The sequence below is a fragment of the Echiichthys vipera genome (assembly GCF_963691815.1).
Source record: "Echiichthys vipera genome assembly, chromosome: 10".
NCBI classification, from domain to species: domain Eukaryota; kingdom Metazoa; phylum Chordata; class Actinopteri; order Perciformes; family Trachinidae; genus Echiichthys; species Echiichthys vipera.
In genome coordinates this window covers 10,473,037-10,541,778 of record NC_139835.1, presented here as the reverse complement: position 1 = coordinate 10,541,778, position 68,742 = coordinate 10,473,037, and the positions used below count along the sequence as shown (strand labels likewise).

The 68,742-nt window shown below is 40.0% G+C and overlaps 1 protein-coding gene across 1 annotated transcript; it reads right to left on the bottom strand.

The window, feature by feature from the left end:
* Positions 1-29,762: 29,762 nt before the first annotated feature.
* Positions 29,763-65,137, bottom strand: epb41l5 (erythrocyte membrane protein band 4.1 like 5). The gene is made up of 26 exons (XM_083921656.1): positions 64,987-65,137; positions 63,387-63,599; positions 57,715-57,819; positions 54,490-54,532; positions 54,200-54,278; positions 53,749-53,793; positions 52,609-52,661; positions 50,775-50,895; positions 50,418-50,505; positions 50,150-50,238; positions 49,977-50,046; positions 47,738-47,907; positions 46,483-46,589; positions 46,176-46,194; positions 45,513-45,558; positions 45,022-45,140; positions 37,217-37,368; positions 36,665-36,762; positions 36,303-36,437; positions 35,299-35,366; positions 33,908-34,030; positions 32,814-32,895; positions 32,434-32,514; positions 31,942-32,004; positions 31,514-31,653; positions 29,763-30,949 (listed from the first exon to the last, which is right to left on the bottom strand). The coding sequence occupies exons 2-26, from the start codon at positions 63,564-63,566 to the stop codon at positions 30,880-30,882; spliced, it is 2,346 nt and encodes a 781-aa protein (XP_083777782.1). The 5' UTR covers positions 63,567-63,599; positions 64,987-65,137; the 3' UTR covers positions 29,763-30,879.
* Between the last annotated feature and the right edge of the window lie 3,605 nt (positions 65,138-68,742).

The following is a 68,742-nucleotide window of genomic DNA, read 5'->3' as shown; positions in this document are numbered from 1 at the left end:
TAAAGTGTGTTGTAAAAAATTGGAAGGAAAATTGTGATTAAACAGAGAGTTTAACATAGAAGTTCAGACGTGGCAGTGGGTCAGGGAGGTGAGGGGAAACAACAAAGGGAAACCCTTTACTTACCTTCATTATGTGTTTGAGTCCAGTATGTTCCAACCTAAGCTCCTCTCTGTGACACCCAATATCCTCAGCTGCTTTACGATAAGAAGTACAAATTATTCTCTTTTACTATGAAACATCATGCTTGTCTGATATCTATTACAGCATTTTTCAGCTGCACTTTGTGATGTGTGATGCAGAGTTTATTGAGTCTTTCGTACGTCTTTATAAAGACATAATTATTGAGCTCTGTCCCTTATTCAGTGTAGTACTTTTGATCGAGCTAAGCATGTGTGATCATGTCTGTGACGAGTAATTATGCATTTTTTAAAGGAGGTTGCCAAGAGTCGACTTTAACAGTCGCGACAAATGGATTCAATGAGCCCGATTGTATTCATGTGTGATGAGTCCCCATAGTAGCCATTTCATTGTTGTGAGACCATTTAACATATACAGTATGCAGTTTCCATGTTTTTAAGTGTCTAATATAGTATATAAACTAATATACTGTAGGCTAATGAAAATAATGTTAACTTTGTACAAAAGTGAACATATTAAACAATGATGTGCTTATTAGACCTAGATTGTTTTTGCGCAGCAAGTTATGATCACAAGAGATCAAGAGAAAACTTAGAGTCATATTGTTGTTGTTGTGTTTGTGTGTCAGTGTGTGTGTGTGTGTGTGTGTGTGTATCCCTAATAGAGAACCACAGGTGGCTCTATTAATCAGTCTAAACACAACAGTGGCAACAGTGTGACACAGACAGGCAGCGTTTGTGCCTCCTCTCCCCTGTATGCAGAACAGTATATCCTCAACCAAACTGCTGTTCTTGTCCTTAAGGTAGATCAAACAGAAGACATTGTTCTGTCTAATTCCACTTAAGTGATGGATTCTGCCTCAGATCAGACCTTTGTCGATGTACTTAAGAGGCTGTGACTGTCTTTTTAGTTTGGTTCTTTCTTTCTTTCTTCACTCAGAAGAGGAATGAGACTCTTGAGGACCTTGTAGAATAGCATATGAATGGAAATCCTATTTATGGTATTATTTACATAGTCAGCTGGGATCGGCTCCAGCCCCCGCCCGCAGCCCCCCCGCGACCCAGACAGGGACAAGCGGTTGAAGATGAATATTGACATAGTTTTAGCCATCATATGTATTGGGTGTTTTAAGGAATCCTCATACAACGGCTTGTAGGACATCTTACACAAAGATATGCACATATTTTGTGTGTTATTATCATATGTAAGATGGATTTGAACTCAAAATGTGCATGTGAAATTTTAGCTTCACTTATGGATGGGTAAGGCCTTCACGTTTTAAAACTGAAAAATAAATGAAATGCTTAATTCAAGCTTTTTGGTCTTTGACATGTTTTTAATTCACTGGTTTCAAAATACTGTGACATTTCGTGAAAAATAATATCATTTGTTTTTATATTGCTTATCTCCTTCTCTGTTGAAGATGTAACATAACAACATCTGCCACAGACATTGCTGTATGTGTGTAATAATATTATTTTACATCGTAGTACAAACAAATTGACAGACATTTTTTCATTCGCCAAGACATCTTGATTATTAATGTGCCTTATTTTTTCCAGTCACCCTTGCTTTACCCCTTTCCGTATAAATTCTCCATTTCTTTTCGTCTTTGCCGTCTTTTTTTTCTTCATCTCACATACTTCTGTCCTCTCTCTCCCCTCCATCTTTCTTTCCCTACAGGCTAAAGAGGCCCTTTTCTTATGAGAACCCTAGATCTCAGTCGCAGCTTTACAATGGCTCAATATTGTATCATCTATCACTCTGCATAGAGCTGTGGGCCGCATCAGCCTCAACGGACAGGAAACGAGATTTATTACGGAGGACGACGCCCTCCATGTGTGGTGGGAGGAGGGACAGAGGGAGATGGAGATGCAACTGGACTAAAATGAAGACTGAAAAGTGGCAGAGAGAGAGAGAAGGACAGGGATGGAGCATTGAGAGACCAGTCAACAAAAAGAGTGAAAAAGGTAGAAAAGTGTTTTGTTTTTTTCATCATAGCAAAAGACAGTGTAAGCAAGAGATGGAAGCAAAGACAATTGAAGGTAAGAGCAAGAGAAATAAGCAGAGAGAAAGATAGATGAAGGGAAAGAGAAAGCTAATGAGCTTGAGTAATTGAGAGCATAACGTGTGTGTGTGTGTGTGTGTGTGTGTGTGTGTGTGTGTGTGTGTGTGTGTGTGTGTGTGTGTGTGTGTGTGTGTGTGTGTGTGTGTGTGTGTGTGTATGTGTGTGTGTGTGTGTGTGTGTGTGTGTGTGTGTGTGTGTGTGTGTGTGTGTGTGTGTGTGCCTGCCTTCAGTAATCATCTGTGTCAGTATGATCGATGACTGACCACAGTTGCTGTTTAAACATTTAAAATCTTCCAGGACAGAGGGGCACGGAGGAGAGGAGGAGAGTGATGGTGAAAAGAAGTGGAAAGAAAGATGGAGAGAGCAGAGGGCCTTAATGATTAAATGTAATCCTACACAAGCAGAAATGCACATCAACACCATTGCTGTCAAAGATTTCTTTTCAAGCTCTGTTCACACTCTTTAAGACGAAAGTCCCGCGTGGAACAGTCCATCCTGACTTTGCTTTAAAAGTGCTATATATTACTAATGACTCACCACAGAGCAAAGTAGGAAAGGCTCTGATCAAAGCCAGTTTAAGCTATTTAGAGTGTAAGAGAGTTAAACTGGCTCCTCCTGCCATAGATTTCTGAGCCATCCACTTTAAGAAGTTATTTAAGATGGGAGTTTATCCAGTCAACGGGAAAAGAAAGTTGCCATTGTACATTTCCGCATCCCACAAATACGTGGAATCCTGATGTTTCTGAACCTGTTTCTCATTCCCTACTCGTCACATGACCACACTTTTTGACGCTCCACGTCACAGTTTTAAACACATTAATAACGTTGTGAATTAAAAACAAAAATGATTAACATTACTTTGTTAGATGTCAAAATTGTTTGGGTTTTTTTTGTACTTTTTTCTTTCACATGGGAGGTTTTACAATGTCATCTGACTAACAGAGGGGTTGCTGTCAGTTGAAAGCCTGGTGCGCATCATACAGATGCTAGGGCTGGAAAAAAGAATTTCATATCAACAAGTCTGTGGTTTGCAGAAACGTACAATGCTGACATTTTTTCCTGGCGACCATGCTGAATAAAACTTAATTAAATGGTGCAGGGCCTTACAATTTGGAAGGGATTCTGGTCCATGAAGAAAGTCCTCGAACGGCAGATGGGTTTTCTAAGGACACACTTCATCATTTTAGAAAATACACATATTTCCTTTCTTGAGTGAGAGGAGAAGACTGATGTCAATCACATGAAGGCTGTGTTCATGTTTAAGATTATTTTATTACCACACAGCTACTTTAAAGAAAGAAGCTCCGGTTTAGAATACTTTACCATCAAAATGACCCTTTGTATATTAATTACTTGTCGGTTGTCATCTTGGTTTCATGAAGAAAACTTTGTTTTTGTCACACGCCTCCGCGGCGAACGTAGAATCCAAAAACAGAGAAAACGATTGATGCAATGAAGAAAAGACGTCCTTTTTAACAGCAAAACTACGTATATCAAACTTTCAAACAACCAACGCAGTAAAATCCAAGTCTTGTTTATCCAGTCATATATTCCCAGTACTTCCCAAACACATGCGTTGTCCCTGGTGCCTTACTATTTACAACACTTCTACTGCTCGACCGCTACTGTGTGAGAAGCTTGTATGGTTTGAGCGACAATACTTGAGAACTTGGAGTATACTTCATGAGTTTCTTTGCTTTATTTATACAGTAGTATTGTCTATGTTCGGATTCAACATCCAGCATAGAGGAATGAGACAAAAAAGTTTTCTTCATGAATTCAAGGCAACACTCGATAAGTAATTATTATACAAACTGTCATTTCGAGGGTGAAGAATTCCTTGAAGGTGTTCCGGCCTGCCTCCTAGGCATCTGTGCGTGCTGCCAGAGGGGAGACCCTGAAAAAGATGGCGAGGGTCATCCTTGATGAGTTGGTGTATTGTTTGAATATGGAGTTCAGTGCCGGTTGTTTGCAGCTTATGTGTGTTAAGCAAAGTCACCTGTATTTATTCTAAATTTAATCTATAAGGACTTAGTTTCCAGGCTTAGAAGCTACAACCGTCTCCGCCCTAAACGCTGGCTTATGATGTCAGAGCTCACACACCCACTAATCCACTCTTGGATAGTTTTTCACATGTTAACATGTAATGTGTAAATCATTTCAGGCAAAAATGTTAAATGAACTGAGTGACTGGATTTACTGTAAGTATTGAAAGCTCAGTCTTAACGTTATATGATATGACCCCCTCTTTCCTTAGACCCTCCATTTGGATAAGAAAAACACCCAAAAGCTCTTTAACAGTAGAATGAAAGAAAAGGTAGGTAAGAATATTGCTCCAGGTAGGGAGATCTCTACCAACACAATACAATGGAGGGGATGAATTTAAGAAAGTTTCACAGACTTCGCTTTCTACAGATTTTATTGGGACTACTTGTGTGGTAGAAAAGTAACAAGTATAATATAATATGATATGGTGAACTACAAAACCAAACTGCCGGCAACCCTGTAAGACCTTTGTAACAGTAAACATCATTTATTTTAAATAGTTGCATCGCTTGGTTGTCTCAAGACTCTAGACAGTTTTTAATCGCTGCAAGGGAGGTGAAACGGTTTCACCAGGAGAAATGCGATCATCCAGTGTTTAGCCCACACTGCTGTAAGATGTTGGACGTCACACAGAAAGCTAACAGGTGTGGGACACTGATGTGGAAACAGTGGGAGGACTGGAGGGAGAGAAGAGAAGTCAAAAAATAAAGAAAGAATAAAGGAAGTAAAACTTGCCGTGGATGACAGATGGGTTTGGGGGAAAAAAGTGTTTTAAAGAGAAAAGGCATGAAGGACAGAAGCGTGGAGAGGGGGAAATGGAAAGAGGAAAAGGAGACAGACAAGCAGATTGTACGTGTGTGTGTGTGTGTGTGTGTGTGTGTGCGTGTGTGTGTGTGTGTGTGTGAGTACCAGCCTCAGACAGACAGAGACAGTCACTCCACTGCAACAGTCTGGATGTTCGAATGTTCTCAGGCTTTCCAATATAATTCAGCCGTTCCGCCATGTCAAGTTCCCCAACGCGACCCTGTAGGGCCTGCCACGCCTCCCTTTCTCCTCGCTTCCATATATGGGCATCCTGTCCCCCCGCAGTGCTCAAAGGGATTATTATGTTTATGTCTGCACTGCTCCAGTGGTCCTGTGACAGAAAAGAAGAGAACTTGTTCATGCTATTTCTACCCTGCTTTCTGTGACGGCAAGCCGTCTACAGGACTTCAGTGTCTGACAGATGTGTGTGTGTGTGTGTGTGTGTGTGTGTGTGTGTGTGTGTGTGTGTGTGTGTGTGTGTGTGTGTGTGTGTGTGTGTGTGTGTGTGTGTGTGTGTGTGTGTGTGTGTGTGTTTGTGTTGGGGAGGGCATTGAGATAATGGAAAGATTAAAACATCAAATACACACAAGCACACATACTTAAAACAATTATTGGACATTTACACTTACGTCTTACGTCAAGTTAGATGAGGGATAATCTAGGGAATGGTCAAGGAATTTTGAGGAATTAAACAAGGGCGGCACAGTGGAGTGGTGGATAGCACTGTTGCCTCACAGTAAAAAAGTCCCTGGACCAGCCACCTAGTGGTCGCTACTTGCCACCCGATGGTCTGGACCAGCACTATACTACCAAAAAGCCTGGTCCGGACCACAGGGCGGCAGGTACCAACCAGTAGTCAGCTGGTCCGCACCACTAGACGGCTGGTCCACCGGACCACTCAATTGGCTACAACCCCTGTTGTGTGAATGTGAGTGTGAATGGTTGTCCGTCTCTGTTTGTCTCTGTGCCCTGCGATAGACTGGCGTCCTGTCCAGAGTGTACCCCGCCTCACAGCCGAATACTAGCTGGGCTCGGCTCCCCCACGCCCCTGTCGGACAAGACGATAGATGTATAATGGATGGAAAATAAACAACACTGTCAGTGTGTATAACATACAATGCTACATGTAGTACAAAAGTGTAATTTTGGGTGCTGATGTTAATTTTTCTCCAATTCCGGATTACATTCTGTCTGGAACATGTCAGGGTTGTGTAGTTTTTGCTTAAGAAGGCTTCATTTGTGTTTTTTAACGGTAGAAAATACTACTCAGGTGCTACAACAGAGCATTTCAGAAGGATGGTGAATACCAGACCCCCCAGGAAGTGCGCTGGGCTTTGAGACTATTTGACATAGTGGCATAGTGACTTACATGGGGAAAGAGACAGTTGTTATGCAGTGGATACATTTTTTCAAGCTTCACAAGCCCCACAAAATGATTGTTATTAATATCAGAATTTGATTAAACGTGATAACATTTTTAAAAATCTAGAAAGGCCGCACAATTAAATGATTTAATCCCCGGTCAATTTAGCTTGAGTGCTAAACTGTAGCTGGCTTGGCTGGTGGAAGTCTCTAGTGCACCCGCACTATGGGCCACACTTTGTGGAAGCATTGCCGATCGTCGTGGGTAAATTTAGATGTAGTTATTGAACTTTTTGGCTTCAAGAGCCACTGAGCAACTTTCATAGGAATAAACGGGGCTCCACCTAGAATGCTGCATCCAGTTGGTGCAGCAACCATGGGCAGTATAAGACAAATGTAAAGTTTTTTGAACATTAAAGTATTTAAACGGTAGAAACACAAAATATGAAACCTGAAAATGAGCATAAAAGTCCTACTTAAATAGTGTTAAAGTCACTGTTTCCCCCTGTTTATAGGGGCCTTATTGTTTCCAGACAGACGCCATAATGGAATCAATCTTCTCATCTAATTCTCAAAGAAAACCAACCCAACATTGTTGAACTATTGCTTTATATGCCTTTAGACTCCTAAGCAGATGTGAACAGAAAACCATGTGCTTAAGCCAAATAAGTACTAGTTATCATAGTTATTAATGACTAATACAGATATTGGTGACCATGAATTATTTTACCCATGTACCCATGCATTCAAACCCATGTATTTGCTGTGTTGATGTGCTTGAATTGTTGTTTAAAAGTAAAATTTTGGTCAAACAGTAGAGGGCCTTTTCGTTACGTACAGTCATGCCAGTGTAGTGGATTGAATCTGAATGAGAAAGAGCAAGACACTGAGACAAAGAGCAAAGAAGGAGGATGCTTGAAAAGAGAAAGAGGAGAAGACTGGGGGAAAGCAAAAAGCAAAACAAAACAGGGTCTTTAAACGAGTGTGTGGAAAAGCGTCCTGGCATTGGAGAAGACACGCCCCATCACACAACAGTCGAGACATTAACTTTTCTGCTCTCTCTGTCCCCCCTCACCCCCCCCCCCCCCCCCCCCCCCCGCCATCACTCTTTCACTCCCTCCCTCCATCTGCTCTGCCACTGCACCTGGCCTCTTCACTTTCTCTCACTCCATTTCCTCTCTTTTACTCCTTTTTCTTCTTCTCATCATTTCTCTTTCTTCTCTGTTCGCACCATCTTGCGCTCCTCCTCTTCCTCTCCCCTTTTTGAAACTGAATAGTTCTTTCTCTTCTGTTTGTCTTCCTCAATCTGTCTCTTTTCTCCATCTAACAGCGTTTCCATCTCTGCTAATGCTGCTTTTGACATTGCCGTCTCCTCCCGCTCATTCCGTCTGACTTTCTCTTTTACAACATCAAAGATAATCTCTAAATCCTTCATGTTGAACACATATTTCTCATCCTTCCAAATGTCTTTCTTTCCTTTATAGACCCTCTTTTTCTATTGCCACCCTCCCCCTCTCCTATCTAGAAGGCTCACTGTCTCTCCGTCTTGGCCCAGCATGATTGGGCCACGTCTGGGCACCGAGAGTTAGGACCACAGGGTGACTCTCCGAAAAACGCTGGAGGGGTCTGACACAGTGGCCATATGGCAGAGCATTAAGCGAACAGCTCCACACGCTCAGACGGGGAGACACAACATAGTCTCCAACAGACGCCCTGTGTGAAGGAATGGATTGTGTCCCCCTGTGGCCGGTGGGCATGTCCACCACTCATTAGTTTCCCATGGAGAATTGATATTATTCACAAAGCTGCTTGGCTCGACTCGGATCACAACCCTGATCGCATGAATAGGTGGATGACGTGTGTGGTATGGGAGAGGACAAGCTAAGAAGAATTAAGAGGGAGATTAAGTGAACCATTGCAAATGTGATGTCAGTCTCCTAAAACACATTTGTATACACCCACACATTGCTAAAACGGCAAAAATGAACTTGCAATGAACTATTGTTTGCAGGTTTGAATAAAGCAAAAATAAAGAAAGCAAGTCAGAGAGTAAATTAGAGTTCATTTTGTATAATGGAGAAACATTAAAAGCAGAGTGAGTGTACAGCCACATAAGCATACTCTATGAGGCTCCACTTAGACACCAAGAGCCAAATAATGACAAACAATTCTAACAAATGCTAATTCGCAATAAACACGAAGTACAGCTGAGGCCGGCATTTGGCCATAAATTATAGAATTGGACCAATTGAAGTTTAAACCTGATGATGGAGCTTGAGGATTCAGATTCATCGACTTGGGGCCATGGGGTTTACATCTAATAGCCTAGTTGTTGAGATATGTCATTAACATTCCTATCCATGTGGCCAAAATAAGCAGTAGCCTATGCTGTGCAGGGGGGGGCAAGAAAACCCACCAGGAAACTATTTTTGGCCTCAATCTAAATAGTAAAAGCAATATTCTGAGTTGTAATGTTCACTCTAACAGACATTTATTGTCTTGGGAGATTATGTTATGAGGCTTGAGTTTTGTTGCACATGTAGAGTCAACATGTAGAGTTATCGGCGGCCCGTAGCATTCAAGAGATTGGCGGTTCGATCCCCAGCTCCCCCTGGTCCGCATATTGAAGTGTCCTTGGGCAAGACACTGAACCCCGAATTGCTCCCTGTGTGGAGGGGTGTGCAAATGTGGTGTGAATGAAAAGGTCTATATGTGCATGCATATCATATGTACTTAATAGTACTGACATGAAATATGATGAATTGTGCTGCAGTATGTTGTGGTAAAGTTGTGACTGCCCTTAAAATTGAATGTTTTTCTTTGAGATTATTTTTTTGGCAGTGGGGGTGGCATGCAGGGCCGCATGTCATCACAGAGTCCATGTTAAAACATAATGTCTGCATCCAACAGAGAGCTTGTTTATCTTGTTATGTTTTCCATTTTTTGATTTCACATAAAACATACATCGGTGATGTGGTGGAGCGTCAATTGGCCAGAAAACGCTATTAATCCTTAAACCTTTCATATCATAATGTGTACAAAAACCAAATGAAATGAAAATCTTTTTAGTGAAATGCGTCATAATACTGTCATGTTGGCTGGTTGTGACACCGAAAAAATTTTTTTTTGTTTTTGTTTTAGGCATTATGTACTGTAACACATCGCCATAAACCATTAGGTTACTTTTTACTTTACTTTAGCCCCTGAACACCCATACAGGTGTTTTCAGTTATTCTGGCTGATTAGACCTCTGCTTGGGTTGAAGGTGGGCGGGGCTTTGATGAGAATTTGATGGCAATTTATGAGGTCAGAAATGTCCGTCTACCACTAAGAATGATATAGGTGTACTTTGTCTCACCTTAACAGGTGAAACTAAGCTAACAGGAGACTCTGGAAGATGTCAATCAATCACAGTAGACACACCCACACAGTCCTGAGAAAAGGTTGCATTAACCAGGTTAACTGAAAACACCTGAGCTGGTGTTCAGGGGCTTTACATTAATGTTTTTGCATTGCTTTCCACAGCAACTCAGTACGATGTTAAACTGCCATTTATTTTTCAGTGATGAAATTACAGTCACACTAAGGTAGACTTTTTTTTTTCATCAAAAAATCTCTCAGCATATTGTCATTCAAGTGGTCTGAGAGAAAGCTAGACTTCTGCACCTCTTCTTAGTTCTGTTTTCAGGCTTAGGAAATCTGACTCGCCTCTAGTCATTTCAATGAGGGTAAGTGGAAAGGGGAAGCAGTTGAAGCAGTTGCCACCCACCTGAACATGCACAGATATTGCTCTACCACCCAGTGTTCAGCCTGCTGATCTTCGGGCGTTAACCGTCCGGCAGCAGGAGCTGTATTTAAGCTTTTTTGGTAGACACTCTTGAATATAGGCTGCATGACAGGACGGTTGCTGCGCGGCTTGGTGAAAGCAGCTTAATAGTTAAGTCTTCTGTTAACATAACCAAAGGCTCACAGCTGCGGCTATTTCAAGTTTATGTTTATGTAGTTAGAGCCTCGAATCACAGTATGTCATCTCAAAGGATTTACAGGCCCAAAAGTGTGCAAAGAAACCTTGTGAGCCAAAATAAAGAATAACGTAATCATAATTACAATCGAGATGACTGAAATGAATGATTAGCACTTGTGCAGGTTACTGTATTAAGTGTGTGCACATGCCTCAGAGGAGAGAGCTGCAGGAGGACAGCTGTACTTTCAAATCCTCAGGGGTTTTTGTTGACTTTTACAGAAAACTGCTGACCTGAGCTTTAAAGCTTTTTTTTTGTGTGTGCAGTGTTTTCTGCATTTCTTATAGAGCTGACAGAAGAGACGGTAAAGAGGTAAAGATGGAGGGAGATGAGGAATACTCAAGCCCACACCACAGAGACTTCCTGGTTGATCCAATACAGAAGTGCCAAAAACTGCAGTTCTCCAAGTGTCCACTAGGCAGGTTTCATAATAGAGCAGTTTCTCTTTGACCCCCATGTTAAACAGGTTGTTTTCACAGCATAATTAAAACTATCTAAGACCTGGTACAAAAAAACATTCTACTCTGTATGTTTAGGTCATATCTCAATGACAACACTTAGACTTCACTTCTCCTCGGAGGGTAGTTGTCAGGATTAGCATGCTAACTCCATCCTCTCGACCTGGACAGCGCTCATTTGTGTGGTGGTGTTACCATGAGTGACAAGATGGTTTGTTTTTTAATCGACTGTACAAACAGATGGTTTATAGCTGCACTTGTGCAGTGACTTGCAATATTACTTACTATCTATGGCACATACACTAGATGCTAATATGGAGCACATGAGGATTCGGACTGTGAGTTTTGGTGTTTTACAGTCTATTGGCATGGTACTGTTGAATATCAGTTTAAATCATAGATCATAAATTCTGGCTGCCTACACTTCACTCCCAGAGCTGGTGTGTTTTCCACTAGATTGACACGGGAGTGCCTGCACTCGACTCGCGCATCCAGTCCATGTTGTCTCTGCTAGAGACACAGAGTGCTGTGTGTCCCCTACCCTCTAAAAATTCTTGGTCCCGTTACAAAATTTAAAAAAATGACTCCCGTTCCCTCCCGGTCTAGTAATGTGTTCTGTTAGCCTAGCTGCCGGTTGGTTGAGCTAATGTGGCTAATTCTATAAACATCAGCCAGACAGCTGTATGTCCCTTCCCCCAACGTCACATCAATGCCCTGTTTTGGTAAGAGGAAATGAGGAGGAGTCACAGTCTCCCAGGCGACTCCCAGAGGCGGGTACAATTGAGTCGAGTTGAGAGAACCGCCCTGACCGGAGAGGCTACGTCCATTTTTTATACAGTCTATGGGAATGACATGCAACAAAGGTTCCCAGTTGGATTCAACTGGAAATGTTGGGATTTACCACCATACTGTGGGTCACCAGAGCGGCCAAGACAACGTTGCACTTTATAGAAAAGTATTTTCTCTGGTATGTATGTGGGATTGGTAAGGGTTGGATGCTTTAGAGTGTTTTAAAGCAATGCAGAGAAAAAAATACTACTGTAAAATGTTTGCAGGTCAGGAAAAATTCACAAGCAATCTATCACCTGGACAGAAAACGTGTTTCATTACAATGGAGAACACTGCTAAAGAGCATAGACACATTATCAACGAGCATTGTGTAGCAGTGCACCGTGAGAAATAAAGACATGTCAGGTTGTGCAGTGGAGCAAATGCTGCTCAAGAATCACAGATAAGATGATGGTAGAAGTTAATGCAACAGTGACTGTCAGCTGTAAATTCTTCCACCATCTCTCCAAACTCTTCTACATGCATTGCCCTTGGTGGTTAAACCAACTCTGAAATCCCTGACTAACGTTGTGTATGCAACCACCACATTTGCATATCTAAAAATCTGTGTTGTTTTGAGACTTGTGTGAACTCTTATTAGTTTGAGGAACAAAGCGTTGAGTTTTAACTGGGGCATCTAAACACAAAAACAACCACATGACAAGGACAAGAACAGTGTCTTCAACATAACAAGCAATAACAAACTCTACACATCTACTTCCTCTTTGTGCTGAACCATCAAAGCACAACGCTTTTATTTCCTGAGTATAAAAGTGACACACACACACACACTGAAATGACAATAAACCAAAGTCCAGACTGACTAGACCTCCCTCAGTCTGTATTTCTCTTTATGGATCTAATGATTAATATCCTCTGTTATTATCAAATGAAACATAAATGTTTGGAGGCAATGTGAATGTGTTTATAGAAATGTGTGTATGATGATGCATGGACAGTTGCCCTTTGGAAGACCTTCCATTTCCTGTTATGACGTTGTGTTTGTCAGGCTCTCTCGAAGTCTCACCAAGTATATTTTCAGTTTTCTTTGCCACTGCATACAATGGGGTTTGTCTCATTACCTTATTTTGCATCTTGTTTTCCCTCACTTGCATCTCTTCCTCATGTCCCCCTCGTCAGATAAGAGATGCGAGGACAGAGGAATCCTCATTTGGGACATCCTCATTCACTTGAGTGTCTTTGAAACTACATCAAACTTATGGCATGTGTCCTTCTACTGGGCTTAACGTAAAAGAATAGACCCTCTACAATTTAGTTTTTATGTTTATTGAAATCAATTCATCTCTCTGTAGTCATTCATATTTTTTAAAACATAATGTACATGGATAGCTTTTGTCTGTCTTAAAGTGTTGGCGCTGGTTACAACTGCAATCATTCAACAGCTGTGAATATGCTATTATGGTATGCAATTGAGGATGTGTGCACAGCAGGGAGGTCAAAAACACAGAGCCATAATGTCATGATAGCTTAAAGCAGTTCTTACCTTTCTTGCATGTCTCACAGCGATTCCCTCCAATGTCCCACCCTCTTTCCCCTGCCTGACCTCTGACGCTCACGCACACGTATGGTGAAAAAGAAATGCTGCATTCAGGTGCCAAGGTAAGGCCAAAGTTTCAGACCTCCAATTAGGCAAAGTGCACTGGAATGCCTTTTAAAGTGAAACCTCCTACTAGCGAATTCGAGGGAGAACGACCTATGTTGAATTTGCTCATAGGCAGGCATCCGTCAACTCTGGCTATCTAACATGACACATATTCCAGTGAGAAATATCAGCTAGTAGCAGTGATAATGCTAACTCGCTCCGCCTAATTGGCTGGGATTTTTTTAATTGGTCAGTAATCCAAACACGGAAGTTACAGAGGGTTTATGGTTATGAATTAAAAAGCGGGCCATGTGCCTGATTACGTGCCATTACAGCTTCACTGACGTGGAAATGCTATGACACATGGAAACTTTGGAATAACATTCACTAACTGTAGTTAACAACAGGTTTCCCATGATTTTACCCAAATCCATTTCTTACCTTCTGTTATCCTTTTCCCACCAGTGGCACCCACCAATTACAGTCTTTCACACACACACACACACACACACACACACACACACACACACACACACACACACACACACTAACACACACACACACACACACACACACACACACACACTAACACACACACACACACGCAAACACACACACACACACACACACACAAACACACAAACACAAGTACACACACACACACACACACACACACTGTTTGTTGAGGTAAAATTCATCATTATCACGCAGGAAAAGGTGAGGTCTCCACCTCCCTTCCGGACTAGTCTCTCTTATAATGGACCTATATTAATCTTTATTCAATTCCTGGTAGATATGTGAAACACATATATTCATGTTAGCTTAAATATCATAGCAGGGAGGTCAGTGTACACTTTGACTGTCTTTTGTATTTCCACCATAGGGCCAAGCTGATGTTTAACCTCTATACTAGTAGATGGCAGTATGAGAGTATTTAACTGTATGCCTGTTTTGTGTGTCTCTTAGTTCATGGGCCTATAATTATCCAGCTTATTCGATACAGTATGCATTTTCTTATATTTATGTTTTTGTACCATTTCAGAACCGCCCATGCCTCCATGGAAGGAAGAGGATGTTTTGATGTGTGAAAATAACTAAGAGCTATTGAAAAATAAATATGCATTTGGTTTCTTCTTAACACTCTGCAGTAGACCTGGCTTCAGTTTCCACGCAGTCAACGCACCACTAGTGCTCGTTTTTAGACTTCATCACTGAATCATATCATCACAATTCAGCCACAGCTCAGACACAGCTGCTTTCATCTTCTAAGCAACTTAAACAGCTCACATAGGCTATTTGGACACAAAACAACTTGAATACTGTTTAAGCCTGAAACTTGGAGAGCACAGCTACTCACAGGGGATTTCTCACAACCATCTTCTCCCTTTACACTCCATTATAAAAAAATGATCTATACATTTTAACAAATGACTCAACATACATGTAGTTTCAATAGCATGAATAAACTTCATGTATATCAATGTGTGATATCTACGTTTCAGGTTTTTATGAGCATATTATATACGTATATTAGCATATGAAACGCAGTGAAGGGCTGACATGCATTCAAATGCCGGAGCTTTGGCTGCTTGATTCCTAGTTCACCTTCCCTTTCATATAAGCTACTACTGAAGTATGGAATAAGGCTATGCTTGTGTCCTTCTAGCCATTCTAGAGTTGTTTAGTGTATAAAGGGGATACATTTTGTGGCGGCTTGACTTTGAAGTCAGACAGAAAATGTACAGTATCCACCATCTAACTGTTGCCAGGAATAAGGAAACTTCTCCATATTCACCACCATTTTTTGGCACAATCTGAAGTACTCACAAAATAAAACACATCGTGGTAAGGCAGCATTTGTTCAGAGTGGGGATACATTTTGTGCCACGTTGAGACTGCTCTCTGACACATTGTGTATCCACCTTAGGCATAACCTGAAATACTGGAAAAAAATAATATACTTTCAGGGCATTGTAGAAAATATTTAACCTGACTCTCGCAAGATGAATTTCGTTCCACCTTGCTCCCGCCTAGCTCCACTCATCCATCTGGGATCGCTCCATAGAAGAGGAATTCCGGGACCACTAAAACAATGGTTAAGCTGGGGTGGCCGATGGCAAAGTGGTTAGAGCAGTCGCCCCATGTAAAGAGGCTGATTCATGGGTTCGACTCTGCATGTCTTTGCTGCATGGCTCCCCCTCTCCCTCTTTCTCTCACCCAATTTCCTATCCGTCCTATTTAATGAAGGCTTGAAAAACTGCCAAAAAAAGAATCTTTAAAAAAAAAAATGGTTAAGCCAATCAAGACCACAGGGCGGGATTTTTATGGATGTGATGTAGCTGAGAAACGACTGTTTTGATTCAGACATTCAACATTGATGCTGCTATTTCATCCGTAATCCAATCTAGCGAATATATTTCTTTAAAACAACATCAGAAAATGGCTCTGAAGGTTTTTTGTTGGTGGAAACCATGTGTTCGCCCTTCTCCCGACCAGGTTTGGCAAAAGCTTGAGCTACCAAATGGCTTCGTTGGTAGTGGTAGCGTCACAGTGCGTAGTTACTCTTTTAAAGTTTATATCAAAATCCAGTATTCACCCAAAGCTTGCAAGAAGAGACCAACTGACTCTCATCCACCTTATTCTGAAAGCTTTCCTTGCTGAGGAATCCAGACAGACTTTGGGCTAAAAGCTGAAGATTTTGGATTGACGACAAAGTAACCCCGATGCTAAACAGCCCTGGTCCCGGAAACGCCTGGTGCTCTCCACGACTGGCTGGGAGCAGATCCTCCTTTCCCTGGATGCCCTCTTCAAAGCTGAGTGTTTGGTGAGATGATGTGTCGTTGTTATACTTTAATGAGCAGATCTGGTGACCACAGGCCATTTGATAGAAAACTATACTTTGAATAAAGGTATGATTAGAGAGAGTATTTCCATATCATAGCTTGTTTAACAAGGAAAAAGGAATTAGCCTAATTAATGAATTAACTAATTATTTTTTCCTACAGCATCATGTATGGATTCTAGAGAGGAGATTATACAAAGTCCACTTCCCGTTCGGTGTGAACACACCATTATACCTCATCTTACATTTGTTTCCAAAAAGCTTTTTGATAAAACTTCTTATGAAGCTTACACACCTGCGACAGTCACAACCTGTTTTGTTTTTTTCTCATATTCACTCACGGTCATTTTCACACCTTATAACTATACTTTTATCTGAACCACTTGGATGTCTTTTAATGAGCTGTTGCTGCACGAGCCCCGTTTCCGTATCATTGTTATTTTTTAAGATCAAACTGAGTCAAAAAATATAAATATAATTTACCGTTCTCTCGGCAGATGGTGCATTCACCCTTCTGTATTCAGGCCTGCAGACTGACAGAATTAGACTTCGCTAATTAACTTGAATAAGGCAGCTTGACACTCTATCCCGACAATGATGCACTACTATCAGTCAGTGTGTATGAGGGATGGAGAGATGAAGAAAAAGAGAGATGGAAACGACATGGTAATGAGTAACTTATCATTACTTTTAATATGAATTGGTGGAATAATAACATCTTCAGTTAAGCAAATGTGACCCATTCTGTCATTGAGATACTTACGAGTGTGTGTTTGCAACATTTGCATGGACAGTATGTGTGTCCATAGGCTTGTGCATATTTCCCTTTTGCGTTAATTGACACTGCATCGACCGCAGTGGCCTGTCTCAATAATGGTTGTTATGGAAACTATGTTTGGTGTGACAGATGCGTTTGTGGCAGATCAGGATGCGGCAAACCACGAGGGACACACATGGATTTGGATGAAGCGCCTGCAAATAGATAGCTGAATAATACAAAGAGTAAGAACACAATACAAAACCATCACAATGGACACAGTGGATGAACACATTCATCAAATAAAAAGGGATTACTAAATGCCAACAAATTGGTATGAATATTTCAATCTGCATTATTATTCCACCTGATTAAAGACAGAGACTTAAATAAGGGAAACTATTATGAATAATATTCCCGAGTGCTATTGAAAAGGTTTCTTCTGTGTTATTCTAATTACTTTGAGAATTGCATTTGATATGTGTGAGATTCAACAAGAGTGTAGCTGAATTCAACTGCTCGAAACGATGCCTCTATTAGTAAATGTGGTATTAAAGCAGTCTAATGGCATTTTTACACATTTACATCAATCTTTCTGTGCAACCATTGAGTCAAACAGAAAGAATATACACTCAGGACTATTCAATAATTAATTCTAGCATACTAGCTAACGAATTAAATGTCAAGATGGGAGAGGTAAAGAAAGGCTCAAAGGCATAGTTTGGATTTTGGTGTGTGTGGTGGTGAGTGGGGTTGTATGGTATGTAACCATAGTCAGTGTATTACGGACAGCATGGAGGCCGGCACACCCCAGTTTGGAGAAGCACTCAGGATGACAGATACTTAAGCTAAACAATGCTGTGGACTGTCACACCGCTGTGAGAGGTGTCCTGTCTTGGGTTTTTGTCTTGAGTTTTATTTTGAAAGGGTAATCGTCCTCTCGTTTCAGGTCACTTGCCCTTCCTCCTGTGTCACCGCTCTGCTGTGTTCCCCGATTACCTGATGGTGTCCACCTGTGTCACCCTCCCTCATGTGTATATAGTCCTCGTCTTCCCCTGTCTTTGTATTTCGTATCGTCATGTGGTGTACCTCCAGCCATTTCCTCAGCCTTGTCCTTGTGCAAAGTATTGCCTCGTTTATGTTTTGATTACCTGAGTGTCAGAATTAAAGCCTGCATTTACTGTACCCTGACTGTATTTGAGTCCTCATTTGCCTAGGCCTAACATGGACAGGGGCAGCACCACCACTTTACTTTGTCATCAGATAGTTAAAGTTCACACAGTGGGAACTGATGCAGTTCTATGCTCCCATCAAAGCCAGCAGACTCCATTAAAAAAACAGACAAAATTGACATTTTAACTCACTAAACATGGGAGTTGCTGGTCCCCCGCTGTCTTTAACGGTTAGTTAGTTTGTTAGTTCCTAAAACACAGAAGTCACACACTCACGTGGCTTTGATGAGAGCATAGAGCGGTTCAGTTCCCCACGCATAAACTTAAACAGAGCTGTCTGATAGCAAGGTAAAGCTGTGGAAATAATCTGAACTCTAACAATCTGAACTATACCTTTAGAAGTGTAAGCAACACAACAGAACAAACACAACCAGTTAGAGCTGATTGACCGTACAGTAGATGATGTGTTGATGGTCAACAAACATTTTGGCCACAACTCCCTTTGGTAAATTGGCTGCTGCTGCATTTTTTCCGGAGTTGTTTTCTATTTCTGTGCTTCCTTGTATCCTTTGATTCTCAGCCCAAATTTGATTGGGCCAGATATGTTTGGGCCATGTTTGCCTGGCCTGATTTCTCCCCTAATTGCGTTGGTCTTGCTCTGGTCAGGTTTTATTTTATTCTGCAGTTTAGATTTTTTTTCTTCTCCCTTTTGTTAACAGTATGAATTTGACCCCCTGGACCCAGCCAGCACATCAGTGATATTCTAGGAGCTTGTTAGTGTGCTCTGGGTTACATAGTTGACTCAAAAAATGTCAAACTCAAAATGTTTTGGCTTAATAACCACTGCAGTGACTCAGGCTTCGATAATAATTTAAACAGAAGAGAATACTACAATCCATTTGATTCCCTTCCCTTGAAATAACTTCTATGTAGCAAACGTCAACTGGACAAGAACGTTAATTAAGGGTTCATACTTCTTTAAGACCCCCTCGTCAAATATACTCCAGTCTGCTCTGATTGGTCAGCATTTCCAGGTCTTCTGCGTCTGCACTCTCTGCATCTCTGCAGCATCATTGCAGCCGGGGAATGACTGTTACTTCCCTGTAGCAGCACATTCTACCTTCATAGTGCAGTTGTGACATCACAACTGTCCCGACAGCACGTTTAGACACAGTTTCTTAATACGGGCTGTGTGCATGAGCCTTTTTCGCAGTATTTATACAGCACCTCAATCTGCTTTATTAAAGACTTTACTGCACAATATGGGACCTTTTAATTTTTTATTTATAATTCATAATAAAATATACAATGCGTCATAACTGTGGAGTTCTCTGTGAAAACAATACAAATTTTAGAATACAAATCTTTTTTATTATTGATATTTTTACTGCCACCCTGTTAGTGAACACTTACGACTTGAAGATATCAATGTGGTTCTGAAATGATTCAAATTGTGTACACAACTGCAAGGAGATGGTCTAAGGAGGGGAAAATAGGGTAATCTGTCAGTCCTAATTGGATGCAGTGTAACGCTAATCCAATACTTTCACCAGGTGTGCCGCAGCTAACGAGAGCCGGGAGGGCGATGTCTCAGATAGAGCTAGTGAGTATTAGAAAATGGGGCAATGCAGTTATTCTGGTGTGTGTGCGCTTGTGTGTATAGAGAGTAAACAGTGAGAAGTACGTGTTAAAAAGCAGAGAGATCCTGTGTGTTAAACAAACAAGTCAGAGCAAAAGTCACTGTGAAATAAATTTAGTTGTACGGTAGGTGTGTGTGTGTGTGTGAGAGAGAAAGAGGGAGAGAGGCAGAGACAGAGAGAGAGAAAAGGAGTGTGTGTGGGTGTCTGATGGGCAGACAGTTTGACAGAGCTCATCTGTGGCAGTCGCCCTCCTGTGTGTAATCAACGACTCCCAAACTGGCGCTGCCAATCATCCCACATGCCGAGGGGACCGCACATCTATCCACCAGACCGGACACACACACACAAACATCTGGCACCACGTATACAGGGGTGTCTATGTGCACACATTGGAATACACACACATACGATAGGTAATGTTGCATGCTCATTCCTATCACTCTCTGTTGCTGTCATTTCTCTCACGCACACGCACGTGCTCGCGCACACACAGCCACACACACACGCACACACGCACACGCACACGCACACATTGAATTTGCAGTAACAACAGCCCTGTCCTCTGCAGGGAGAGATGGTCCCATTCATATGTATCTTTTGATGTGTCAGAGAATCTCTGTCACTTGTTTGTCACTGTGGACGGTTTGAAAAGACCAGGCTGACATTTGGAGGGGTATATTTCAATACAGCAATGGAGAATGGTAAAGGGAAGTGCTAATTCAATAAAATAAAATTCAAGTAGCCATGGTTCACATTGTCTGTGGTATGCAGCTGGGTTTTAGTTATTAGATTACATCTCATTCAGCTGACGCTTTTGTCCAGAGCGACTTCCAATAAGTGCATTTAACAATTAGCGTACACACCAGAAGAGCAGGTTATTAAGTAAGTGCGGTAGCTTCAAATAAGCCGATCTATAGAGTGCTACATATAAGTGCCTTTTTAATTTCACCTTCTTAGCCAAGGTGCAGTCGAAAGAGATGCATTTTTAGCCTGCAGCAGAAGATGTGTAGATTTTGTGTAGATTTTCTGCGGGGAGCTCATTCCACCATTTGAAGAATGACATCAGTGCCACTCTCTGCCCTGTCAGGGACATCTTTAGTCACCTCACTTTGGTGATGTGAGTTCTTGAGGCATCAATATATTATACAGTGGTATCTTTTATGTTGGAACCATAGATACAACACAAGATCATTAGTCCAATGATGTTAGCAATGTGAATAATGGGAGGCACAGGGGGAGGTAGCATTTGTTATAGTGTTGCTAAACTTATACAGGAGGTTGGGCGGGTGCTTGGTGGACTTGATTCTGTCATTCACACACTGTCTCCTAGCAATAATGGTACATTTGACCAAAGCCCTAGAAAGTAATCAGTTTCTGGGTTTGTTAGGTTCAGTGAATCTAGCAGTGGGGGTGCAGACTGAGACTTCTCCCATGTTCCTAGCATGTAGACGAACTATGGTGGCCAACACATAAGGTCCCATCTAGGGTCAGCGTTTGGTTTGTCTGTTCTGGGCTACTGTGGAAACATGGCGGACTCCGATATGTAGATATCAATGCCTTATTCTAAAGGTAAGGGAAACAACCATTTGTTATGTTCAGGTGATTATACACCTTATCTTAGTGGAAAAGCTCTAAAAGACCACTGTACACTATCCGCTTAGCAGCAGACAGACACAGTTAGCAACTAGCTCTCACTCACACACACACACACACACACACACACACACACACACACACACACACACACACACACACACACACACACACACACACACACACACACACACACACACACACACACACACACACACACACACACACACACACACACACACACACACACACACACACACACACACACACACACACACACACACACACACACACACACACACACACACACACACACACACACACACACACACACACACACACACACACACACACACACACACACACACACACACACGATCAATACCGCTCACTCGTGTCTTTATCATCTCAAAACTTTGATTACACCTCCTCGGACGGACGGACAGAAAACAAAATGCCCTGTCAGAGAAAGCTGTCTCATGCCAAACAGCAGAATAGCCTTTATTGTAATATTGAGCGAATCGTGTATATGTCTGTGTGTGTGTGTGTGACAGAGTTTTTCTACTCATACCAGAGTCAGGACCTCTTATAACACCTGAGACCCTCTCTCGTGAGGAACCATCAAACATCTCTCTCTCTCACACACGCACGCACGCACGCACTCGCACACGTGCATGCTCTCTCTTCAAGTCCAGATGCTTCCACCATTTTATTTTTTTAATTGTATTCTGCAGAAACAGGAAACTTCATCAGGATTTGACAGTCCGAACAGAGAAAGCAATGAAGACAGATGCGTAGCCAGGTGTAGAGTATGTTCCATCGGCATCTGGACTTCACCCAGACTGTGAAAATGTCTTTAATTAGGAACACAAAAACCTGCTTAAAACAGGTTCCTGGTTCAATCCCAGATCTGACATTTAATGAGAGACTCCGCTTAAACAATATACTGACTAAAATGTTCCTGCTTATGTGTTCAACCAGAAGGTGAATACAGGTATATTCAGACCGACAGTATGAGAAAAATAATGTTATTTTTAAACATTAAAGCATGTCAACATGCCCAAGTATGAACCTGAATATGAGCATAATATGAGACCTTTAAGATGGTGATGCACTAGTATTTTACCTTTTCTTTTGAGTTTAGCGTGTCATGAAGACAGTGAAAACACCCATTATGTTGATGTTCTGCTGTTATATCCTCTGCTGTTCTTGAAATCGTGCTTTAATCACCCCTCTCAAAATTAAAACAAGCTGCACTGGAGATCAAAATTCGAGAACAAATTATTAATACTTAATCATTCTGAAACACTGTTATTTGTTAGGATTCAGAATTTGATAGTATATGTATGGCTATACCACTGCTGTACTAGCATTTTTGTTTTTTTAAATAACCAAGGCACTTCAACAAAAAACTTTATTTTGTTAAGAAAGCAGTGATCAAAATTAGAGAACATTGTGTCAGAAAAGAAGATTTCAACAGTGTTTTCTTCTATAGGATTCAAAAATGAATAGGAAGTGTAGAGGCCACAGCTTTGAATGACTTCAGCACATCTGAGCCCACAGGACATCACTAGTTTCTCACACTGCTCTGGTTTGATCCTGGTCCATTCTTCTTTCAGTCTCCTCCACAGTTCAGTTACTGTAGTGGGTTTAATAGACATTACTTTGCTGCAGAGGATTTTCCAGAGATTGTCTATGGGGTTTGGATTGCCCATTTCATTGTTTCAATATTCTCAGCTTCAAGGAACTGCCTAACCTGTTTTGCAGTGTGACAGGGAGCATTGTCTTGCATAAAAATTGCAGCTGATTGGGAGACATTTGCAGTGAACGTATTGCATGTTGCCGAAGGAGGTTCACATAAAAATCTGCATTCACCCTGCCATGTAGCTGTACAAGAGGCCCAACTCCTGCTGCAGAAAACGTCCCCCAAACCATGACATGACATTGCTAAAGTTCAATATCAATCTGAAGGTAAACATTATGTCCAGCGTCGGACTGGGAACGACTGAACTCAAAGTGTCTAAAGAAGTCAGTTCAATTTGGAGGAAAAACTGTCAACCCCATAGAGAATCTCTGGAAAACCATTGGCAACAAAGTAATGTCTAAGAAACCCACTACAGTAACTGAACTGGAGGAGACTGAACTGGAGGAGGCTGAAAGAAGAATGGACCAAGATCAAACCAGAGCAGTGTAAGAAACTAGTGATGTCCTGAGGGCTCAGATGTGCTGAAGTCATTCAAAGCTGTGGCCTCTACACTTCTGTTCATTTTTGAATCCTATAGAACTAAGAAAACATTGTTGAAATCTTCTCTTCTGATACAATGTTCTCTCATTTTGATCACTGCTTTCTTAACAAAATAAAGTTTTTTGTTGAAGTGCCTTGGTTATTTAAAAAAACAAACATGCCAGTACAGCAGTGGTGTAGCCACAGTGGATATTCTATGAAATTCTGAACAATAACAAATAATGTTTCAGAATAAATCAAGCATTTATAACTTGTTCTCTAATTTTAATCTGCAGTGTATATCCAAGCGATCCATCCTCATCTAATATAAAAGATTAAGAGAGGACTTGTGATGTTTGCTTTAGTGGGATCTGAACTGGTGACATCGGGGCACGGGCCCCACGCCAAATCTCCATGAATCCACTCGGAGCTTTGAGCATGCTTAAGCAATCATGACCTGGCATAAGGTCCATGTACGTAATCAATTATTCATTTGGAAGGTGGGGGAAAGACGGCCCATCTGCTGAGGGGAGCAGTCCTGGCTGAGTTATTGAGCTGTATGCTGTCTGCTGTTTAATAATGGGCCAACTATGTATTGCTCTGTAGCACGGACCGGTCGCACTCAATCAATTTCAAATCACTGCATTTGGAAATGTAAACCAATAGGGCAACTGACAAACAACTGCAGAGTATTTGCTGGGACTAATTTAAGATTTTCTAACATGATGAAATCCTTTTTCTGTTTAAGGCAACAGCCACTGAACTGTGGTCCATAATGAGCTTCTGGAAGTTTATCTTGCTTCAGAGGCAGATGCTGTGGTTTTTTTTTTTTTTTTTGTAAATGAAGCCGCTGAAGAGACGTGAAGTTCATTTGCTAGAAGTGGCTTAAACTACCCAGCGGAAGAGAAGCGTGTGTAAGCATTCCTCGTTATTTGTTCACCCCTCTAATGACAATCCACTCTCACAAATAACTCCTGAGACCTGCTGCAGACATCGCTCACATCCAAACTGATTAACAGACTTCCCACAGCAAACGAGACACTAATGTTGAACCTGGAGATATTACACTGTGATTTAGAGACGTGAGATCTAAGTATATCCAGTGGGAAATATTTGCTGAAATCCTGTTTAAGTCTACGGTTGGGTTTTTCTTTATTAGTATTAATATATCAGATAAGAAAAGAATATACCATATGCTCATTTAAAAAAAAAAAAAGATCCACTTTGAAAAGTTAACATTTTGAGTTTCTGTTAACAATGTGTTGCAGTCTGATAAAATACGGGGTCATGCTGGGTCACCTTGTTTATTAATGTAAAATACAATCAACAGCCACCTTTAAAGGGTATTTGTTGAGCTTGTTGACACTCAAATGCATAAATAGCTATTTGGAACAGCCACATTTAAGAAAGTCCCAACATTTGAAATGTCTTACAGATTAGATATTAGCAGTACTGCATGGCGATCTGAATTGCAGATGATGCAGAAGGAAAGAAAATCAGATGCATAACGCTAGTCTACATAAATGTTAAAAATGGCACTGTGCTGCCACCCAGTGGGGACTTGTCTTACATACACTCAAGACTGTTAACAGCAGGAAAAGCTGTAGATCAGTGACACTTGCCAAAACAGTTCATCCACTCAAGAATAAAATTATCCTTGAGATCAACTCAGTCTGATTAACTTTCTTTCATTTAAGGAACATTCAATCGTTTTGTTTCAAGTTTACTATAAAAAAGACTTAAGGGCTGCCATTCATACCCACCATTCTGCAGACATATTTCAGAATCACAATCAGAATCAGGTTTATTGCTAAGTATGTTAGACATACAGAGAATTTGACTCCGGCTCATGCTTTACTCACAGTTTCCAAACATTTAACAGGACAAACCTAAACATAACAATAACAATAACAGAACAATAATTTAAGATAAAAAATAGAGGTAATATTAAAAATAGGTTAACAAGTAAATATGAGAAATTTAAAATAGAAAGATAAAATAATTGTGCAAAGTAAATATCTTTGTTATATTATTTACAATGATATACATAAGGTGCATTAGGTGCATGTGTCTTGTATGTCTGGCATGTGTGTGTGATGTGTCGGGTGGGGTCAATTGTTCAGCAGTGTGACGGCCTGGGGGTAGAAACTGTTTTTATGTCTGACTGTTTTTGTGTACAGAGTTCTGTAACGCCTGCCAGAGGGGAGAAGTTCAAAGAAGTGATGTGCAGGGTGTGAAGGGTCTGCAGAGATGTGAACTGCCCTTTTCCTGACTCTGGATGAGTGCAGGTCCTGGATAGTGGGCAGTTTGACACCAATGATTCTCTCTGCAGTCCTGATTGTCCGTGTCAGTCTGTTCTTGTCCTGTTTGGTGGCCGATCCAAACCAAACAATGATGGAGGTGCAGAGAACAGACTGAACTATTGCCGTGTAGTATTTCATCTCTTTCTTATTTCAACCTGTGTGTTACAAAGTTTCTATGGCCAGCTATGAGTGCTCCACATTCCACACAGTTCAATGATTACACTTTTTAATGAATGCACTTTGACTGAAGGAAAATCACAGGTTTAAAGTGTAATTCTGCCGCAAAATCAGCCCATGGTCCTTTTTCAGCACTTACATACATAAAATTAGCCATTGAGACAGTTTTTTGGGTGTATCAACTATTAACGGAGAAAGAGTCGCTAACAACCGGACGTGGCTAACACTAGTTAGCTCGGGGCAGTATGGTGAAGGCATGAAAACGTCTTTTTTAACCACTAATACTGCTCAAAATAACAGCAAACCTCTGCAGCAGCATGAGAAGAGTCTCTACACAGAAAACAAAGCACCAATGGGCTCCTTCCTTTGGGATTGACTTTGGTAATCCACTTGAATGGACTTTACTATGAGAGGAGCTGGTACCGGGGCCAATAGGTAAGTATTTAAAACACTCTTTTAATAAACTCTGGGTTCACTAACTACGTTGTTGGTTCTTCCTCTTATGTGTAAGGACTCTTCTCCTGCTGCTGCAGAGGTTTGGTGTTATTTTGAGCAGTATGAGTGGTTAAAAAAGACGTTTTAAAGCCTTCATCGTACTACCCCGAGCTAATCAGTGTTAGCCACGTCCGCCGACTCTTACTCCGTTAATAGTTAATACACGAAAAAAACTGTCTTGTTGTCTTATTTGAAAAGACCATGGGATGATATTGTGCCGGAATTACACTTTAAATACTGAAAGTAATGATGGCCGAATTCCATTTAGCTGCTTCAGTTTCAGGGTTCTGGTATCATGCATGCTGGATCAGTCACAGCTTACAGGGCAGTTGAAAAGAACAGAGCCATGTCCTGCTATGACACGTTCAAATGTCTGCTGTGAAAAAGGCCTATATACAAGTCTGTGTAAAAACACATACAGTACCAACTGTAGACTCTTTCCACTGTGTTCTTTTAGTTGAGGTTAAACAATATATACTGCTGTCTTTGTGATCTTTACCTTTTTTCATAGTTTAGAGAGAGTTGAGCTCCCACTTGTTTGTTTACTGAAATACTATTTTTCCACATTAATGGAAAGCAAGTGTACATACAGTCTGTAAAAGAAAGTATGTTAATGACATAAATTCTACAGTCCCAACTAGCTTAGGTTGGTCCAGTGAAAACAACATTTTTCATACTGGGGTCTGTGATGCCGTCAAATTTGCTTTTGGGGGTTGAACCAATAATCAATAACTGATGGGGAGCTGAATAAATATCTCAGTAAGGTGTCTTCTCGAAAATTAAATCGGAAAAATTAAAAACAGGGCTGGGGTGGGAAAAAATCTGTTTGTTGTTTTTACGCATTTCATTCTTCCCCATTTTGAATACACAGACTTATGATGAGTCAGCGGTTATAGCAACATTTCTGATACACAAGAGTGTACCTGCAAAATCACTTACCTAGCATTGATCCAGGTCATTGTTTCATAGATGGTTTTAAGAAGCACAGTGGTATATCAGATTGTGTAGTCCTCCATAAATCCATCTGTACTCAGTCAACCTTATTAGCAAGCACGCCATTTCACAAACCGTAAAAATGAATGAAAGAAATGGACTCCTACTGTAGCAAAGCTTTACTGAATCATTATCAGATATTCCAGAAAAAAATAAAGTTTATATAAAATTGCATTTGAGACGTCACATCACTTTTTCCGGTCAGTTGGATCAGTAATACGTTTCCTACTTCTTTTGTAGTTAGAAAACAGCTCATTGCAGAAATCTTCTCAGTGTAGTAACAATACTGCCAACATAAATTTCAAAAAATATATATAATTCTACTTCATATCTACAGCCAGCTGATGCCATTATACTGACAATACATTATAACTGTACGCTACAACACTTTTGGACAACATGTCCCATTTGAACAATTACACTGAGTAGTGGCATTAAATAACCGTTACTTCTAAGAAGACATTGTAAAACGGTCAGCTTCCCTTGTTCAAGACAGATAATGAAATCACCATCATAAGGATTTAACTACAGACATAACTTAAATGAGGGTTCAGACTTAGTGATCACGGCATATGTGGTCATGAGATTTAAAATGAAAAAAACAAAAACAAACAGTATATCTATCTTGTAAGAGTTAATGTGGAACAATTACATTAATAGCTCAGAAAATGTAGAATTAGGCCTCAATTTCACAAGTACAAAATCAGATTTTAAGATATTTCACATATCATCCCCCAGTTATAAACGATATCAGCAATTAAGGATATAAGTTGTAAAAGTTGTCATATTGCGGCATTACTTTTTGAATGAATTCAGTTCCGTAAGGCAGCGTAGTAACTACAACATGGCAATAAGAGGAGCCAGATTTATGGTCTAAAATAAATTTGGATATTAGGTTAGATAATTAAAGATGAAGTAGGTAACTTTTATAAAAAAATGTTTTACTGTTCAGTGTAAACAACATGGCGGCTTCCACGGATGAGATGAGCGCAGCTTTCAAGCAGCTTTATTCACTTGGATCCTTCTGTTGGAATATGGACGGGGCATCTGTAATTGTGCCTTTATCCATAAATTCGCATCACACCAACATGTTGTTTAGTCTCTGAGCTTTGCCCTGAGGCTGGTTGTACGTCATACGCTTCGTTGATCTGATTGGTTGATTTGGCCTGTATGTTGGTGATGGAGAGATGGTTTAGCCAATCAGCAACCAGTATTTAACCAGTATCGCCCATTCCCAAAAGATCCCAAAACGAGAGTTCCCAGATGGATATGCAGAGCCAATGAGAATCAATCCATCCATTCGGTCAGGTTACCTAATGGCATCTGCAAGATTCTACCAAGTAAACAATCACTCAGAGCCAAAGAGTCTCTGACCCAGTGTCAATGACTGCTTGTGAATTCTGATCAAACATGAATCAAGATTGTTACTGTATTGTCTATTTCTTGCATGACGTGTTTCCAGAAACATATTTTAGTGTACTGTTTGAGTGTAAAATGAGAAAGTTTGTGACAAAGTTGAGCCAAAACCAAGCATCGCTGCCATTAGGTGCAGCAGATTGAAGCAGAGGAACATGATATTTTCAGATTACTGGCACTGTATTACTGTTTGAATGCAGTGACAGTTCCAACATAAATTCATTTTCTTTATTTTATATTATATTTTTATACCTGCTTTAGCTTTAAGGTTGTCAAAAGTATTGATACTTTTTTTGATACCACGTGAAATGATACAATATCTGTGGGGGAAGAAAATCAACTGGCCCTCAACCGGTGTCAGTGACGGCATGCTCTCCAAAAACGTGAACAAGTGAACTAACATTACAGGGAAAAAAGCAATAATAATAACACCAAAGAAAGTAAAGGGCTTGTGGTGGATACTAAAAAAACATTTGTGGTGCTATCAAAAAAGGTATCAAGTATCTTTTTTTTAATACTAGTTTTGTATCAAAGTTTAAAATTCTGATGTTGTGACTTGTGACAACCTTATAGTTAATCCATTGACTGGAAACTGTGTTCTCCTTCAGGGATCATCGTTAACTTGAAGGTCAACAGCAACTGAGCCGCCTCATTGCCAATAAAGAAGTTAAAATGATTTTGAATGAAAAATAATTGCATGTAGGATTTCCACCTGAAAACGTAAAAAAAAAAAAAAAAAAAAAAAAAAAAGAGTATAGGATCACATTTTAGACGCAATATTAAAACTTTCACTCAAAGTCACAATAAGACAAGTGTACAGAACAAACGCTTTAAAACAGAGGCAGAACTAACTTCCATTAGAGTTGTTCACTCCCTCATGCTGCTGGTACCAGTGTGTGTATTTAAAAGTTCTGTGATGAGCAAATTAAAACATCAAAAAGGACAAAAATAGGGGGGGGGGGGGGGGGGGGGGATAATAAAAACATCAGTTGAAAAACCAAAGGGGTCATTTCCATTGTCCTCAATTGCAAAACATTATTTCAAAGTCCAGTGTTGCAAAAGTAATCCAGTGAAGTCTTCTAACCCAGTGGAGGTTCACATGTATTGTTGGCTGGGTTGAAAAAAAGGGTTTGTAGTGTGCTACAGTGACAGTGCAGTATCATATTCATGTTTCATCATGTTAAGAGTCCAAACGTTTCATCTCTTAAAATCAACATTTTAAGTCACAGTCTATGTTTTATAGAGTTTTCTTTCATCCAGTGTACTACAGCAGCTCTACGTGCTGCATGTGTTCAGAAAAGCTCAGAGTATTGGAGATCCAGTGGAGTGAATAACAAGGAATAAAACAGCATGATTCTACAAAAGGGGAGGAAAGCGGCACTAAAAGAGACAACCTACCCTTTAAGACGTAAGCCGTTTGCTTTTATGCAACGTACTGTACAGCATCATGAGATTCTAGTGTGTCAGCCTCAACTTGACCTATGGAGCAAAAAAGTCAAATAACAAGACGTTTCATCACTTGTCATCTACAGGGAGGCTGTGCTAGTTAGGAGAGACTGAGGTGTGGTTGACTGGATGGATTAAGCAAATTATAGGTTACTGACAGTGAACTCATACAAGAGATTCACAACTTAAAGTGGTTTTAACATGTTAATACTGGTGTTAAATGTTTTAAACGTTCCACAAGAACTAGGCTTAACTGTCATCATATTCCTATTATTTAGCACTTGGTTCAGTTTGTTCAATGTGTTGGTCAGTGTGTGGGTGCAATTGTATTGTGTGTGTAAGCTGCCTCTTCCCTGGTTCCACTTTCCTCTTATCCCTCAGTGTTCAGCACGTCAGTCCCAGCTTGTCTATGTGTGGATGGGTGAGGGGGTGAGATTTAGAAAGCAGTCAGGAATGAATGAATGTTGTGATGGCTGCTTCTCATTTCTTCATCAGAGCTCAGTGGTCAGGAGACCCCTGGGTTTGGCTCCATCCTCCGAGGCTTGCTGCTGACTCACAGTGCTGCGGGACACAGGAGTAGAAGGATGGCAGAATGACTGCATCAGAGATAGAGACTACTTGCTGGGTCAAAGCATTGAACATACACTTTCATGATGACAGACATTATGAGCATTTGGGTCCTGAAAAATGAAAAAGAAGGAACGCCATTAGGGATGCACCGAATTTGTGTTCGGCTGATATTTGCCGTGTTGACTGCAATCGGTAGATAAGATGACATTCACCGATGGTTGATGTTTATGTGCTGTGTTGCATCAATTTCACGCTGGCTAAATGTTATGTTAAAGGTTAAAAAGGCCTTTGAAGAAGTTGTGTAAGAAGGTTTTATTAAAAGGTTGTTTGTATGAATAAATGTGTGCATATTCAACAGTTGTTTTTTTGTAATTAAGATTTCTTCAATTCCGTCACGAAAGGGGAAACAAATAACACAAAAACCTTCAGTATCAGCATCAACTATCAACTAAATGTTATTATTTTAAGGCATTTTCCTGCTCGATCAGCAGGGGGCAGCGTTCTACCAAGCTTGCTTTCAAAACAAGCTTTGGGTTTAAATGTCGAGAATTTTACCTGGCAGAGATGGTGTTATGCGTGTGAGCGAGGTGGGGGAGGACTGGAGTTAGAGCTGCTCCCCCATCTGCAGGGAGAAGAGGGTTGACCTTAGCGGAGGGGTCAAGGTCGAGCAGGCCGTTAGTAAAGACGCCAGGAGGCTGCATTAGAAGGGGATGAGGGAGAAGGTAGGTGGTCATTCTCTATATAGCCTCTACATCAGCCAAAGTGCAGGGAGATGATGAAAGTGTATATGGAAGAATAAACACAGTCTTTTATCATCAGTTTCAGTACAATGAATACACATTAACATGTATACACATACACATGAATCCCTCCTAAATCATTTCATAAGAACCTATGGGAAAAAGGCAGACGGAGAAGCCAGGCATACAGCTGAGGCGGAGAAAAGTTTGACTGATGGCTAAATACAGGGATTGAGCACTTACAGCAGTTGTAGGAATGATCCAGCGAGGTGTGATGAGAGGTTTAGGCTGCTGCACTGGTGGTAGCTGGAAGACGATGAGAAAAACATTGTCACACATTACTGGCCATTTTAAGTCATAGGGGTTAATTAACAACATTTAACTCCAGATCACCAATACAGGTTTACTTCAAAACATCACTGCTAAACCACAAAACTATATTTCATAAATGCACTAAATAAGGTTCAACTTCTGTCAAATTTCTTTCTCCCATTATGTTTGCGTCAATTAGAGTTGTATATTTGGAACACTGAAGACATGAGTTTATCATTAGTGCAGTCCAGTTGGGTGGTTAGAGCTTATTTTGAGTCAAAGGTCAGTGTTAATCTTTCTTTCCTAGTGTTCTTGAGCAAATCAATTAATCCAGTCCATCTACAAAAGGTGCTTACACACATTTTCAGGAATTTATTAAATACCAAAATTTTGCAGAACTTCTCCTCATATGGAAGGACTTACCACAGGAGTTAGATCAGTGAAATCAATTAGGTTGTCAGACAGGGGGGCAGTGTTTTGCAGATCATCCTCCTCTGCTTTAACCTGCAGACGCACACAGACGCATACGCACACACACGTCAGGAGTGTAAACCATCTGGGTCCTTTCAGTCATCTTTAATAATAAAGTGTGTACCTTTTTATACGAGATTGGTTAATAGGATGGACCTGTAAAGTCTACCTTTACCCTTATAACTTCCCAGTAACTAAATTCAATGTTATTAATAACTTTACATGGTATCGAAAAATCCAATATTAACCGTAATCATGTGTGTCAATGGCTATTATTTCCATGGTAACCAATGAACCGCAATAAGTAACTTGATTGTTGATAATCATGTTACCTTTGGTGCCATTCCTTCGCTGGCAGACTCAGAGTGCATCTTGGGAACAGAGGGGTTTACATCTTCAGCTAGCCTCTCGACACTGATGAACGGAACAAGAGAAAGAATGAGCAAAGGACAGAGGATTTTTAGATTTCTGTTCCACATAGAAACATTAACAGAAATGTAATTCAAGTTCCTCATCCTTAAGTGGTATAAAAACATATTTCATTGGTATATGACAAAAATATAATTAATAACAATATCATCTAAAACCTGAAGGTATTCTTACACTGGTGTTATACAAGCTTGATTTTTGCTAAATAAATTAGTTCAATTATTAATTGATTATTAAACTCCTTCTTGATAAATGTTTTCTGATGTGTGTGTGTGGATTAATGAATGTATTGTTTCAGCACAGCATAAGTACACATTCTCCAGACTGTAGATAGAAAAGAAACAGCCTAGATAGTAGGAGCATTTACTGCATCAATGACCATACAGCCTTTGTGAATGGTCTGGTCAAGTGTCTGCCTGTGCTTGTATTTTTGTGTCATCGAACTATAAGCACCTATTGAGCAGAGACACCAGCAGTATCCAGGCAGAACTCAAGTCATGTGACTCAACACCCCCGACGACACAAACAAAAATACACACACATACTCACACTTCTTAAACATGCCAACAGATGTCAGCAAAGACCACAAAGAACAGGCAACACCTTTGTCCCAATGTTCCCATGATCATGGGGAATTGTGTATTACATTTGTTTTATGTCTTTTTAGGGGGACAAAGGCCTGTATAAAACTATAGCGAGGATACAGGGACTGTGCAATAAAGTTGATGCCACTGAAGGAAAAAAATTGAGAAAAAAACAGATATGTGTCTTTTTCCACCCAGAAGGAGAAGGAATCTGCAGCTCAGAAAAGATTCCCTCCTCGGTTAATCGATTCTCCTAGTTTCTCTTTCTCTTGTTTTTTTTCCCCAGCCACAGTGGGAATAATGAATACATACAGAATGTACCTGGAAGACTAGGTACTGTGTGGAGTTTTTACTTTGCACGTACAAAGTAAAAAAAAAAAAAAAAAGCATTTAGTGCATACAGAAACACAGACCTGGCCCCTGCTGATGAGACCAGTGAGGCTGGCTTGCGCATGTCCCAGGAGTCTTGGATGTCAGGGCGACTGCTAACAGACAGAGACGAGTTACTCCCCATTCGCCCGGTACGCACTTTCAACCTGGAAACCAACAGTACATGATCTTGTTTTGTGACGGAAATTTTGTGCCCACTTAATGCGCAATTTCTGCATTAAATATTAAAAGTAGAGAACCCACAATTATGACTCACAGTACGGGTTCAAACCAGTCCTTTAGTGAGTAACATGTCCTCAAAATAATAAACACATTCATCATGAATCAAGATTTAAAAATGGTACAGGGAAGGAGGACAGGGGAAGAAAATATAACATTTAAAATGGATATATATACACACACACACAAACACAAAGAGCATTTACCAAACCTAATCATTCTCATGGCTTGTTCTCTCTGGCTCATTCTCCCCCTATCATCCAGAGCCAATGACTGCCTCTGATGCAAGACAGCAACAGGGATTTGCTTGACTATCTGTGGAGCCTTGCTTGTGAGAATGAGCTGCAGGTGATGTAATGTTGTGAGCTACGCTAATAATCCTCATGAATATTCAAGTAGTTAATCAGCTCTAGCAGCAGGGAGTGCTGAGATTGGCTGAAGCAATGTGTTGACAGTTGGCATGACTCAGAAAGATGGAGGAGGGAAAAAGGCCCAATTTCAAGACAATAGAGCACAAATGACAATGGCTTTTCTCCTGTTCATGTGTGCTTGGTACTGACTTGACTGTACTGTACTGACTGTTTAAAAATATATTTTTAAAAGCTGAAATCACTAAACAGATCAAACAAAATACTGTTAGGCTAAATACATTTTGGGGGTCCTAGCAGAAACATATTCACTGTTCATTCCAGACAAGTTATTTAGTATATATGTATATTTAGAGTTAAGCATCTAAAAACAACTATTTTGTTTAACATATTTTTCCCACATAGAAAGAAAAATACACTCAGAAGGGGCTGGAAGCACATCTACTGTTTCTCCCTTACTGAGTTTTTCTGCATCTGGCTTCTCCCGCCCACGGCTGCTCATGCCAGCAATCGGTTGAGACTCTTTGGTGTTTACATTCTACTAGCTTCTACCCGAGGTTGACAAGCAGGCCTGAGGTAAAAGAGTAGTGTGCAAACCGTTCATAGTGATGATTAAAGACATAGGAGAGGATCAGCCATAGCTTCAGACAGGAGGCTGCGGGGCGGTGGAGCCTCTTGGGCGACAAACTAACTTGTTGGGTGCAACTCGAGGACTCGTGGAGGGGTACTTTTAAGATTTTTGTTTTTGGATTAATTAATTTGTTATAATTCTCTACAGAATGCAGACTGTACACGGGTAAATGAGTTATTCCAGAGTGTGGTCATACCTGGCAGAGGCCTCCTGCAAGTTACAGTTTTTATCTCCAACGATTATGACATGTTCCTCCAAAGATCCCTACACAGAGGAACAGGGAGAGAGTGAAAAATGAATCAAGGACAGAGGGGTAGGGGACTTAAAACAGCCATGCATCTCCATCTAACTTGATAACAGAATCAATATGGACTTGGCTAAATGCTATTTTTTTATTATGATCTTCACGGCTGTCTTATACAGACAACCACAAAGATCATGGGAGTATCAGCTCCTCCCCTGAGGCAGACGTTACAGGGTGCCCTTAAGCAGGCACTGTCACTTCAAACATTCCTTTGTCCCCCTGTCATTTAAAGCTCTTAACACCACCTACCTGTAGGCTAAAATATGTGCATTAGAGGGATCTGCTGTTCTTCTCAATTTTCTTACATTGATAGGCATGTGCAATTGATGGATGTATGTGTTGTCTTGTTTTTACTGTTGTTTTTGCTTTTATCTGATCTCCTCTTATTTCATATACATTAAAACATGGCATTACAGTTTCCTAAACCAATTAGAAGCATCAAAGGTGGGGGAGCACCCAGCACTAAGAATGCACTTGTTAAAAATATCTCCCTCCCCAAATGTACACCCTACCACTTGGTTAATGAGTCCAAAAAAAAAGAAAAAGATTAATTTGCTCACTTCTGTTTTGCTGTCACTCACAACATATTTTGAAAGCTTTCTGCTGATTGATTAGTTGATATAATCATTAAATTTGAGTCAAAAGCCGAAGAGTTAACAGTGCGGACCATGAATCCAATTCCCTGGTGGGGGCCTTTGTTGCATCAATCAAGGGAATTAATCATTCCCTATCACTCTGCCATCTCCATACTCACAACTCTATACTTTAGGCTAAAATGCCCTAAAACATATTTCTTAACAAACAGTAATTTGAAAAAAAAATATCTAGACATGTTTGGTCTTTGTGTGATGAGTAAACAATGCAATGCATCCAGTTTAGTGGGGTCTGTACTTCACCTTGAGGGCAGCAGCCTCGACTTGTGCTTTCAGGATGTTACTTTTTAGATCCTCTGAGGTGCACAGGGGAGTGACAACTGGACTACTGCCTGTACTGCTCAGACCACACTTCTCTGTGAGCTTCACCACATCCTCCTGTTGGAGCAGGCCCGGGTGGGACACACACATTTAGTAAGAAAAAAAAAAGAGAGAAAAATATGGTTATGATTCTGAACAAACCAGATAACATGTTATGCTATCCCCACTGTAATTTCTACATGCCGGGGCTTGGACTGAACTTAACATGTTACTAGTCTTCAGCCTTTTAGGTCCTGGGGTAAAAGCAGAACATTAACAGGAATTCTACATAAACAAATACCCACCTGATTGTTCATGACCATATTGACATTGAGGTTATTTCTTGGAGAACCAAGACACGGACTGCTCTCCAACTCCAGCTGCTTCAGACGAGCTGCTGCCTCTGGAGGGACACAACATAAAACTTTAATACACACCCATACGACAGCACTGTAATCTTTCAGTGCATTCATATACATTACAACCTTATGTCCCTCTTTTCAGTATCATTAACAACGTCAAAAAATCCTGTTCCTAGCGCTCCTAATGGCATCTGCAAGACTCCACAGTGTCAAGGAGCCTGTAACGCGGTGTTACGACTGCTTGTGAACTATCAAACTGTGAAACTCTGCAGTCGTGATCACATATGAAGAGACTATTACTGTATAGTGTATACATTTTACTGTACTGTTTACATGGAAAGAGAGAAAGTTTGTGACCTGGCCGCCATGTGAAAAACATGAGCCAATACCAAGCCCCACCCTTCTAATTTTACAACTAAATGAACATTTCCCATATCATTTTAATTGTCACTTTAAATTCACTTTTTGGTATGCAAGGTTTTTTAATAGCCTAACCAGTGAGGCCGAGAGAATCTTCCCCACTGACACTAGGAATAGCAAAGGCATTGCTTGGTCCAGCCTCGTCTGCAGTGGTAACTGCGGGAACAACAGGAGCCCTGAGGACATCATCAATGCACGTCTCCATCAGGTCAGCAACCACGGGCATACTAGAGAGAAAGAGAAAATAAAACAAGCGGCAGATCAAGATTAAAGTTAAAAATAATCATGTTTAAATATAAAGACAAACAGAAACAATAAACGAGATAACGAAAGTGTTCAGTCGAAACTACAACAAGTAATTCAGGATTATACAGCTGTAGAACGTACCTGTAGCATCCAATAGATATGAATGGACTCTGCAAAGATGTTAAAAGTACTCTGCAAAGAGGTTAAAAGTGACCCATGATGACACTGTAGAATAACTTCCCATAATCACACAACCAAGTTACAATCAAACAAATAAAAACCAAAAATAAAATATACTATAATGTCCATATAGGAATCATATAGACTTATATGCGGTCCAGTGGGTTTGGCAAGAACAGCCATGCAAACATACTTACTATGTGTACATATGTTTGTTATAAGGAATACAAGAAAGTGCAAAGACAGTTAGTTACTGTTCTTTCTAACAGAAAGATATGGGATCTGTGTGTCCAAAGAGGGAGGATCGTAAAAAAAATAAATAAACATTGTTAAAAAAAAGTCTTCTCAAGAAGCATGATTTAGTCCATGGACATAAGTCTTCAGCGCAGGCAATAACTTTTCTAGGAAGAACACGTGGTGTAATATTCCTAGCACTTGAAGCGACCTGAAGCGAAAACATTTGATACATGGATTTTGGCGAAAAGCTCTTCCAGCAGCCCAGTAATTACCTCATATTCATGTAGCCTGAAGACACGGTGAAACATGAACAAGTATATTACTATATACTTCCTGGAGAGGATAAGAGCTAAAGCACAACACACACATATACCTGAGGACTCACAAACCAGGTGTATAAAAACACCCTCACATGTTAAGCAATTCATAAAGGAAACTCATGTGGGCAATAAAGACAATGCATTGTGTTGTATTTATACTGAAATGCAACACATGCACAGCTGAGAGATTTCATTGGGCGATGATACGTCTTTACCAACTATCCAAAAGTAGCTGTAGCTGCTGAAATGTTCAAACCTAAAAGTAGCCTGGTATATAGATTTCCTTTGTTACCGTGCTTCATATTCTGTAACAATTTAGCAGCCCACTAGCTTGTGGCTTACATAATTGAAATGTATTTATCATGTGTTCTACAGCTGAGGTACAACATGAGTGGCGGCAAAATAAGATATTAAATATAGTGCATTTTCCATACTGACCAAGAGCCCAACTGCCTTGTTATCCTTCTCCAACAGTATGTATACTGACAAAAGTGAACAAACACACATAAAGCTACATACTCTTCTGTATCAAGGGTAATCCTGTCTTTATTCTCTGAAATGATTTTAAACATACAGTTCAGAAACATAAACATCCTTTGGTCTAAGTTATGTTGTAAACATTTAATTAAGCAGTAGTGTTTTGAAATTATCTTCATTGGTTGAACTGTGCAAGAAACCATTTTAGAGTGGTGTGATTTAGGTGTAGGTAAGCATTCAGTGAATACTAACTTCCACACACTGCTCTTCATTTATCAGCCAAACACATACATTACCTTGGTTTTTGGGTCATTTCATATCAACACTACCAACTCAACTGTGCCTGCACCACTGCAGTTGTGTTCACAAAACAAAAACAAACATATAAACAATTTCTGTTTGATTTCGATTCAATTTTTAACATTTTGATTATGCTTGTTGGATTTCTTGCCAGAAGTTGCAAGAGAAGGTCAGTATCAATTTCTGACTATAGTGTCCAGGGTAGACTAGCTTACTTTCGCTTGACAGAGCGAAAGTAACTCTTTTTCTCTGTTTTTCCACAAAACAAGGCTAACGACTTCTCAGACAAATCTCTACAGACGAGAAAGATATTGATCTTCTTATTCAGCTTCCTTTTCAAACGGAGCAGCAGATCCATGAAATGTGCATAGATTAAATATAAAAGAAAATAAAGAAAATCACATTTTCTTATATAAAAATAATTTGATGGAACTAATTAAGACAGCAACAGTGTTTGACATATATATATATATATATATATATATATATGTCAAACACTGTTGCTGTCTTAATTATATATATATATATATATATATATATATATATATATATATATATATATATACCGTATTTATAGAGATTATTATAACTAAAAAGCAAAAGCTAAAACTTTGAAAAATCTTGAGATAATAAAAAGGGTAGAGGATGACTTAGTCAAACCCTCCAGGAACTATGTGACTTATTGTTTCCTCGTAGAGTCGAGAGTGGAGTTGAATTCCTAAGCCTCACATTGATACCATCTCACTCAAGCCGGCCAGTTTCACCATGAGGTTAAGAGTGAAGGACAGAGGAAGGAAAGGGGAGAGAGGAAAGACAGAATGAGAGAGACAAAGAAAGTGTAGAAGGAGGATAATGAGGAAAACTTTTCAGAACTGTCACTGGATCAAAGGTCAAGGATAAGTAGAGGGAAATGCAGGGATGGACTAAAACGTTGAGAAGAAAAGGAAAGTTTTAAGTGATGGCAAGCTTGGAGAGGTGTCAGTCTGTGAGGGGTGTTAGCCGACAGAATATGTGACACATACTGTGTTGTGGAATGTTTCAGTTAATAAGTCATTACTGCATTCACACCAAATGTGTCCTTCCATGTGGTACAGTCACTACCACAAATACCAGAGGCTTTTCGTGGTGAGTCAGTGCCGAGCCATTCCCATTTATTAGTGTGCTGACGGTGAGATCGTTGTCAGTTCTTCGGATCTGTCCAACTCCTTGTGGGGAGCTTTGATGAGACATGAGCAGTAAGAGTGGAGGGAAGAGGAGACCTAGGGAGAACAGCGTGGAGGATAAAGACAAGGGGAAGGGGACAAACAGGAGGGGGTTGTAAAGAGATGGGGAGTAAGTGAGGGGAGGAGAGTGTAGGTAAACCAAAAGTGAGAAAGTTGGGGGATAGGAAGGGAAGCATTGAATAAAAACAGCAAAGACAATAGGGAGATTGTATGCAAATGAAATAGGGAGAGAGAAAACAGAGAAACATCTTAACACAGAAGAAGGGAGGGGCAGAAGAGAATTTGAGGCAGCTTATAACATGAGTATGAGAGAGAAAAAGCTAAATTCATTTAGGTATAATTCATTGCATATGGCCTAGCATGCAGGCTAACTGTCCTATTATAAGAAATCATTTTATTTTAAACTACAGCTTGGCAAGAAAAATCCTGCTGATAACAAAAATGTTATTTTAGTGGACATAAAACAACATGAATAAATAAATGAGGCATTCATGGTTGTGATAAGCCCGTCAGTGTCAGGATACTGAATAAGCCACGTAACTTATGGTACATTGCTTCTGCTACACTGTACACTAGCGTGCATTTAAGTGTGCTGTGACAAGTGTTGTGATATGCATACTTGAGTTAAGTGAAGTGGACTGGATGTCTCTGGAGCATCAGTGACCTGGCTTTGCACCTCTAACGGCTGAGGTCTGATAGCTTATGTCAAATATGTGTTTATATATTCAGTGCTGGAGGAACTGAGCCGGAAGCCGTTGTTCATGATGACAGCTCCACTGGGAGCATAAGAGGCAAAGGAGCATTCCGTTTCCCATTGCCACTGCAAAACAGTGAGCAACTTAATGATCTTTGACTAGATTTACAGCGGATGAACTTCTACTGACCTTTTAATGTTTTCCATATACTCTCTTGTTAGCGATGGAGAATAAAATGTGATACATGTATTCCAGTGGCATTAAGACTAATCTAGTCTCTCTTAGGATAAAGAAGTAGAGAAGGGAATAGAGAAGTGGACTATCTTATGGGAGGAGCAGTCAGAGAGAATGCCATAGATAGAGACACAGCACTACATGACATTTTAAAACAAGGAGACGATGTAGAGCAATACAGCTGTTTGTTGATCTCTCAATGTGAACATTTTAAAAATGAATTAACATTTGCAGTTACAATTGTTTAATCGTTTTTGGTTATCATATTCCTCTCACTGATTTGGATTATTGCTCTTAATGATCTGTCATTATTAGGGATGCACCGATCCGATACTGAATCAAATAGCTGGATCAGGTATCAGTGACAATGAGGTCAATCTTTTCAATTATAGATTTATATTTGGGGGATTTTAAGGTCACCGTTTGTTGTTTGTTTACATAACTCGCCTGGAAGGAGAAATGTACACACCGGTGACATCAGGGAAGCAGGAGGATTTAACACCTCTATTGTCTCTCCTTCATCTTGTCATCCTCAACTCCAGCAGTAGTCATGGTGTCTTGAAAACAGCAGCTGCTGGCTACTGATAAGCTAATGTTACCCTGTGTCTTTAGCTGCATGACACTGGCTGGTAAGCTATGCGGTGTCACTTGTGTGTTGTATTTTTTTCTTCAGACATGTGCAAGTAGGCAGAGGTGAAGATTTATTTTCATGTTTCTGGTGCAACAGTCCAGTAAAATTATATATGTAAAAAAAAAAAATCATTTTGTTTAAGGAAGTAAGTAAAACCATGTTTAAGTCAAGCCTATGTTGCCTTACAAATAGTTAAATTCCAGATTCAATTCAATTTTATTTTTAGTGTCAAATCTTAAAAAGGACACTTTTCAAGTAACTATGATTTACAGAGACCCAATAATCCCCCGTGCAATTGCACTTATTATTATCTGTGTTAGGACAGAAAAAGTTGGATCAGTGCATCCCTAGTCATCAATGATGTATAATTTATATATATATATATATAGAATTTGGATTATATTATCAGCATTATGGCATCATATTACAATGTTGCATGTGGGAGCAATAGGCTTAAGCATACTAGTATCTATTCTCTTTTGAGCACAGTAAAACTGGAGAGTGACAGAAGGAGAGATAGAGGAGATTGATTGCTCATGGTATCAGTAGAACCGCTGAACGTTATAGTGCTCCATGCAAAATCAACAGTGACATTGCACTAAAGGCAAGAGAGAAAGGAGTTGCAGGAGAAAGGGAAGCGCGCCAGAGATTAGTCTGAAGTATTAGTGTTTTGTTTTTTTTCAAAGCATCCTCCTCCTGTCCTCTGAGTGAGATATAAACTGGTGCCATGGGTTGACAGCATAGACAAGAACTGAGGTCATGGCAGTGTAATAACTTGTGCTGATAAAATAGACCTAGAAGGGCTTGTAATAAGGTTGAAGCTAACATTTTTAATAATTTGGATGCACTTCTGAAGGCTTGAGAATGCTGGACTACAACAGAGCAACATGGACCTGGTAGGTCTTCTCAAAACTAAACTAGTTCTGTTAGTGAACTTAATCTTGTGTAGACACACTTAAAACTAGCACGAACTGGAGAGTAAAACATCAGAAGATAGAGTGTGTTTTAATGGACACTGAGGGAAATTGAACAATGAGTATTTACAGCTTTTAGGATTGCCGTTTACTCTGTGAGCAACAAGTCTCAAAGAGGATACAGGATACAACATAATTAGTGTGACAGATAATCACTACCAAGGTCTTGTATGTGCATCCTGTATTTCTGGGCAATAATTGAAGACAAAGGGGCCCCTGCTCTAATGACAGGCAATCCTCTTAGTACAACTGACCAGAAATTTACTTTACCAGAAACCGGATCAGCCTGAGATGAAAATCTGAATGAGCTTTGTTTCTGTAGAATAGTCCCAGAGTAGTCTGATCAGTAAGTAAGAGTACTACTTTACACAGCTTTTTTTTTTTTTTTTTACTTTCTTGTTTTTTTGGTGGGGTTTGCCCTTGGCATCACTAATAGTGATTGGCAAACAAACTTTCACACCATTATTGTAAAAGTATCTCATGAACCGGTTTAGAGAAACTACATAGGGGTTTAAAGAGAAGTAAAGTAGGTGGTTCACAGGATGCAAAGCATGACATTAGATGACTGAAAGTAAAGACATCTACACACTGGAACGCACCAAAGTCTTGAATAGGACAGATCCCAAGCTGAAATCATGTCACATCACTGATTCCAGATGCCAAAAAACTAGATCCCAGCATAGCAGCACCCCAAATCATCCCATCATTACCTGCACCGATTAGGTTGGCATTTCATGCTGATCAAAAGTGGACAGACAGCAAAAATCACAGGATACAATTCTATCAGAAGAAAACCCTTCTCCAAAGCCAAAATCAGAAAGCCGTCACTGCACAGCGATTGATTGGTTAAAGCCAGAGTAATGGCAAGGTTCATTGTTGGAGTGTACCTACCTGGCCTGCCTCCAGACCCATTTGTCCTCAGTACATGTTAATACTGGAAACACAGGGGAACATTGGAGGTTTATAACAGAGGAGGGTACATAGCCATTTATACTTACATTTGCTTGTTCATTACCACAATGCATGAGCAATGCCTCCACAAATACCAGGTTTATACTCAACCAAAAAGAAAACAGAGAAAACAATGAGCCATAAAATAGAAAACTACAAAAAAAAATCATTATAAAGTTATTACAGATGGTACTGAGAGCCCACTACTAGCACAGTTTATGCATATATCAAATGATAGGCAGGAGAAATGCTTACATAGTATGTCTACCTTTGCCCCTATTGCCTGTCTCTATTGGTTATTCACTCTCAGGGTGCACTGACACTGTCCATTCGTACCGTGCCCCGTGCTTTAGAGTTTGTCCAACCCCTCCTGCTTTCCCTGCAGTCCAGGCCCGTTTGTTCTCACATTACTTGAATTAATCTGAGCTTCGGCGCAAATGCTTATTGCTTATATGTCATCACCCCTCGGGGATTTAGTTTTGTCTGACTGTTTTTGAACATTTCATCTGACCAAATCTGCAGTAAACACTCCTCCTCCGCATCAAACCACCGCAAACCGTTCGGCTGCATCTTTTTATTGTCTGTCGCGGGGAACCGATGCATATAAGTAAACATCAAGACCGCCGTCAATACTTGCGCTCGTACACATGTGCATGCTCGTGCCCGTACATGTGCATCTGTGCTTTTCAAAAGCCCACCTCTCTCAACGGGGCTGCGGCCGGCAAGCGTGCCGTGCCTGGGCGCAGTACAGTTGGTCAAACGAACTAGACTTTAAGCGTGCTTGGGCACGGTACGAATGGACAGTGTAAGTGCGCCCTGAGTGCACCCTCAGTCTAATACTTGTTTAACGGCAGTCCATCTTTCTTGAGCTTGAGCCTGCCCCCTGTCTGAACATTGTACTGCTGCATTCAGCAGCACTACTACTGCTGCTACAGTCTTCACTCGCAAAACAGAGCAATAGAACAGTCAGACATGGAAGGGACATACAGGCACACATAAATGTGCATGTAAAAATAGTTTGTCTTCCTCCCTCATTTCCTGTCTTCCCAGGATACAACAAGACAGGGTCAGTGGATAAGCCATGTTAAGCCACTCTCATGGCATTAGACCATGAAAAACACACCTAGCTATCCACCCACTTCTTTCTGCACCCAACTGGGATCAGTTGGCCCGCCCCAACCCAAGCACTGTTGTATGCTGCCGCTGGGATATGACAAATGAATGGGCATTTAACCTAAAAATACCCATCCATTCAAAAATTTTGAAACCATCTTAAATGCTTATCCTCTTCAGAATTGCAGGGGGCTGGAGCATATTATGACAGATATTGGTTGAAATGTGAACTTTAAAAAATAGTAATAATTAGGCAAACGCTTAAAAAAAAAAACATGACTCTGAACTTGGGTACCAACCTCCTCTTTTCTCCTCCAGGACTTCTGGGTAGAGCCTCAATTTCCATTGGTGCACAGGCAGAAGCAGCAACTGGGTTGACCACAGGCACAGGTGCCCAGGCACTTCTACTGAGAGAAGCCTAAAGGCAGAAAGAAAGAGGGAAATATATCAAGACAGTGGGGATGGTAGAGATACAGAGAAGGGCACAAAGAAGGGTGAGAAAGTTGAGAAAGGGAAGGAAAAACAAATACACAGTTGCCCAATCTATCAATAATAAGTTAGGTTTGTCAATGCACTGCAATGTTCTAGGTGGGTTTATGTTAGCCAACTGTGTCCAGGCATACAAATGTGTTTTCTATGTGAAAACATCTACAATTACTGGTCTTGTATATTTCCCTGTAGTTAGATTCTGACTTGAGGCTTGAGGGTCTCATTTCAAACCCTATCTTTGTCTGTTGCTTGGCCTCATTTTATTCTTGGAAAATGGTCACACATGAGTTTTTCTCCTCACCTTGTTGCCTTTGCTGGAGCTGACTCCATTGCCTGAGGAAAGAAGCCTGAGCAAAAATGAAATTGAGATTTTATTAAAACAACAAAAAGCAAACACCTTTAAAGAATTCTTAATATTCAACATAGCTTTGCAAATGCTTTGTTGCCTCAAAAGGACCTAAACTGTCACAGTGTAGGTCTGTCCAATCAGGTGTGATGAAAAGTCATGGGAGCGTTTATCATCCCAATGCTTTGAGTCAACTGGTCTCATGACCGCTTAAAACTACCACTGACATCATGTCTCTACCCCACACATGTCCCTATAACAAAAGGCTACTTCTGCAACAAGATAACAAGTCAAGGCTTATGGTGGAATGGAATGAATTAAGAGAGAGTGCATGAGTCACAGTACTTAACCAACAATACTTGATAACTGCTTATTTATGTCATAGAAATATATCTACAGTTTCCACTTTCCATTGTCTTTAATCGCAAATTAAACAATGCAAACTGGATTACAGAGCAACGGTGCTACAACAATTATGGCTAATTAAAATCAGTTCAAATTTCTACACAATTCGACTGATGTGGATGTTATCACGCTAATATTAAAGCTGTACAACAAGGAGAGGCTAGATAATCAGGCAATCGCACAATCACATTGTTGAAATATCCGTGTACTCACTCCTGTGGATGGAATGTTCCTGTAAAAACACAAAGAACAGACACCAAGTATTGAGTTCAGATAGATTCTGACATAGAAATATATACACATGCTTCAAAGAATGCAAGGATGTGTACATGTTTGTCATGTCAGATATTTCGATTTCTACATGCAAAGGTAATGTATCACCATAGTATGTGTATATATTTATACATGTGCTTGTATTTGTATATTAATTTTTGTTATATAATGCATTGAAGTTTTGATATTGTTATGTATAGGCAATATATTCACATGTGCTGTGAAGGTGTGAGATTGTTGTCCTCACCTCTGTTCTGCATGGTTCTTCTGGAGTAACGTCGACTCGGCCTTCTCTCAAAGGAGGCTGACCGCCTTGCTTTGTTGCCCTTGGTTGTCTGATACTCTGTCTTTCCACTGGTCACACAAACACAAAATAAAATTTTACACATTTTTTATCAGTAAGGCTGTCAAGCTACCAGAATTTTAAAATGTATTACAATGCTAGCATAACGAAACAATACTTGGAAAAAAAAATGTCCTTGGCACACAAAAGAGGATATTTTCTCAATTATTTTTAATAACATCCAGCATTCAATCGCTGAACACATACCAACACACAGTTGGTCTTCTGCTGTTATTTCATATGTGCAGCCTTTAAAAAATCTGTTTGTAGATGGATTTTTTAAAGATTTGATACTTTCAATACTATCAAATTTAGATTTGTATTGTTTTGAAACATGTGGAACTGAAAAATTGTGAAGTATTGATACTTTTGTCAACCTTAGTTCCCAGACTATACAATTATGGTAAACCTTATCAATTCAGACCAAATCATTTAAAACAAGAGACCTGTTCCTGACAACTCTTGTATCAAACAAAATCACATTGGTGACCCCTGCTGAACTCTGGACCCATCCAAGCGATAACCTTCTATTAACAACAAACCCTGCAACCTCTGTGTAAAAACAACATTACTGCCAATGCTTATCCAACTGGGTAATGTTTAAACACACACAGAAGGGAACTAGCTAGCTGCTGAGGCATGTTGACATTGAATGTCTGTCTTGTTGCACTGTAAGTATTTGTGTGTACACGCGTGGGTTATTTTGTATGTACAGAGAGTGATACTGATCGTCAAACTAGGATTATCTCTGTTGGTATGTTAAAACACATAGCTCTCTAAGTTTGTGGCACTTAACTCATCAGCATTTCCCAACTGCTTTTCTCTTGAAGCTAGAAGTCACTAGTGCTCATGCAAACCACCACGGAACTTTTTAGGCAGTTCAACAAAAAAATAAAACACTCTTAACACTTGAAATGCTGTTCTGCAAGACAAAACATTAAACATGGGGAAAACTCTTTCCCAACAAAAATCTATATTGTAGGTGCATGCAGAGTTTATTTAGTGAATTTAATATTGTCAGAAAACCTTGAGGCTGATGTATTTCATACAAAAGGATATTGCAACCCTTATGTACCAACCCACTCAGCCAAGACAAAAAAAAGTTCCTCATTCAAAGGCATCTTCAACCCTTTGATCTCCCAAAACATCTGTCTGGTACCTGTATCTGAAGCGTGATCCCATGCGTATAAATCCAGGACGTGCAGAGTTTTTCTGTACTGGCCCTCTCAGCCTAAAGAAAGCATGGTGTTCCACAGCACACTTCCAGAGGTGCTTACAGGCCTTGGGGTGGTCCATCCTGAAGACAAAGGTGTGCTCTTGTTCTTTGCCCTAATTAGGATTGGTGTCAGGTCCGATTTGGGTGATACAGAGAAGAGGATAAGTTCTCAGTATGGTGACAAACTAAATGTACCATCATTTACATAGTGGACATCTCAATCAGAGACGAATCTACAACCTGGGCAGTGTTTAAGTATTGAAATTGATCTTGTTTAACTAGTGGATGACAGCAAATTGAAAGTCCTTCAGCTTTCGCTAACACATTTTCAGTACAACAAAGCGTTTGTGCTACTGAAGCTCTTGCATGTGTCAGAAGACTAATATGTCAAGAATCAATGGCTGCAATACATTGTACATGTGCTGCTTCAGTAAACCTAATTTCTATTTTCCATTAAATCTACATTCCTGTCCAAAAGGACCCAACTTTCTTATACAAAGGCAGCAAACACACACAAAAACATGACACAAGAAGAATCAACAGGCCAAGATCCGTACATAGTACCATGTCAAGAGAGCTCTAACAATTTACAGAGGCACAGCCTGCAATGTATTCAAAGTCTATGTAAAATGCTTGTATGTGATCTAATGCAGCTAGGAAAACCAAAAACAACAACAAAGAAAACAGCACATTTAAAACACCCAATGCCGGGTTAACGTTAGCAGGAGTCGAATGATTTTCAGTTGTGACAAGTAATTTCTTTCTGTGTCAGTGATGCAAGTAAAAGAGAGCAATTATGTGAGCCCTTCAAAATCTCAACAACATGCATGGCTGTCTCCAGGTCAGATTCCTGTTCAACTAACAGAGCCACAGTTAAGTCTGCCTTGTTTGGCATTTTTACTGCTCAACTGACAGTGTACCGTGTGTTACTATCATACTATCAAACTGATCTCAGGTCGTCCAATGCCCTTTTATGTCTAATCAAAAATTTTGCACAGACCTGAGACTAGCAATTTATTGCAAGTAAGACCTGACCACCACAGTTAACTAGAATGCATTTTTAGGAGGTGTTAAGGCTTCCAAAAGACCTCTAATAGTAATGACAACAGAAATATTTAATGCCCAAAAAAAGAGAGACAGAATCAGTCACAAGCTCACAGACAGACAATCTTGGAGTGACATTCCAACTGGCCACCTGTTCTACGGAATTTAGAAACAATGGATGTGACCGTTTCGTTTCCTCAATCCACCGTTACAGAAGACACGATGCACGATTTACTCTCAAAATATGTGCAACAATTTTCAATGCAATCACCCTAGACAACATTCACAGTCAGCCTTTTCCTTTTTGGTTTCATCTCTGATGCCCCCTTCTGTATGTGTGTGTGTGTGTGTGTGTGTGTATGTGTGTCAAACAAAAACATCTTGGTAGAGAATTAAGAATTTAAGTATATACAGTAAATTCCTTTGGTGAAAAGACTAACATAGCATTTAATGGAGGACAGAGCTAGGAGGCAAGGACCGTGTGTGTGTGTGTGTGTGTGTGTGTGTGTGTGTGTGTGTGTGTGTGTGTGTGTGTGTGTGTGTGTGTGTGTGTGTGTGTGTGCAGGAGAATGGTGCATACCAGGAATACCAGAGGGGGCAGGCTTCTTTATTAACCTCACTCACAGACCTCCAGGATGGACATAAACAGTCTCCTGCCCTCTCATATACACTAGCCTCTGGGTAGTACAATACTAAGCCTTGTTTCATTTTGATTTGGAACCAGCCTCTTTCAGGGCTCAGGCACTGCTTCAAACACAAGTTTTAAGTGGAATATTCTTTGTTTGTTTACTTCTTTAAGTGGTAAAAAAACAGTCTTTCATAGTAAATCATTTTTCCTTTGTGTTCCCAAGCCAAGTACGATATTTTAGGACAAAAAAGGTCACTGGACTAGACTTAAGACTGAGACCGAGTACTGTGGTTAGATGTTTATATTTGTGGAATGTTAGGTCCTCTATTAGACTCATTCACAAGCCCACACCTGCTGTGCTTATACCATTTACTGTAATCATTAGGTACTGTATGTAAGGAGTATAGAAATTAGCTCATTGATGTACTGTTATCAAGAGAGATCAGTATGGGAGACTGAATGCATTTTCAACATTCCACTGAATGGCGAGAGTAAGTGTGCTCATCTCACCTGGTCATCATCCTCCACTACAACAAGCGTCAGTTTGCTCTTCTTGAAATCCAGACACGTGATCTTGGGCCTACAACAGTTCAGAGAGAGAGAGAGAGAGAGAAAACTCAAAGGGTGGTTCTATAAAGAAGTTATGTAAATATTTCAACAAATTAGGATATAGCCAAACATACCAGAAAAAGAGCCCTATCTTAGTTTCTCCTTCAAACACCAGAACTCCTGTGGGTGTCAAACCCAGGCTGTACTCATTACCGTCCCTTGCCTGCAGGGCAGATATGAAAAGACAAACACGAAAACACACCAAAAGAGACAACATTATGACTCTTTCACATATTTATGTTCTTATACACATACCTTCCACCTCTACTCTTCCATGAACGGCACTTCCGATTCAGATTATACAGTATATGCTAGTAGTGAGAAAGAGTGGGTGTCAGTTACCTTGACCATATGCATGTCCACCCCATACATTTCTAGCCACTTGGCTTTATTCAGGTAGTTTATTTCAGCTTGGGCTGGCATCTGACCTCTGAAGGAGAGGGGGGAAAGTAGGGAGGAGAAACAAAGCAGAAAGAAATGTTTGCATAATCAAAAACATAACCGCAGCTCAACAGAAGTATTTATGCAGTGTTGCCAGTAACTCCCTCAGCCAAAGCCCACACAGCACACTACAGAATAAAGCACATTCATTTATTGTCAAAATATATCTGCTATTTGTGGCTGTTTTGTAAATGCACTCATCCTCATTGATATTTGGTTGATCTGTGTGCAATAGTTTAGTTATAGTAAAATGCTCACCTGCACTCCTTCCATGCGTTGTATATCGCCAACTCCACGTCTTCTGTCTGGTTGGGGATGAAGCGAAATTCTGACACCAGGTCCAGATTATGTTCTAATGGGTCACAATCACCTAGCTCCGCTGAAAACACACATACATGCATGTATCAGTTCACACTGTGAGCAACACAGGATCACAAGATACTGTAGAATTGTTGTACAGGTGTATTTTATATTCATTTGTAATCCAGTGTACAGTACAACTGGAGACTAACAACATTCTTATAACAATACTTTGTGATCATTAAGTCCTGATCAGACAAAGTGGGAAAAAAGAAAAATCTTATCTGTGGTAATGCTGTGTAGTGAAATAGGGTGGAGACTGAAAGGCCTTGGTTCTGATTACATTTTGCAGTGTTTGGGTAAATAAAAGAACCTAGGCCTTCACTGTTTAGCTAGTCCAGCTGTGAGCAAAGCATCAGGATATAGAGGAGTGAAAAGAACATTTTATCCTATCCCTATCCCAGCAATTGTCAGTGGACCAAAACATAATTCTGAATAAAGGAAAATGAAGGGGGGAAGCTCAATCGAAGGAAAGAGAGAAGACAGAAAGGGTGCTGGATTAGGGGGCCTCCAAAGAGGATGGAACACTAATGAGCTGGCATTTACCCCACAGTGACTGTGTGTGTGTGTGTGTGTTCAAGAGTTTGTGCACGCAATCCCATTCCATAAAAGTCTCTAATGATTCAAACTCTGTTCCTCTGAAGCAGCACTCTTTATATTACTCTTGCAGTTAACTGAGCATTTCTAACTATTAAAAACATTAAACACGTGTCGTTTAAAGGGTATGGGCTCTTTACCATTCAACACTTCAAGCCCAATGCATTTCCACTCTGAAATGGGACACATGGCTGTCCTACTCTAAAGTATCAAATGGAGAGTTTGATAAGCAAATATTGCCATGAAACAGCAGATAATATTCCTGCTGTTACATAGACAATAGAGTTGAACTAGTGGAAAGAAAAGTAAGGAAATAATTTAACTTTCCTACAAATAGCTTTATCTATTTAGGTTTTTTGTTTTTTTTGCAGAAGAGGCAAGATAAAAGAAAAAAGTAATTGCCCTTGGATTCGAGATAATTAAAATATATTCACAGATCACTTACCAGTGACCAAATCTGTGTCCTGTGTAGAGTGTTGAGTGTTAAATTTAGTCATCTGTGTCATAGCTTTCAAATCCCTGATTTTTTGTGATTCTGTTCATTATTCTGTTATCACAGAGACTATATGGCCCTATCTTAATGCTGCCATGAGTCTGTGGCTGACCAAAGCCGGGCCCCCATCAAAAAACACATTTACCACCAACTTCTGGTGGAAACCTTGTCTTGTCTTGTCTTTTTTTATGTAATCTGAGAAAATCATTTCCCAGCCACATGTTGCTTATTTTAATCACTGAATCACTGCACAGCTGTCGTATACGGGCCAGCCCTAGTAGTGGTTGGGAGCAATATCAGTTGGGCATGTGGAAGGTAGTATCAGACTTAAGATATGTGGACAAACAGAAAGTATCTCTGAGGATAGAGACTTAGTCCCTGCAGATTGAAAATCACCAGTGTACCATGCTCCAACCTAAAACTGAGAAATGTTTGTCTGACTCACACCACAATAACTGGTATAAACACATGCTACACTTTTCGCTGCACAGGCCTTTTTGAGCTCTGTGCAGTGAACACAGTACATATTTCAACTCTGCAAAGATGTGTGCACCGTAACACACAAAACAGCATCTATTAAAGATTGGATCCCAATTACCAAACACAGAGCTGCAGAGAATCCTGGGTACCTGCTGTGCTTACCCTGTATTGAGAAGGCAGCCAACTCCACCGCTGTGTCAAATGGGCATTCTAACCTGAAAATACAGACACGGTTAAGTCAGCCACAGCAACATCACTGAAGCTAAACTGTGCCCAAGGCCATTGAAATTCCCTTATGATCTTCACTGACGCCTACTGGTCTCTACCATTATTTTTATTCAGCCAACAATGCAAAAAATATTCCTTTGTAGTGAAATCTTGCACTTATATCCCCAGTCCATATACTGACTACTGTAATCCTGTAAGCCTCTCTCACCATGTGATAAGCACTGAACGTTCAGACTACATAACCACTCCACATGTGTTGAACAAACATGGAAGCATGTACCCTGAACTACAGAGTCAAACATTTAAGGTTGTTTTCATGGATTTTTTAGTTGTGTCAATTAAGCTTGTTTGTTTTTGAAAGACTTCTACAATGTTAACTGTCAAAATAAGTAACTGGCATGCTATGGCCAGGTCTGTTTAATTATATGGCAGGTTAATTCTCTGTCTGTCTTTCTTACTTCTTTGGAGTACCATGACACTCAGTGGGCTCACGTGCAGTGTAATAACCCGACTATAATGGGGTTAAGGGCATAGCCCAGTTTGTTAAACACTATCGAGGTTCTCATAGCATGGTTGACAGATCTAGAGAACTCCTTCAGTTCCCTAATTATTCGCACATGTAAACATCTTACCCGGATTATCAGGTTTTTCGTCTGCGAATGCTCCCCACTCCGCGACGGTAGCTTTTGAACCGGAAATAGAATAAACCAGGAAGCAACGGCGCCGAAAACAACGTAAAAAAAAACCAAGAAGACCCGTTTCGGTCATAATACTGTCCAAAAGTCGACCGTTTGTGATTCTAAAAAGGTGAACTGGGAAAAAAAGCTATATTCCGACCAGCTGTATGTTGGAAAAGCACCACCTACTGTACCGGAGGTCGAGTTACTCCGTCATTTTCCCATTCAACCCCCGCTCATGTATACTGGGGGATCTTCAATTATCCTATCACTCCCTTGACTGAGGTAAGGCCATTTTCGGGTTACTGATGTGGATGTAAACGCACTAACTGTATGTGCATTGTACTTCAGTAAGGTGGATGGCAGTTAAAAGTTAAAAATTCATGAGATGACTTACTTGCCACTGAGTATGTCTTGCTTTAACTGTAACACAAATAGGTATCTGAAAGAAAAATAATACATATAGTTAAATATGGTGATGAAATGCGACTAAATTTGACATTTTTATTGAATATGATACAGAACAGCCATTATTTCAAACTGGTAGCATAGAACAGTGAAGCCAGTTCCATTTTGTTTTCGAATCAATGGATAAGTATCCCAAAAAGTACTTAGCAGTACTTAGCTACAATATTTTAAGTAGAGGCTGATTTATTATTAGAGATCTAACCTACTTATATTGCAAGTATCCTCCAGCAGAAGACGTAACACTGATTTTCTTCAGGTAAATGAGATTTACAGATTAACAAAACAAACAAACTTGAAAAGAACCATTTCACCAGGCTTTTAAAAAAGTGAGCTTGAGAGAAAGCAAGATAAAAAGTTGAAATGTTTGTGTCAGAACTCACCTGGTGAGCTCCTCGTGCAGGTTGTTTGGTTCTGAAGAGTAAAACTTAACTCTCAGGTGAAGGCAGTATGGTGGGCCAACTAAAAGACAGATCAAAATGACAGCTGGGTAAATATTATCATGCTTAATAATAATTTATTATGTGATGAGAAAAATACCAGTGTGATTTTTTTTCCTCTAAAATTTGTCTTAAGACCAGGTGCACTACATTCACTAAAACCCACAAGAACACATAGAAAAAAATAAAAATAAATTATAGAAAGAAGTACAGTAAGGAATAGGTATACTTACTTTTGACTTGCTTTTTAATACTTTTAGTAACATCAAGCCAGTGCTGAAACAAAGTGACAAAAACAACAAAACTATTTTTAAAAACACAGCAACTTCAACAAGGTAGCAATGAGGTTAAATGTTTTTCTCAACAACTATTATATCTGCCTTTATTTAGTTTAGAAACAATAAATATATACAGTCTATGTGCATGAATGAACCAAAACTACATACAAAAGTCAGTGCTCTGTTCTGTGCCGTAATTCTTCTTGGAAGTTTAGGCTCTAGGAGGCATGAAAAATGTCAAGGAGAGGCGGTAGTGGTGGTGTTAGTGTGTGTGCATAAGTTGGAGAGAGAGAGACAGAGAGAGATAACAGAGGAACTCACAGCCCTCTCTAGGCTCCTCTCCCACACATTCCTTATCACAGCCCTCCCTCCCTGCCTCTCTCTCAAACTCCAGCCCTCTCCTCGGTGTCCCTCCATTCAGTTAAATCTTCACTACAGCTTTCCCTCCGTCCATGGCCATCACAGAGTATCAGGGTGAAAGAACAGGGTCACTGGAAGACCAATGACTTTGAGCACGCACAGCCTGAATCTCAGAGCTGACAGGAGTCCCATAACCAATGCCTTCAGCCCATTCACTGGCAGGCAAAGTCCCTGCCTAAAGCTTTCCATCAAATGGGTGAATAGTGATTTGGACTGAACCTATAAAGACTGGCTGTGAACTGCAGCTGAGAAGACAGCCTGAAATGGTGAAATGCAAAATAAAAATACTGACCACATGGCTAAAACTCTGTAAATAATGACAATATCTACTGTACTGAATTAATCAGTCACTGGTATCAACAGTTGCAGGAACAACATTACCTTCTTCCATGATATTTAAGTGTCCAAATGTTTAAACATTGTTGAAGTCCATTTTAGTTGTTGATTAATTGTAGAAAGAAAAAAAGTGGTGCTTAAAAACTTACCTGGAAATATACAAAAATGATTCTATGAGTGAGTGGAGGGTTATAATTTAAGAAGAATATTTGATTTGAAGGTACAAAGAGTCTGCAAGACCAGAAAAACTTTTTGTATTTGGGTCTGTGGAGTAGGATTGAGGAACAGTTTGAATGTGGATTTAAAGCAATGTCCAAACATAAACCAGTTTAAAATGACATAAAAAAAACTTTTTTTTCACAAGGTACAGGGATGGTTGACAAACAGGGGTTAATGTTTATTCATTAGTTATTTATTTTTTGGGTTACTTCATACATATGACTTGTATGTGTATATCAGTTGTATGTATTCATATGTCTGTATGCATGTCTAAAAATGTCTAAGATACATCTATGGTTAAATGTGTGTCTATAGTCCCCACGATTCGATACAATATTGATTCGATATTGATCTAAATTAGGGGTGTACGATATTGACAAAAATCAATATCGCAATATTTGGTGGGAATTTCGCCGATAACGATAATTGACAATATTTTGCATCCCTCAAAAATGTGTTTTGAAAAGCAACAAAGGCCTATTGTACTAGCTCACTCTCGCTAATAGTATAATTAAATGTTAATGCTAATATTGACAAAAAAACTTGCACAAGAAAAAACAGGTCTTATTTATTAACTTAAAACTAAGTCATTCATTCAACATGTACAATACAAAAACACTGAATTCACCAGCATCAATGTTTTGCGAGGCCAAACCACCTCCATGCAAGTGGGGATGATCCACGTTTAGCTATTAAATCTAACAACGTTGATTCCGAGGCTTTTTCTCCTGGCGCTGTTTGTTCACTCATATTTAACTTCAGCCATTTAACTGCAGCTACGTTAGCTTGGTTTGTTGTTGTTGTGAGTTGTAGTGTGTTGTAAAGCGTGAACAGGGCATGTGCAATGCAATGCGCACGCACAGTCATAGTTGCCAAATTGAGATTACATTTCCAAGCCAGACACACACAAATTTTGTGTGAAAACAGTCCAATCTGGCAACACAGGCACTCATCTGTTCTACTAGTCTTGATCATGCAGTGAACGTGTGGCCTCTCAAAAAGGCGTGTTTTCATTGTTTTTTGCAAAATGAGGAAAAATTTAGATACTAACCAAGATAACATATATCGCGCGCCCCTAATCTTAATGATTCAATATCGATTCAGTTATTGATTATTGATTGAGTGTGTAGATGACAGAAGTACATAAATAATTCTTCAGAGTACCTTCTGATAATTTTAAATTATAATGTGTGCAATATTTGTACTGGTTTAGAACAAACTGACCCCTACAGAAATTAAGAGAAGATAGTAGGCAGTATTATTATTACCATTAAAAATTACTTAATGAACAGGTTCTGAACAAAAAAGTTATGCACAGAAAACGGGACAGGAAGTCGACCGATAAAAGCTTGTCGGACATGAAGTGGTCTGTAGCGACAATGCACCAAAAACACCCGTTACTTGTTCAATTTTGTCACTTAGTCACAATGCAGGTCCAGTTCCGCTACACATTAGTGATAGACCGAAATGGATTGTTTAAGCACCGATGTCGAAGTCTTAGCTGATGACCGATACAGACTGCTGATTTTCTTGAGCTGATATTTGGAGCCGATACTACTTTTGCTCCCTCAATTTACATCATAAAAATGACACAAAGACGATAACAAATGTTACGAGTCTCAATTTAAAAAAAAAAAGGAATGTTTATTTGAACTTGAATTTAAAAAAGGCGTCTCCAGCAACACAAAGCTGCCTGTGGACGCCTGTCTGTAGATGATGGTGAGAAAAAACTATCCCTGAACACAGCAGTCCGCATCGGCCGATATGCTACACGTAAAAACACAAATATTGGCCGATAATATCGGCCTACCACTACTGCACATGCGTCATACCCCAAAGTGCAGACATCTTTTTTGGTGTCCTAGCCGCCTTCCATAGGCTTGCCACCACCTGGGAAATTAACCCTGTTGCCCAGGTTAAAGTCCTACTGCTGCCACTTGCGTCGGCCACCATTGTGTTTGAATAAATGTTGTTTGGTCGAGTGGGGCCTCTGTACAACGCAAATCATACTACGGCATCGCCCACAGCACCCCCACTCGACTAGGGCTTCATTACAACGGACTGAATTTGGAAATATTACATTGCAATGCACTGATGAATCAATATTTTTACCCACCCCTAATGGCAATGAAACAAAACACTTTTAAAAAGCAAATCGTTCAAAATTACAGGAGAATATTGTGTAAAGTGTATCTCCATTCTTACCGGCACTTGTGCTGAGTCCATGAAGCGCAGTCCGAAGTAGTCTTTCTCTACAATGTCCAGATGGTACATGATCTGGTCAAACAGCTCCTCACCTTTGGCTTTTTTCTGGTCAGGGAAACACAAACAAAACAGACGACTTTGATATTGAAATTGCCTCACCTAGGATCATTAATGAGACACAATTTGTAAACTAGTGATATTTGAAGTCAAGAATACATCTGATTTGTCTGAAGAAGTTAAAAAAAAAAGCCCCATGTCCTAAAACAAAGGTTGAGACTCTTATTATTGCACTCTCAAAATCTTGTTTTGGGCAGAGCTTGGCTTAAGTACAGATGGTATGATTTATGTTTCATGGATTTAAGGAAATATCAACATGAAGTACTACTGTAGGTGTAATAGGTGTAGCCCTTTCTGACAAGGCCGTACCAGTTACTGACTGTGTTCTGCCTGAGGCTGGAAGATCTCTCCCTCACATGTGCATATTTGTACACACACACACGCACACACGCACACACACACACATCCAACTTCCAAACCCCCCCATGAGGCACAGCGACAGGATTGCCATGGTAACGGGGGCTGAAGTGCCCCAGAGACCAAGGAGCTGAGGGAAGTGGGATAGCTAGATACATCATGTGATCATCTGGCTCTGTGGGCCCTTCAGTAGGAAAATACGACATCCAAGATCAGTCTGCAGCTGCACTTCTTTTGCTCCTTTCTCCACCTGGAATTTTTCCTCTTTTCACTTTCATCAATAATTCATTAATCCATATTGTTCTTGTACTGAAATAATCTGTCATATTAACCAAGAGTATGACTGACTTTAAACTTTTGTACCGGTCTTAATTTTCTCTCATGTTTTCTCAAACATCAAAAGCATATAAGAGCCACTAGAACCACAGCATCCATAATTGATTGCCTCTTTGAGGCATCATGTAAACATCAACATCAAGTCCCAACACAGAATGCAGAGTAAAGGGAATTCTAATCAGCTACTAAGCAAGAAAAATAACACCCTTGCTGAGGTCAACCCACTGAGATTCAAGACAGAATCTAAGGATCCCATCCACTGGACCAAAGATAAAGCAGACCTTTTTAGAAAATTTTGGCTCGATCACTTGAACAAGCAGAGGGGGAACAACGCCCTACTGGAACTCTCCACACATCCAACACCACAAATCTTTGTTCTGGCTTCATCTTGACTCATTTAGAATGAGATATATTGGAATGAGGACTAACTTTTGTCCCGCAGCCAAGACCTCCCGATGTCCTGGAACTCTGTTGCAATATCCAGAATTAGCACAGAAAACTTCCAAATGTGAACCTAGTTGTAATTCACGGTCGGGGAAATTACAAGAATTGATAAGGAAAAGTGAGACTATACATCCTTTAACAACCTCTAGACAGGCAAATTGAATTTCACTAGGGCACAGAAGGTATAAATTACTGAGGTATACGGCTGGGTGGTGGTGGTGGTGGTGGTGGGGGGGTTAAACAAAACTACTGTAACTTATGCAATGGACATGATGCCAAGTCGACAATAACATTTCCATTTCTTCTTATACCAAACTTAAAATATAGTTCTTTTTCTGTCACTAACATTATTAAGCTCAGCTCACTGACCTTTAATGCACTCTAACGGTGGTGTTCTTGACATCAACACTTTAGCATGTTTGTTTAATTTGCAGCACTAGTTCCATCAACATGTTTTACGCTAAATTTAACAAGCTATGTGCAAAACGTTACACACAGAAATCAGGGACAAATCACAGTATAAAAAAGAAACATGGCAAATTGCTTGAGGAAAGGAGAGGTACATGGGTGCTTTAAAGTTTTCCCTGTGCGTCTTACACACACACACACACTGTACTCTCTCCCTCATTCTCTTTCACACACAAACATACACCCAAAGAGAGCTCCTGGGCAGCTCGGGGGGGCTGGCCCCATGCTAGCTGGCATACCGCACCCCTACAGTACCCAGAGAGAGAGAGAGAGAGTACAAAGGACTCATTGTGTATGTGTGCTGCACCCAAGGCCTTGTTATACTGCCTGCAGTATTGTTCAGCTGTTTGCAGTCTTTCTGCCTGCCTGTGAGCATACAGCTATGTCTCTTAGACACTGTGTGTAAGAATGTTTGAGTATTTAGCTGATGTGCTCATCTATGGCAATTTACAAGTCCATTAAACTAAACTCCAGTGTAGTAATGCTTCCTTTTTTCGCCAAAACATATGTCTATGATAGGTGGTGGACTGGGAGATTTTAAGTGAGAAATAAAGTCACTATGTGACTCCACAAACCAGTACAAGACAAACCGTGACCACGCGTCCAGGCAATTCATTGAATCCATAGCTTGTTTTGAATTATTGTAAACTGGCCATGAATGGTAAATGTTTGGTTCTTGAGTATTCTTCAGTGAGTCCTGACACCATCCTGGCTGCACTGTACACAATTTGACATGCTCTTTGTATTTTGTGAACCTTTGCCGACTACACTGAATTAAACAGGCAAGGTTAAACAACACACACACACAGACAGGCACACATACTCACACCATGTGATAAATACTGTATATTGCGTAGTGGCAGTTTTTGTAGATAATGTAAGCATAAGTATGCATAAGTATAATAAAATATTTCACTTAGGAATGATTAAAATTCAATCAGTAAACTTAAATGCAGAGCCATTCGGACGGAGTTTGCATTTGTTTAACTTCTTCACTAGGCTACAAATCTGCATTGAGAGAAAATGAGGCTGTGGGAGGCTGTAGGGTGGAGAATGGGGGAAGAAAGATAACACTAAAAGACAACGAAGACATTTAAAAGACAGAATGTGAATCAGAAGTCTGTGTGGTATAATGTTTGGACATGGATTCTGCCAAACAAAGGTAACCCCAGGAGTCAACTTTGGGTGGCCTGAAAGTAAAGCATGTGAATGAGCTCAATTCAGTTTTAGATCATGGTCATTTATTTACAACAACCTTCACATCTAAAAAAAAGAAAACCTTCACATTTTAGCAGGGGGTCCCCAAAATTTATGGCAGCTTGTTCAGCTGACACTTCAACTTCCATGACACTGGCCATTCTGTGAACTCTTTCATGGAGCGAAATGCTTAACTGTGTTACATAAGTCCTGTTAACCCAAAAACAAATGATAAAATTGAAAATTTCTTTATGCATTTTGCAGAACAATACGACAAGGGAAACTATAGTCTATATAATTGAGAACCAAACTATTTTAAAGCTGTTTTATATATGCCATGGCTCCTACCGCATTACCTCAGGAGGCTCTGACACCATATACTATACTTGAAACAAAGAACGAGTGCCAGCAAAAGACAGTAATGTACTAAGTTTAACTTTTTCTCAGAGTCTGGTTAACTAAATGATAAGCATGGCTGAAACATAGATAGTGTGAAGCTACAATGCTTCCCTGCAAGCCTGTTCAGCTGCCCTCCCATCAGAGCATGTTTTGTGCGTCTATGTTCACACTGTTCCTCCTATAAAAGTTCAGTTCCTCATGTTACCCAGAGCATTTATGGACAGTTCAGACAGAGTAGCACAACAACAAAAGCACAACCACCCAAAACTGCCAAGGCTCCCAAGGGTGGATTTTCACAAGTTACCTTGAATCAGTTCTCTTAACCAATCAGACACAACAACATTTATCTAGCTGGCATTTCCCATTTGTTCTGTTGCAAGGAGAAACTTTTTTTTTCATCTGAATAAGAACTAAAAACCTATAAAATAGAAACTCCACACACCCAACAAGAAACAAGGTATTGCTGACAAAATACTAGCAGCTATGGCCGACTCTCCCCTACAACCTCAGGAAAGCCAAAACACTGAGCATTGCAATGTTCAATGGTGAGGCAAATGTCCTGCCTTTACAAAGTGGTGCCTCCAGTCTCAGAAGGCACTACAGTATCTGTCAACATACTAAGGCTCTAGTGTAATGAAGGGCAAAAACGCTGATGCAACAGAGAGAAGAAACTTTTGGTTATATCTGATTGACTTTGAGGGCGAAACTCAATTTAACAAGACTTAAAACACCCAAGTGGGACTGACTACTTTTAAGATGTTAAGGAAATCGAGACTACACCACAATAACTTAATGAGGAATGTTGTCCAAAACATAGGTAGATTAAATCTCCATTGTCAGTATTTATTTTCTTTTTAAATGTCTTCTGTTCTACACGTCTTCCCAGCTTATGCTGAAATGCTGTCACAGACAGAGCAATGCCCCTAACTGGGTCTTTGTTAATGTCATATCACTTGGATACATGGATGATAAGAGACTGAGGGGTCTACAGAGGCTGCATCTATAACTGGGGGAGGGGAGTCACACAAAAAAAGCACATTTTGCAACCTAAAACAAGGCCAAGGTTCTTCTGGAAAGCATTCAGAGGTCCAATTGAATTTTTAAACAGGCACGCACAGCAAACACCTGAGAGTTTTTTAGGCATGAAAGCACACTGTAAACTCAATTAACTCCATCTAATAAAAACAAAAATCACAACTAACAACTAACACTGGTGAAACAGTAAAAAGTAAATTCCAGTAATTCTTTCTTTAAAAAACAAACAAAAAAAAAAACAGGAGATGGAGAACAAAGGAGATAAAGAGAAAACATTCAACATGAAGAAAGACGTAATAAGTCTCACCTATCTATGCACACAATACTGAGCTGATAGGAAGGATTACAGTAGTACAGTGGTATTAATGATTTGGCAGCTCTAACACACAAACTCAAAAATGTGTGACATCGCTTGCGAGAAGTGCTGAATAAAATACTTTCATGCATTCTTGCTCAATAAGCTGGTAAGGAATTCTCAAATGCCGTTAGATTGGTTTCACATACCACGTCAGGCAAAAGTAACAACCTATACAGTATGTAAAGATGATGGTCTCCTTTGAATAAAAACAGACTAAATGAATAGCAAAAAGGTAGAAAGTGTTTTGTAAAAAAACAACATCTGGAGTTTAAAGTAATAAGACAGTAAGACATAGTAATAATGAGAAAATATATTTTCTTCCACACATCTTCCTTTTAACTTATGCAAGACGGCTAGATATGAAGATAAGACTGAGTCATACGCAACAGTTTGATAACAGAATAACCTCACTGGAATGCTGCACATTTGACACATGGGACCTTAGTGGAAACACAAAGTAGAAAAATCTTTTAAAGATCATATGAGGGAAAAACCATCCAGATGTTCATGCCCTCAATTCTAAAATTATATATGCCTTTTTCCCCCCAGCAAGAGCGTGGTGTTTGTCTGTGAAAAGTCTATACAGAAAAACAAAAGAAGAAAAGGAGGGGGAAACAGAAGAAGGGAGATAGAAGGGAAGAAGTGGGGACGGTGACGTTCGGCTCAGTGTCCACTTGGTGACAGTCATGTGATGCTGTCATGTGATTACGTGTGTTCTCCAGAGAGGATCATGGAATTACAGGTGCTCAGCAACACTACCACATCCAAACCCACTACATAGGCTCAACAGTATGCAGACTTGACTACCTTTACATGCCTGTTCAAAAATCATGTAGAATGTAATGTATGTATGCAAGTCTGAGTTCATATCCAGTTTAAAACAAAAGAGAAAAAAAGAGCTTAACTGTGACATAATGAACACGCACAAGCTAAAAATTCAAACTCTAGCACTCCTCCTTACCGGCAGGTCAACGCTGACGTCTGTCCCGTCCAGCAAGGACACACGGCAGGTGATGATAGACTTTGCATCCCCAGCAGCAGGGATGTGTGTCGTGGCCCGCTGGGCCTCCCGTAACCGAGTTTTCTCTGCATGTTTCCGGATGGAGCGTCTCCCCAGCGTCCTGCGCAGGAAACTCAGCATGATGGGGGGAGAGGGAGGGTTACACTAACACACCTGTAGGGAGAAGAGAGTTGATATTAACATATACAGTATGTATATATATATATATATATATATATATACATATATACATACACCCACACACATATATAGTTATATATACACACATATATATATAAACATATACAACTTAAATTTGCATGTGTGAACAGTACAGGCCCTTCAGGATTGTTAGATATTTAAATATAGTGTCTACCTATGACACAAATGGACACTAGGACCACAGAAACATGAGACGAGTTGTATTACATTATTTTCGTGAAGAATGTTAGCTCCACTGTGAATACCCGAAAAACTGCAGACTAACTGACTAAGGTGCTCTGTTTTGTTTGTATTAAGGTTAACATCATCTAATAGTCTGAGTCCAGAAGAGAAAACTTGCTTTTATTATTATTATTATTATTAGGTCTTATCCATACGGTGTATGGTTTTAACGTGGTTATATTGACTAAAATGTGTCTGTAAAACCTAGTCTGACTGTTGACGTCCAAGGTGACAAACGGGTCACCAGTGATAAATGTTTGCTACACGAAGAAAGCTTACAATGGCTAACCAGTCAAAATGGGGTGTTACCTAAACTAGGTTACATCAACGGGTATCACTATAACGTTAGAGTAACTCAGGTGGAGGGAGGGAGAATTGATAGCGCCAATGCTACCCTGTTAACGTTATCTAAACATAAGCCCCGTAACTAACGTTATGTCAGTTAGTGTTATCAATAATAAAAGGTAAGTGTCATGAGTTTAGCTAACGTTATAACGCCGCTAACGTTAACCTCATGTCAAATTAAGGTTTTTTTTTTTATTTAAAGAAACTAAAACTGTATTATACTTTTTACTGTGTAAGTTTATTCGACGAATATCGTTACAAAGAGCAAAGTAGAATAAAGACGATATTCGAGCTTGAGTTTTGTTGCCATGGTTATTAGCCAACCGTTAGTCGACTTCCAAGATGTGTAACCTTGCTCGGTATTTGTGGTTTCAGGTCAGCCAGAAGAATACGCCGCTGAGATGGACCGTGCTTTCTGAGCTAACAACACACACAACCTTTTAAAAATGTGAAATGTACCGACAGCCCAGAAAAGTTCCAATACATACTTCTGCTGAAACAAACCAAAAAAACAATGTAACGGGTAGCTTCACAATTGTATCCAGTTGAGGCCTGAGGTGAATAAGAAAAAGCAACAGGTGTGCGCTTGTTTTATAACACGAGCTAACCGCTAACATCTAACCCGCGCGGAACACACACAAGACTCCGACCGTACAAACGTGCCCCGTGCAGTAAAACCAACGCCGCCTTTTGCTCAGAGAGCTGCATCCGACGTACACTTGCTCCGCAGCCACTTGTGGCTCCGCGAAGGTCTGGATAGAGACATACTTACAAAAGCCTCCTCGTGTATGAGTTCACGGGGAAAGGACGTCCGCTTGCATTGCAGTTGACTAAACAGCAACCGTGCTTATTTCCATGTTTGTTTAGATTGTGTCGCTTTCTTCTTTGCCCCCTCACCGCGTTACCTCTGCGGGATGATTTTCTCTCTCAGGTCCCAACAAAAAGTAGGAGGCAAAGCTTTCCTCCGGATGTGACGTCACGATAAATCCCTAACAAAAACGCAATTAGCATTTTTAAAGCGACAAACCTTAATAATAGAGCTGACATGGCTCAAACCTTTTTTTGTAGTTTTCTTACCGATGAAACCTTCACTTACCTATTGTTGTCTTGACAGTTTATATTGTATTCATGCATTTCTAATCAAGGTGTCATTTGTTAATGCAAAGTAAGAAAACACAGCTAATCAAGTTTACAAACTGTCATGTTATGTACAGTCAAATCTTTAAATAACTATACATTCATGAAACGGTTGTCACGCCGTTAAAAACTTCCAGTGTTAAGAAGATTGGTCATTAAATTTTTGAATTTGAGCCAACCAGTGTTGTCAACATAAGGCAGCAGCACCCCCTTCTGGTTAGTTTGGGAATAGTGGTTTAGAATGTGGCCAGAGACTGAGCTGACCTGTTTGACCTGTGGTTCATTTAGGGCTAAGAGCTCATTAAGCATTCACAGATGAAGGGCAACACAGTTTTTATAGGGGCGGTGTATCCGAGAAATTAGTTTCCTGTCCCTGTCAATAGGTATGTGAATGCTCTTTAGTGTATTTTTGATTGAATCCCTGGAGCAGAGTCACTACTTTGAATTTTTTCCCACTTTATGATTTTATTTTTTTACATGTTACATTTTGAAACACATGGCTGTTCCCAAATGTGCAGGCGTAAAGCTTTGCCAACATGAATCCACAAATCTGATTGTTTACAGGTGCTACTGTTTATAATATAAACAAGCGTGTGTAAATTATTATAAGATATGCCTGCAACAATAGGGCAAATCACAAACATGTGCCTATGCTCTGACAGACAATACTAGCAATCTCATACTAATGCAGTGATATAAAGGGTATATAGCCCATCTGTGGTCTATTGATTTAGTAAGACCTCCTTAAATTGTTGTAGGCCTACATCACCTTTAAGATAAGCACAGATTTACCTCAGATAGTATGGTGACAGTCCTTTTGTGTGCTGCGTTTACACCAATGTTAAAACTGTGTTTGGTCCTTTTTAACAAGTACAGTAAATGCATCTTTTTGTTCTGCATTAGGGCTTTGAGGCGCTGTATTAGCTCCCATTGTGCTCTCTGGCTCAAAAATACCATTAGAAAAGATCCAAATACCATATTCTGTCAAATCTTTAAAGGTCCTATAGAGTAAAATGTGAGATTATCACGTCTTTTTTTAATTATAAAGCATGTTGAGGTGCTATATAAATAATGGGAAAGTACGAAAACTTTCCATCGGCAGAGAAATGCAGACAGTATTTAGAAACTGTGCCTTTAAACGAGCATTCAAGACTTCTGTGCGGTTGAAACATACGTTAACAAAGGTAGAAAGTGCAGCTACAGCGCGGTTACAGATATTCCCCAGCTGCAATGATGTCGCAAAGATGCAGAAGCAAACACTAACCAATCAGAGCAGATTGGGCTTTTTTAGGGGGGTCTTAAAGAGACAGGCGCTAAAACGGAGAGTTTCAGACACTTTCAGACTTTTTTTTCAGAAGGTGAATACAGGTATACTCAGACAGATAATTGTGTTTTTTGAACATTTAAGCATGTAAACATGTTCTTGTAGAAACCCAAAATACTATTATGAATCTGAAAATCAGCACAATATAGGACCTTTAAAGATTGGATTATTTAAAGACAGTATAGGGAAACTATTCAGTGTCAGTCTACTTTCATAGTATTTCCCTCACTTTTAAAAGCCTTCTTCTTTCAGTGTGTTTGGTTTTTCTTTGGAGCCTGGCGTAACATAGATGTAGCACTTTGGCTACCTCATGTAAATGATGGCTTCACTGTTTGGATAAATCTCAAGCACAAAACATATAAAATAAGTCATCTGGTTGAGGCCTCAGCAGTGGTGCAGTCTTTTCATCGTATTACTCTAACTTTGCCTGACCTCACTTTTACAGCGTGGAAAAGCAAGGTGATCTGAAGGCACGTCTCCATGCTTTGACAGACAAGCTTTAATTGTTCACAATCAAGCTTATAGACATGTCCAAAGCACCGCAAAACCATGATACCAGAGAGAAACAAGCAACTGAGGACAAAAGGTTTTTATGACACAGGTAGGAGTTAACCAAGGGTATAATACGGTAAAACATTTCTCATTATTTTGTGTTTCATTATATATACACTCGCTGTTATAGATTACGTCTCAGATAAAACAAAACCTTTTGAAATAGCAGTCTTGGAATACACACCATTTGTGTCACATATGAATCATCCAAAAAGGGAAAAGAAAAATCCAAAAATCAAATGAAAACAAAATGTTTCTGCTCACAAATGATTTTCCCTTTTATTTTAAAGATTTTTTTTTCATATACAACATTGTATTTACATGGTCTAGTATTATTTACACAAAATTAACAAGTGGCACTGTGTAGTTAAGAGTTTGTTTCTTCTTTTTTTTCTTGTTCCCTACAGGTCTTATTTTTAAACAAAATAAAAATGACAAAAAAAAAAAGAACAACTCATTTTAACAATGCTTTATGTCTCCAACTTTATTTTTTTTTCAGTAGCACTACCTGCCACCCAGCCTTCTACAAAGTGCCGTCCTTTCCCTATCCGACTAGAGCTGTTGTCGTCTTTACAAAAATACAACTAACCTGAGCCCTCCCCGTGTCCGCTCCCCTCCAAACTACCTTTGATCAGTACCCTAAACGCACAGACAGAACCAATTATGTGTCAAAAACAATACACTTTCAACACAGACAGCTCGTTGCTGGACATGTTGTGCAGACGGAAACCCTGGCAGCCCTGAATAATTAATCATTACCTGTTTTATTTTCATGTTTTTGAACACTTTGCCATGAAGCCTTCAGTGTTAATTAAATCTGATTTGGTTGGCCATCCTGCTGAACACAAAAACCGATGAACAGAAGCCACTGGGTGCTGAATGGTTGTTCTTTTGATTATAAGCTCATATGTAGGGGTTGCCAATAATAATAAAAAACGGTTATTTAGTCAGTCATTAACTGGCGAGCCTTGGTTTGTCCTTTGGGGGAAAAAAAGCTTGATACTGCACTGCTGGTATTCTGCTCAGATGTGTCATTTGCCTTGAGGCCATGCAGAGAGGGTGGGATCCATGTATAATGATCCAAAAGAGAGGCATCTGGGAAAGAACAATGAGAAGAATGGACTGTGGATGTTGCGTGGGCTCTGCTGAAATGACTGATGTTGCCTGAGAGAAGGAGTTAGGCAGATTTTGGGAGAGGGCTGCAATATAGGAGAGATAAAAGAGAGAGAGCGAGAGAGGAGAAAAGCTAGGCTCTTCTTGATCCCACCTCTCTGTGTGGCAAAAAGTATGATTCAGCTGTTTGAAAGGGAGGTACGAGCATGCTTTGAAACGTTGGTTCTTAGGACAGACATTTTATAAAAAATAAAATAAAATAAAAAAACACTCTCCAAGGAAGCCCCGAGTTTCTTCAGAAAAAAAAAAAAAACTTGAGATCAAGTTAGATTAGGTTTGTGGCTTTATGGCACAACCCTTCATTCCAGTTAACGGACAAGCAGGCTTAGACCAGACAGCTAA

Coding starts and splice junctions, on each gene's coding strand:
- epb41l5 (XM_083921656.1), bottom strand. CDS start 63,566: ATGCTGAGTTTCCTGCGCAGGACGCTGGGGAGACGCTCCATCCGGAAA. Junction 54,533..57,714: donor TGGACTCAGCACAAGTGCCG/GTAAGAATGGAG, acceptor ACTTTGTTTCAG/CACTGGCTTGATGTTACTAA. Junction 32,896..33,907: donor GTCTCATCAGCAGGGGCCAG/GTCTGTGTTTCT, acceptor TCCGTTCATCAG/TGTCGAGAGGCTAGCTGAAG.